This window comes from Rattus rattus, chromosome 2 (assembly GCF_011064425.1).
Source record: "Rattus rattus isolate New Zealand chromosome 2, Rrattus_CSIRO_v1, whole genome shotgun sequence".
In the NCBI taxonomy this organism is placed as follows: Eukaryota; Metazoa; Chordata; class Mammalia; order Rodentia; family Muridae; genus Rattus; species Rattus rattus.
In genome coordinates this window covers 150,932,822-151,004,436 of record NC_046155.1, presented here as the reverse complement: position 1 = coordinate 151,004,436, position 71,615 = coordinate 150,932,822, and the positions used below count along the sequence as shown (strand labels likewise).

General features: G+C 47.3%; 1 protein-coding gene across 1 annotated transcript; it reads right to left on the bottom strand.

Annotated features, from left to right (window-relative positions):
- Positions 1-21,963: 21,963 nt before the first annotated feature.
- Positions 21,964-38,423, bottom strand: E2f8 (E2F transcription factor 8). Its single transcript, XM_032893547.1, has 13 exons — positions 37,708-38,423; positions 37,321-37,444; positions 35,457-35,735; positions 34,952-35,108; positions 32,192-32,524; positions 30,696-30,857; positions 28,975-29,112; positions 27,795-27,995; positions 27,462-27,549; positions 26,305-26,848; positions 23,712-23,844; positions 23,188-23,588; positions 21,964-22,753 (listed from the first exon to the last, which is right to left on the bottom strand). Exons 2-13 carry the CDS (start codon positions 37,333-37,335, stop codon positions 22,571-22,573), a joined length of 2,634 nt encoding a protein of 877 aa, XP_032749438.1. The 5' UTR covers positions 37,336-37,444; positions 37,708-38,423; the 3' UTR covers positions 21,964-22,570.
- Positions 38,424-71,615: the final 33,192 nt, after the last annotated feature.

Here is a 71,615-nt window from a genome sequence, read left to right as displayed (position 1 = left end):
CCTGTTGTGTGCTGCCACTTACTCCTCTCACCCTGCCCCCACGCTGCCTCTAACCCCATCCAGTCTCTGTCCCCAGGCTGCCTCTGCTCCCACCCAGCCTCTGCCCTCAGGCTGCTTCTTACTCCATCTAGCCTCTGGCCCTATCCAGCCTCTGCCCCCATCCAGACTCTGCCCCCATTCAGCCTCTGCCCCCATCCAGCCTCTGCCCTCATCCAGCCTCTACCCCGGGGCTGCCTCTTACCCCATCCAGCCTCTGCTCCCAGGCTGCCTATCCCCTCATCCAGCCTCTACCCCCAAGGCTGCCTCTTACCCCATTCAGCCTCTGCCCCCATCCAGCCTCTCACCCTCTCCCTTGTGCTCTCTTGCCTCTGACAGGTATTTTTTATGTCTTGGCAGACACTACACCCTGGCTCACCTCCTCCTCCTAACCACGAGGGCTACTAACACTGAGCACCGATGAGAGAGTTACGCAGAAATAAACCAAAGCCAAGTCAGGAAAATCTCCACATTTTCTGGGACATAAAGCAGTTTTACACACATTGTAATGAACTGGTTGAATGGTGGTGCATTTTGTAATTGAGAGGGCTGTGGTAATTTCATGCAGATGGCCATAGCCTGGCTTCATATGAGATACCCCTGGTCTTACCTTGTTTGCCTCAACACTCAGTCCCCAAAGTAAACTGAGGACGTAGAGTACCCCTAGTAGGCTTCGTGGCTTATGCCTCCATCCACCCTAGCCCTGAGATAGGAGGCAGTCCATACTGCTTATTAACTGGCATCCCACCACACTACAAGTAGGTGAGCTCCTCCAATGGTTACTCTGCTCCTCCGTGGAGGGCTCACCACCCTGACTAAGGGCCAGAACAGATATCAGAGGTGGTGGCTTTGGTCTGCACAGCATTTCAGCCATTGCTTAAAATCATGGCTCCTCATTGAGTGGCTATTGAAAAGAAAACCTTGACTAAGACCTGGGGAAAATACTGGGAATCGCCACAGGCAAGGCATTCATTTTCCCATTAAATAAGAAAGTTTAATGAATTTTCAGCATCACGATGTCTTCTTTGGGACCAGTTTTGATGAATTTTAAAGGCTAAAAGCATGCCTGAGGCTGAACATCGTTGGTGCGTATCTATTTTAAAACAACGAATCTGGGATCTCGTTCATCCACCCATACCTTGAGTGGCAACATTTTATGAATTGAGGTGGGAAAGGTTCTCTTCTGTGCTGTCAGATCTCTGACACTTGCCTTGTAACCATATAGTACTGTGGAGTTTAAGAAATGCCACTATGTTCATATCACACCCTTGAAGGAGAAGTGGCCAAGACCCCTCCTTAGAGCCACTCACTGCCTTCTTGTGTCACTGACCCGAGACTGCAGTGTACGTTTGTTGAGCTCTATTTCCCTCTGCTTTCCTCCCACCTGACTCAGAAGACGGGACCACTTCATGACAGTGACTTTAGACCCAGATTAACCCCCATGCCCATTGCTCCCAACTTTTCATTTAGTTTTGTTATTTGGATGCTAGGAAATCAAACACAGACCTTTACACATGCTCCCCAAGTCCTGCCACCCAATATCAATCATGCTCTTAGGAAGTTCAAAACAACTGCTAAGTCCACCTATGGATCAAGTATAGAACTTGATCCTCCTCCTATGTTGCCAGAGTGAGTGCTGAGACTTGGTTATAAAATATACCTCCACTCTATAGGACTCTATAGGCACTCTATAGGACTCCATATAATCCCATCCAGTCACCCAGTCAGTCAGCCATCCCAGCCCAAATGCCTGTTTGGATCCACTTACCTGCCTGTGTGGTCTCTGTCAGCTCAACTGAGTAAGGGGACTCTTATCCTCTTTAAATATATAGAGGCTGTCACCAGCCTTGGCTCGCTGAGGGAAGGGCAGTGGGGAGGCTGAGGAGAGAGGGTGAATAAGACACGAGTAACACAATTGCCAAAAATAGCCCGTGACCAAAGCCCTTAGTTGTGTCCCCCGCCCCCCATGCCAGCCGGGAGCCTCCCGGAGAACAATATCAGTTGGGTTCTATTTTAATTGCCATTTGCCCGAGGCACCAAGGGATGAGTTTGTGAAGTGTACAGTTTCTGACTGAAGACTTAGACTTGTACAAAGGGTTTTATATTTAAAATCATTTCTACAACACTCCCCGCTCCCCCCTGTGTCCTGCCTGTTCTGGAAATCAGCGCGGGCTACCTGCAAATGAGTCATGAGCCATGCCTGGGAGCCCTTTGGAATTCCAAGTCCCAGGTCACTGCATTGGGAGAAGTACTCAGAGCTAAAAATAAGAGTGATGGGGTCTGACACACTTAGCTAATCTCTTCAAGGAGGCGTGCAGGGGAGGTGGGGTTGACATCAGCTAATCATCAAAGGCCTGTTTATCTGATGAAGACGTGTTTTCTCTCAGTTTTGAGTCACTTTATTGATTAATGGACTAGTTCGTGGTTTAGACCAGGGTTTATGGTAATTTCAAAAAGATGGGCATAGTGTTGCTTTAAATGAAATATGCGCCATCCGTGTTTTCATGGAAAACAGCATAGCTTGTTCATTTGAGAAATAAAGCAGTAATGACTACAAGGTTGGAGGATCTTAAGAATTCTTGTAGGATGGCAGTGTTTAAAGTCGAGTGTGTGTGTGTGTGTGTGTGTGTGTGTGTGTGTGTGTGTGTATGTGTGTGTGTGTGTTTAGTCCTTAAGATGGAAGCTAGAAGTTCATAAGTTACCATTCTCAGCTACATAACATGTTCAAAGCCAGCCTGGACTACCTATGACTCTGCCTCAAAAAATATGAACAAATCAAAAAAATTGAAATAAGACAAACCCTTCAAAATTTTGTATGCTTTGACACCAATATTTTTTTAACAAAATTAATGTCAAATGGGGCATCAACGGGCAAAATCAATAAAACAAGAGCTCAACCCTGCTTCTTGTGTACTCCTTAATGGGCATTAGAATATGTTCCAGGTCAGTTCATAAGGAGAGTCTGTACCGACTTTACCAAATTCTTACATAACTCAGAGGGTCTCAGCGATGACAAATCTACGTATCCCAGAGGATCGTTCCACAGGGCTTATTTCTCTGAAACCACAAGCATGTAGGCTAGTAGTCTCTCATGTCTTCCTGTGATCTTCCTTCTGTGTATGTGCGGTCCCATGTTTTCTTACGAGGATACCACTTAGATTGGATGAGAGCCTACTCATGTGGCCCAGGTTCCTCTCTGAAGCCCCTATTTCCAAGTACAGCATCCCATTCCGTGATGCCAAGGTCGGAAGGATGTAACTGTGCACTTTAGAGGGACCCAATTCAGTCTGCACTTGGGCGACTATCATACAGTTATTCAGTTTCCTTATTAATTTAATTTGTTTCCCGTGGAAACCTTTATGACCCCTTAAATTTCATGATTATTTTTTTGTCTTTTAAAGTTTATACTACTTAAAATGTTGTGGGTCATTTCAGTCTGAAAATTCATGTTGTTTTTTTAGCTTTGGAAAATTTTAATGTTTTATATTAATTCTTCCTTCTGATGACCATTAGAAATTAGAACATTGTCTTTTTGCATTTATTCAAAAATTTCTTAGCTCAACAGTGACTTGAACAGTGGTTCTCAACCTGTGGGTAGTGACCTCCTTTGAATCAAATGACCCTTTCACAGGGATCACGTGAGACCATCAAAAAAAAAACAAAGATATTTACATTTTGATTAATAATAGTAGCAAAATTACAGATATGAAGAAGCAGCAAAAATAATTTTATAGTTGGTGATTACCACAACATGAGGAACTCTGTTAAGGGTTACAGCCTTAGGAAGGTGGGGTGCCAGAGGCCTAGAATGAATTCATATCACACCAAGTATATTCAGCCACTTATTCACTTACTTATTTAAAAATAATTCCATTTATACGTTTTTCAAAGTTTTGTCACACCGTATAGCCCAGCTGGGTCTTAAACTCAATTTTTTTTTTGTGGGATTGCACTTGGCTCTATATAATTGTTAACGCATCTAATTATTTTTCCCCAACCCATTCTTGTTTTACGGTTGTCATATCATCCAGAATCTCTGCAGACATTAATGACACTGAGGACCAGTCTACTGTCTCTATTCTGTTTTCGTGGTTATTGTTTCTTTTGTGCATTGGGTTTAGGGACCCTTGTAATCTTGGTTTTCTAATGTATTCCGGATTCTTGGTTGTCTGTATATAATTCTGAGAAGTCCTGCTTTTGCTTTTGGTTTTGTGGGGTTTTTTTTGGGGGGGTTGTCTTTGTTGCTGTTTTTCTCCAGGTAGATAGCATTCCCAGCTGAAGGAATTTCCCTTCAATCATGGGTCAGGGATGGAGCACGCTGAATAGCGCCGTACTAGTCATCTAGGTATGGGGTGGAAATTTCCAACACCTCTCAAGGTCACTAGTTCTCAGTGAATCTCTCCAGACTCCCTGACAACCTTAGACTTGGGTCACACTGACCCTTGACCTATTTCCTTGCTCATTATGATGGTGGTCCTCAAGTTTCTCTCCTATATTTCTACTGATTCCATTTGGAGTGTCCCCAGAGCAGCCCTCACCCTCAGCACTGGGCTCTGCCATGTGCTTGGGCCCTCTTTCTCCAGAAACCCACAACTTCTACTTCTGAATTCCTTACCTTCTGATGGACACTCTCTGTTTTCCACTATTTCCTATGTTTTGTTTTGTTTTTCGATTTTTTTTTCCTGGAATCCCATAGTTACATTCTTCAACAGGGTAACCGGTAGCCACATTTGGTCACTCAGATTGAAATGGTTTAAAATTAAATAAGATGTGAGATTTCTGAGTCCTTGCAAGTCATGGGTTGGGTGCCTACACACAGAGGGTAGCATAGAGGGGAAAGGCCCATCTCTATAGGAAGTTCTGTTGGTCTGCTCTGCTGTAGAACTTCTCTGTGTGAAGAATGCAGAAGTGCCCATATCCCGTTTGAGACACCATTGGGAAAAATATGCAGCCTGCCTGGGTTGTAGAGCAGGGCACCAGGACGACAGGAGCTAAAGTTGACCCAGTGGTGAATGAATGGAAATGCTAAGATCTGAGCCCATTGCTGCTGCTACATTGTTCGCCCAGAGGCACCGTTACAGAGTAAGCCATCAAGAGGAAGGCTATGATGGAGAGCAGGTCCCAGAGAGTGCCATACAGTGAACAGTCTAGGACGCCCTCCTTGAACAATACCCCTTTAAAAGAAATCGGAAAGGGAGGAGCACTTTTCTGTTATAAGGTCTTTATTTAATCCACACAGTAACTTGGCCAAGAAGGAATTATTTTTCCTCCCACTGTATTGGTGAGCAATGGAGATGCAACTCCTTAAGATAGTCAGTCCTCCAATACACATGTGAGTCCAGCAGCCTCGAGCTGAGAATTGACCTCTTCCCCTTCTAGGTGCCCCTGGAGTAGCTAACCCTTAGCAAGTCATTGGAACAAAGGCACTCAGATGGAGATCTAACTCCAAAACCCTTCACACTATGGTCCTTATGTTAGCTCGATCTCGGTCTGGTCAGCGAACATTTTTGAGCAGCATACCCGTATTGCATGTGCAAACACTCACATTTACATATATATTATGCCTATCTAAGTTTTTAACACATCCCTATAATGTGCATATTATGAGGCATATTAAAGCTGTGCACCGAGAAGGAAGGAAATAAAATAGAATCTCTCATTCTTTTTCTCATTCTCAATTATCTCACATGTTCCCCTGTCACTGCTCACGATTCCCGGCTTTAGAAATCACCGGTCTGAACGGTGACACACAAAAGAAGGAATATTTTAAAGAAGAATCTGGCAACTAGGAACCTCTGCTTCCATCCACTCATCCAACCTCCTCTGAAAAGAAACTTAATTGGGCCCTGATGTATTCAATGTCAGCAGCATTCTTAAAGGAACTAGGGCTTTCTGCTGTTTCTATGCACCAGTGATCTGACATTTGTCTTTGGTTCCTATTTCAAAGAGAGAATTAACTCTAACCTTCCTCTCAGAGGTTGATGCTGGACCTGTGTCCTGTCTGTGAAAGGCATAGAAATGGACAAATAGACACCTGAGTGTCTTACAGTGGCTGTTTCTATGAAAGCTGGGTAACAATATTGTCATTTTTACTGACAGAAAAGCGAGTAGCTCCATTGTTCACATTATCTGGGCATTTTTAATTGGTCAGTTCCATAACATAACGATTCTAACATGATGCTTTTCAACTGCAGAGCTCTCTGTTGCAATGGGTTCTCTTGGGTTCATCTGTCTCTCTGTCCTTCTATGTCTGTTTTTCTCTCTCTGAAACAGAGGGAGAACATAGGTGCAATTACCCTCCCTTTGCAAACGAAGAAGCTGGTTCAGTTATATTGCTAGTAAGTCAAAGCTAGGACCTAGGACCTCCATACCAAAGGCCACGGCTTGACGAAAACTTTCACTACAGCGCTCCTATACCCATGCTTTAGAGGACTCTAGGGCTGACATCTGCCCAGAGAAAGTACAAACTTAACCTCAGCTTACACTGAGAAATTAGCAAAGCTTTATTTAATTATTCCTTCGTGGTCAGGAGAGGCTGCTTCTGTACTGAAGCCCTTAAGAGTATCCTTGAGCAATACAGTCTCTGAAGTGGCTACCACAGGCCAGCAAACTGACCAGGGCAAATCACGTGAACACCATTCAGTCTGTAAAACTGTCTTAGGAGATCTCTCAGTAGGCTGGACAGACACTGGTCACCTATGCCGATGTCTTCTGAACCCGTTCCTTCTTTCTCTTCCTGTGACTCCTCATTCTGTCCTCCCTCAGACGTCCTGACAAACTTTTCTAGAAGTCCTCACCGAGCTTTCCCACCTTCCTCTCGTCTGGTGCCTCCACCAGAGTCGTCTGAAGCAGATCCGACCATGGCTATCTTGAACTGGAAGGCTTCTCTGCTCGTGTCCCCTGCTGTGAGGTCATGTCCAAAACGGTGACATGGCATTTGAGCTTCTTCATCTTACTCCACACCAGCTTTCCAGCCTCTCCTCAGCCCTTCCCTTAGCCTATCTTGCAGCCTCTCCAGTCTAATCGCTGTGCTCCCAAAATAGCCAGGGCTGTCATGCCTCTCTGCTTTGCTCATGTTCTGTGCTCTGCCTGGAATGTCCTCCACCTTCACGTCGGCCCTGGTGTCCCTGGCGGAATCTTCCTCATCCTTCAGAAGGCAACTCGCATGATTCTTTTCCCCCAAGGCCTTTACACTTCCCCTTTCTAGGTGGGATGTGCCTCTTTGGGTACGTTTTTCAGTATGGGTAACTTGCAGCTCATTAGATCTTGGGCTAGTTAGGGTCTTAGTGACCTGTGAGTCCTTGTGTTTTGATCCCTAGCGTGTTTTTTTTTTAGAAAGTTTTGTTTGAAGTTCTTGTTATAACCTCAGCATTCAAGAGGCCAAAGCAGAAGGAAGGGGAACTCAAGCTAGCCTGGGCTGTTACATAGAAAGACTTTGTACCTCCCCGTCAAAAAGGGCATAGTAAATGTATTTTTTCAAAACATTATTATTTTATGTATATGAGTACATTGTTGCTCTCTTCAGACACACAAGAGGGCATCAGATCCCATTACAGATGGTTGTGAGCCACCATGTGGTTGCTGGGAATTGAACTCAGAACCTCTGGAAGAGCAGTCAGTGCTCTTAACCACTGAGCCATCAATCCAGCCCGTATATGTATTTATATAACTGAATGATTTTGATAATTTTGTAATTTAATTTCTATTATTTCTATGTGTGAGATGTATATATGTGTGTACTTGTGTACATGTGGAGATCTGAGGACTTTTAGGGAGTCAATTCTCTCCTTCCGCCATTACACAGGATTTGGGGATGGAACTCAGTTCATAAAGCCTGTAGCAAACAGCGTACATGCTCACCCATCTCACGGGCCTGATTTTGAGTGATCTGAAGGAGCCAAATTCCCACCATCTCTAAGATAAACAACAATGATAACATAAAAGTTCAGTCAAAAACATTACTTAAGGGTAGAGTCATTTCATTTAAAATATTAAAATAATGCTTAAATGAGCTTTCACATCATCTGGAGGACTTTTACTGGCTTTACTTAAGTTTATTGTGTTGATGGTTAAGAACACTGCATTAGAATAGACAGTGTTTTTGTGTATTTTTTTCCCATCCTGGGTATAGAACCTATTGACTTGTATGCACTAAGTAAGCGCTCTACTACTGAGCCACACCCCTAGCTCCTCAGCTATGGGCTTCCAGTTATAGCTTTGCAACTATTAGCTGTATGCCTTTCTGGTTTTATTATCTGTGGGGTATGCACACTAGATGAGAAGACCTCTCAGTTTATAATTTGATCATCCGTATTTTCCAGTGGTGTAGATCAAGCTTTCATTTCCCTTTGAGTGTGAATGACATTTCTCAGCAGGAGTGGTCAATCTACATTGTCATTTGCTTTTGGTGGCCTTATTAATAAGACATGGTATTAGGAAAGGCACTGATTATTTTATTGAGTAGGAACTCAAGATATGAAGGGAAGTAAAATCAAGAGCCTCCCCAGCTCCCCATGGTAGTTTCCTGTATTGCTAGAGCAGCTTCTTCTGCTTTAGGGCTGACTGGTAACAAGCCAAGGAGAAGAAAACACATCAGAGATAGCTCTGCTATGTTGACTGTGTGGCTCTCACCAGCTCTTGGGAGGCAGAGGCAGGAAGATTGCCATAAAGTCAATGCCAACCTAATATTCAAGGTGACTTCCAGGCTGTCTCAGGGCTATGAGTAAGAACAAGCCAATAAACAAGCAAACAAATAAATAGTAGGCAATCCATGAGGTCATTAAAAATGGAGGACAGACTACACCTGCCACACTTTGGAAGCACTTGAAGATGAAACAGATGATTATTGGATGCTGAGTTTAAAATTCAGGTCCTTTTTAAAAAGCTGCCCAAAAGCTGACACAAGTCCAGTTAAAGCTGAAACATTTAAAGTGTTGTGTGACACTGTCTCTGACTCCAAATGTGACACTGTGACAGCCTCTCCCTAAAAAAGGATGCCTGATGTTTCTCTTTCTTAGAAGTAGCCCTTGTGGTTTAGTGAATATTGGGATTCACAGCAGAACTTGGTAGAAGTCACAGGGCTCCATCCACCCCTGCTTAGTATGGATACACACTCATTTCTTTTATCCTCGTTGGCAGAGAATGAGTGAAGAGGCAGGGGACATACACAAACCCCGTGACATCAATTCAACTCTGCTCTCTGCATGAGTATACTATCATGCAGGAAGACTTCCTGACTTTAAAATTCACTATGTCTTTCTATTAATCCCACACCACCCCAAACCCCACTAACCCACGAAAACCACTAACTTCTGTACTATCTTCATAGACGTTCCTTCTCTCGAGTATCTCGTGGTTGGCCATCATTGTGTGGCCTGTCCATCCTGGCCTCCTCTACTTGGCACTGCACTTTGAGCGCTCCCTGAGTCTCCTTAGCTTGCGACAGCTCGTTTCTTTGGAATGCTGAGTAATGTTACTCTCTGGATGTGCCGCAGATTAGTCATCAATTAAACTGCTGCCATTCAGCTCAGTCACTTCTGAGTTTTGGTACTTAGTGAGAAGAACTTGCTAGAAGCCCTCATCACATTTGTGGAGAGGCGGGCGTTGGCTTTGTGTTGATATACATTTTTGTGTGGGCATAACTCATCTGGATAAATATAAAAGAGCTCAATTACTGGATCATATGGTAAGAGTACGTTGTATTTAGCTTCGTAAGGAACTGCCAAACTGTCTTCAGAAAAGCCATGACATTCTTGCACTCTCGCCCTCAGTAAAAGATGTTGCTGCCATTTCCAGAATTTTAATTCTCATCCATTCTAACAGCCACGCAGTGGATCGCAGGCTGCTCTCTTTGTACTTTCCTGAGAACATGGGATGCTGGGTCTCACTTCATGTGCCCATTTGCACTTAGATCTATGATGGAACGTCTGTTCTGGCCGTTTGCCTATTCTCCTTTCACTGGGTTGTTCATTTTCTTATTATTGAGCTTTGAGACTCTGTTGTACATTTTGGACTTATCATGGGTGTGCTTTGGAAGTATTTTCTCTTAGGTTGTTGTTATCGTCTCATTCTTCGAGTGTCTTTTATAGAACACTACAAACTGCTCACTTTCAGTAGACCAATCAAAGCCAAATCCCATTTTTGCCACTCTAACAGAAACTGTGGTTCCGTGTTCTGCCTCTCCTGGTGGGGTGCCCTGGTGCCATTAGTGCACTGGCTCAGAGAGGGTGGGGCAAAGTCCTGAACGGGTGGGGTCTGAAGTCTGTCTCTTTGCTGTCGGGTATCAGATGTTGCCTGAGAATAGGACGAATAGGGTCTATAGGTCTCTGGTCCATCTGGGGAATGCCGAAAGTGTTACAGCTCGTAGGAAAGGAATAAAGAGGTTCGGATAACCAGCACAGGGCGAATTGCTGGGGACCTGGGTCCCACAGTGGCTGCAGTGGTGGCAGCGATGTCTGAAGCCAGTGCTCTGAGAGCAACAGGACCCTGGCCAGGCAGGTGGGTCCAACGTCCAGCAGGGAGTGCGTTGGGGGGAGAAAGGCCTTCCCCCCAAAGCATCTTGTTTCAGACAATCCTTGATGAAATAAACTGTGGGCTTTATTCCATGCGGACAGGGACTATATGAACCTTGGGGAGTGGGATGGGATTTGGGGGGTAAATACATTCTATTGACTGAGACGAAGGTGCTGGCAGTGCTCTATTTGCATGGGGGAGAATTTCAGGGGCAACGTTACATAATGGGTGGCTTGTGAACATCTAGTTGGCAGTCAAGGTTATGTATCCCCAAAGCAGGCATGGAAATAGGGAGGGAGTTAGCTCTACTCCTGCTGTCTCAAACTCTGAGGTTCCTGGGTTTTGAGCATGCTTCGCCTCATCGGTCTCGTGCCCATTTCTCTGGTGGCAAGGTCCACGTGCCCATAGAACCCTCACCCAGAGATGTTCTCATAGCCTATAAGTTGTGCTTTCTTTTGTTTTGTCTGTTTTCCTTTGGAGACAGGGTCTCATGTTTCCCAGGCTATCTTGGAACTCCCTGTGTAGCTGAAGATGACCTTGAACGTCTAATGTACCTCCCTCCACCTCAAAAGTCCTGGGACCACCGACAAGTGCCATCATTTCCAGGCTTATGCGGTGGCAGGGACCCAACCTAAGATCCCTTGCACGCTAGGTAAATAAATACTCTTCCAGCTGAGCCACATAACTAGCCTTTGTTTTGTTGAGGTTTTGTTTCATTTTTTCCTCTGAGCTCAGGTTCCTGTCCAACACAACTCAGGCTGACCTTGATTTTATTGTAATCCTCCTGCTTTGGCTTCCCGGATGCTAGCACTAAGGCATGAGCCACCAGTCCTAGTGAAATTAGGCTTTGTTTTGTTTGTATTTCCTTGACTTTGGGATTAGAAAGCATAAAAGAAACCACTTGGGATCAAATTCAATGTGTTTCAAAAGTTCATTGAGGATCAGATATCGTGGGGATGTCAGGCTTCAGACCTCTTTCTGAACTATGTGGCTGTGTCTTATGTCACAGGCCGAAGGGTATCAACTGATGGTCCATAAACCAAGAAGGGAAATGCATTTCTTTTTTTTCTTTATTAACTTGAGTATTTCTTATTTACATTTTGATTGTTATTCCCTTTCCCGGTTTCCAGGCCAACATCCCCTTAACCCCTCCCCCTCCCCTTCTATATGGTTGTTCCCCTCCCCATCCTCCCCCATTGCCCCCCTCCCCACAATAATCACCTTCACTGGGGGTTCAGTCTTAGCAGGACCAAGGGCTTCCCCTTCCACTGGTGATCTTACTAGGCCATTCATTGCTACCTATGAGGTTGGAGCCCAGGGTCAGTCCATGTATAGTCTTTGGGTAGTGGCTTACTCCCTGGAAGCTCTGGTTGGTTGGCATTGTTGTTCATATGGGGTCTCCAGCTCCTTCAAGCTCTTCCAGTCCTTTCTCTGATTCCTTCAACGGGGGTCCCGTTCTCAGTTCAGTGGTTTGCTGCTGGCATTCGCCTATTTATTTGCTGTATTCTGGCTGTGTCTCTCAGGAGAGACCTACATCCGGTTCCTGTCGGCCTGCACTTCTTTGCTTCATCCATCTTGTCTAATTGGGTGGCTGTACATGTATGGGCCACATGTGGGGCAGGCTCTGAATGGGTGTTCCTTCTGTCTCTGTTTTAATCTTTGCCTCTCTATTCCCTGCCAAGGGTATTCTTGTTCCCCTTTTAAAGAAGGAGTGAAGCATTCACATTTTGATCATCTGTCTTGAGTTTCATGTGTTCTATGCATCTAGGGTAATTCAAGCATTTGGGCTAATAGCCACTTATCAATGAGTGCATATCATGTGTGTTTTTCTGTGATTGGGTTACCTCACTCAGGATGATATTTTCCAGTTCCATCCATTTGCCTATGAATTTCATAAAGTCATTGTTTTGATAGTTGAGTAATATTCCATTGTGTAGATATACCACATTTTCTGTATCCATTCCTCTGTTGAAGGGCATCTGGGTTATTTCCAGCTTCTGGCTATTATAAATAAGGCTGCTATGAACATAGTGGAGCACGTGTCTTTTTTATATGTTGGGGCATCTTTTGGGTATATGCCCAAGAGAGGTATAGCTGGGTCCTCAGGTAGTTCAATGTTCAATTTTCTGAAGAACCTCCAGACTGATTTCCAGAATGGTTGTACCAGTCTGCAATCCCACCAACAATGGAGGAGTGTTCCTCTTTCTCTACATCCTCTCCAGCATCTGCTGTCACCTGAGTTTTTGATCTTAGCCATTCTCACTGGTGTGAGGTGAAATTTCAGGGTTGTTTTGATTTGCAGGGAAATGCATTTCTTAATGTCTGTATATGGTGCAGTGTCTATCAGGTATGGTGTGACAGTCAGAAGCTATGCAAGCGAGGGGCACTGCTCTGAGATCAGCTGGACATGAGAAAGACATCCTGGTTCCTGGAAGATGAGAAGGGTTTGCCTCCATAGTATTTGAAAGAAAGTGTTCATGGCGATCATGGGTCGCTGTAGGAAGAAGCAGAGCATGTGCTGTGACAACTGCAGATCTTTTTATAGCTGTGGATTCTTTTATAGCTGCTGAGATACGGTGAAAGGAGTGGCGTGGTAGTTATTATTCATCTGTTTGGTAGTGTTTCAGGTCTATGGATTCCTTTGGATTGTGGGTTGTCTCCCAGTCTTAGTCTTTCCAAGCTTTCTAAGAGTTCCCGGAGGCTATGGAGCCAGTAGAGGCTGACCACAAAAGTTGACACTTAATGTTGGCTGTCTGCAAAGAGAGGTTTCATTATGCATTCTTTGCTGGACATGTGAAATCAGAGACTGTGGGATCCATTTCAATAACAAAGCCTATCTTTTTAAAGTAGAAGCTAACTGGAAATTAAGTTACCTAGTCACCTGGTCTAGGATGGTGATTGGGAAGGAATATGGAAAATGAAGGCCATACCCCTGGAAGTGATAATCTTAGACAACCGGAAGAACCAGACACGTATACTCAGAGAAGACCTGGAGATGAAGCCTACAGGAAATCTTCAAATATATGACGAACTCTTATACAAAGGAAGGAATCAGTTTCTTTCAAGAAAGTGGAGCTGGAGGGAATTAGCTGAAAGAAAACGGGTGAGTGATTAAGAACCCCTCCAGAGGTCTTGAGTTCAATTCCCAGCAACCACAGGGTGGCTCTCAAACTTCTATGACAGGACTTGACACCCTCTTCTGGTACGCATGTGTACACGCAGACTGAGTGCTCATACATAAACAAATAAACCTAGGGGGAAAGGAAGGGAGACTGGCAAGCAGTGGTGGCCCAAACCTGTAATCCCAGCACTGGGGAGGCAGAAGTAGGTGGATCTCTGAGTTCAAGGCCAGCCTGGTCTTCAGAACCAGTTCCCAGTCAGCTGGAAATGGGTGACAGGTTGCCAGGGTTACACAGAGAAACTGTTTCAGGGGAAAACAAAACAAACCTGACACCAGTGAGTGCAGAGTAGCAGATGAGTTGATTTTATTTTAACATGAAAGAAGGATTGTGAGCTGTTTTACAGGGCAATGGTTTGTTTCCCACTCTGTAACAGTGATAGAAAACAAAACATTTCTTACAGCCCACTGTGGGAGAGCAGTGCACTGACTCCCACCTGCCTGAGGCTGGAAGGACAGACAGCTTGGGACCCTGTGACCCATTTTCAGCAGGGCGACTGGGAAAAAGACCTACTTTGTGGGATCCGTGATCTTCAAACTCAGGGAATGAGCTTTATCACAGGAAACCTTCAGGTAAGGTCTGGCAACAACCCAGAGTACGGCACAGCAATTTTTAAAAATATATCTAACTGCACGTGCCTTTCGATGTATTGTTTCATGAGTTCTAATGAATGCACAGACCCAAGTCACCATCACCGCCCTGGTGATGATTAACTTTGGTCGACTTGATTAGATCTGGAATCAACTAAAACACAAGCTGCTGGAAACGTCTGTGACGAGTTTCCCCAGATAAGATTATTTGAAGTGAGAAGACTCACCCTAGACCTGGGTGGTCCCTTCTGCCAGATAAAAGGGAGACAGAACCAGGAAACTTGGAATTTTGCCTGCTTGTCTTCCTCCAATCTTGCTGGCGAGTTCCTCCATCCTGTCGGTGGCCACCGTTGCATTTCTGCACTGATATTATTGTAGTGTTGTATTGTAATAAAGACCGGTCTCTCTCCAAGAAGTCTCTAAGCCATCAACACCAAGCCATCTGAGAGTGCAAAGGCAACTGGGTCTGTAGTCTAAGAAACTGCTGGATTCTCTCCGGTATGAGAGACAGCCATTGTTGGATGACCAGACCATATTATTAGGCCAATCTAATAAACCCTCCTGAGTTTGTATATTTATTCTATTAGTTCTGTTCCTCTAAGGAACCCTAAAAGAATCCCAGAGTTTCCTGTGCTTTCCTTTACGGTCTACTTTTTCTCCTGATTACCTGTAACCACTGATCTCTTCTCCACCGCAAGCTTCTGCCCTTTCCAGATTAGTCATATAAATCAGATTCGACAATAGGCCAGCCTTTCGGGTCAGATTTTCCTTTTTCCTCTTTTAAGTAGTATCTTTTATGGGCATTTTAAAATTCATTTTGAAGTCAGGTTGTAGGTTATATAAGTCCAATTTCATAGGTTATACGTTTGGGGTTGTGCATAAACATTTTACCTTTATGTTGGCTAACTAATTTCCAGAATAATCTGCAACTTTGAATGTTATGTATGGGAGCTATAAGCCCCATTAAACATCTTCTAGTGGGCATTGTTTTGCTTGTTGTGTGTTTGGGCAGCAATCAGCCTGGTGTCTCACCTTCTGAAGGTGGAGGTCCCAGTGTCCCAGGTGAGAGATAAAGAACCATCCAGCTCATTGCCACATGGTTCATACTTTCCGGTAGCTGTATTTGCAATCTGTTCACGGAGGGAGCCTCTGATGAGGTTACTCTGTCTTGGCTAATGTCAGAAATCTTCGGAGACAATTTGGACACCAGAAGATATTCCTACATTATTAATCTTCATGTCTATCAACGTATCCGAATTACTTAGAAATCTTTTTTAAAACATAGGTTCACGAACTCTATTCTACAGTAGTCTCAGGAAATAGAAGCCCCTCCCCCCCAAATCATCTTACTGATGCCTCCTGGGTGGTTTTGGTACAGCCAACCTAGCACTGGTTTAGGGACCCAAAGTTAAGGTTGAAATAGGAAGCTCTTGAATGGTTCAAAGTAGCATCTCCAGGACCAGATCTCGATGATCCAGAATGACTCACTCACGCAGCTTCTCGTTCCCAAAGTGCCAGGCTGCTGACTCCCTTCAGTCCCCAGCTAAAGCTCCAGATTACAGCATCACAGCACAGAAGGTATTATAAAGAAGACAGACAGTTCTAGGACTGAGAAGAAAGGTTCAGGCAGAAACCCAACAGGAGAATGAAAGGGATCTCTGTGTATCAGAATTCTTTCGTGGAAGTAGCCACTTCCTGCAATAGTAGCAGCCGTCAGCTCTAAATCTGCTTTATGTGGTATTAGCCAAGAGGAACGCCCAGTGTGCTGAAGCCTAAGGATTAGTGGTTTCCCTGGAGCCCCCTGTCCTCCTTAGGACCAGCCCTTTCCCATCTGCTTGACACAATTGGCGGAATGCCCTTTTGCTTATGCACCCGGAATCACTAGTGAGTTTGACTAGATTTGCTTTCTGCAAAGGACCTCAAAAACAACTCCTTGAGATATTTTTTTAAAAGACAATGTAATTTCTTTTCGTTTCCCGGAACTTTTGCTACCACCAAACTACTATGCATATGGTGATCATGCATAATATCCATTGTATTCTCATAGACATATATCGTGTTTTTACCATCCAACACCTCAATTACTCCACTGATGCCTTCCCCTTAACTAGTCACCCTTCTATGTTCATGTCTTCTGTGGGGGCAGTGAGCTTCACTAAGGTTGCTTCCAGGGGAGAACAACCGTTCTGAGAGGTTAAGTTCCTTATCCAGGGCACCCAAGCAGCACAAGAAACTGGACTTCAGCTCCTAGGCCAAACATCTTGGGTGAGGAGGCTCCAGGCATTTCGCCCAGCTGAGTCAGAGGCTGCTGGGAGGTGGCTAACCGACGTGTGATGCATTTGTAAAGTGCGCTTTGATCTAAGAATGCTTCAGCTCTGGGATTTGCAGCTTTGAAAGTACTGGCCGGTAAAGTGGCCCACAGCTTGCCAAGTTGTGACTAGTAGGTACATCCTATTCTCTGGGCTGTTGGAAGCAGACAGCCTCCGCAATCTTTGACTCCAACCCATTTTCTCCGTTAAGTCCCACATGATAGATTTGGGACTTAGTAAGGAAAGAAGAATTCCTGTGAGTTAGAAATAACTTCTTAAAGGAAGTAGATGGTAACACGTTTAGGGGAGGGGAGAGGGAATCGGAGGTTTGAAAGGTCAGATTGCTTTGATCAGTGAAACCATATGTACGAGCTGGTCTGAAAAGCTGAGGCTGTCTAGGCACTGGAGAGAGCTGCAAGAGGGCCGGTGACAGGGAAGCATCAAGTAGAACCTGGCACCCTGAAGAAGTAGAAGACAGAAAGTCGGAGCCCCAGGGTAACTTCCTATCTGTCGCCGCATTACATATCCATGACCTTCAGAGAATAAGGGTGGTTTTGTTTCTGCTTCCGACATCTTGTGCAAATTCTCATTTGGACCAAACCCACAGTTGTAGCGTAACAAAATTTGATGTAAGGTTCTGGAGTACCCAACTTGATACAGAGTAAATGGCCTCTGGGTGGAGCCTGAGGTGGCGGCAATGGCTGCCTCCCATGGGCGTTAATGTGAGCTAAGTGCTGTTCTCGTCTGTCATGAGCAACTTGGGGTCAGACTATTTTTCCACAGTGTGCAAGTGATATGGGGGCCTCGGCACAGTCACCACCAGGCACATCTGCACTTATACCCCGGCCCTGCATGCCTGCTGTGTGGGGGAGACTTACACCTTTACTTTTCCGAAATTAGCCTTCTCAACATGGGCTTGATAACAATTATCTCGCCATGCTGCCTTCAGGCTGGCTAACAGCAGGAGCCCAACCACATTTATTATTACAACTTCCAACCTCACTTCTCCCCAGCGCTTCTAGAATGTTTTTTTTTTTTTTTTGAGAATATCTCTGTGTAGACATCACTGTCTTGTCCAAGGGTTGAACTGACAGTGAATATGGAAACAAACTTAATATTGGGCACACTCCCAGTACTAGAGGTTTATAGCGCTACAGCGATAACACACTTGGGCCTGTGGAATAATGAAAAAGACCACTGATTGTCAGGGAAAGTCTAAGGTACGGTCTGTCCCCCATCAAAGAGGAAAGGGGCCTCCTTAAGTGATCAGAAAAGAATCTAGTAGCTTGGAGTGGTTTATAAAAGCAAGTTTCATAACGTGAGTTCCCTTGGAGGTCTTCAGATTTTTCTGAGTCAGGGAACATATCCATCATGACCGAAGACGGACAAAGCAAGTAGAGGCTGATGTCAAAACTAGAGACCAAGAACTATAAAACATGGACCCACAGGCCAGTAGATGGCTCAGCATGTAAAGGCACTTGCCACCTAGCCTGATGACTGGAGTTCAATTCTTAGCTCCCATGTGGTGGAAAGGAGAGAGCCGTTTCTGAAAGTTGTCTTTTGACCACGAGTATGCTATAGCAAGGACACACAGACACAAGAGGTGAGTGAATCAATTAATCAGTAAACAAATAACAAGAAATCAAAATATAGAACTGGAAAAGCATAAAATTCTGACCTATAGATCTCAGAAGGAGGTTCATCTGCCTGATTAATACCTTCTGAAGGCACTACTGTAGTTTCAGTTGCCTACGTTTTGTTCATTGCATTTGTGTTCCTAAATGGTAGCTGGGGGCCTAGGAACCGTGAAGGGAAATTTAAACTGTGTTAGTCTTCTTTAGGAATCCAGGAACGACATTGCCATTTTAGAAAGCTCCTACTCTACTGTCTATGAAATAAGAATGTCTCATTAGCTGAAGGTGGCCTCTGGTTCATTATCAGAGGTACTTGAACTTCATAAGTTCGGGTTACAAGCATGTACCACCATGTTCTTTGTATGCAGGACTGGGGATCAAACCCACGGCTTTGTGCACACCAGCCAAGCACACTACTAAGGTACTTCCCCCCCCCCCCCAGCCCTGAAAACATTTTCACTCAGGATAAAACTTGAGAAGGGTTTTCACACAGAGAACATTGTAAACCACAGGATAAAAGGGCTTTGTACAACAGACCAAAATGTCAATGTGTGAAGTCGAATGCAGACTTTAGAAAGTTGCACACACAGAGGGCCCTGCTTACATCCTGGTAGACCATCCTAGCCTGAGACAAAATAATGTGTTAAATCTTCTAATGGCTTCATAGCTCAGCAGAGCCATGCTCTGGGGAAGAACATCTGGATTCCTTCACAATCCCAAGAGACTGGGAGGGGCAGCAAGCGCTGCCCAGTACAAGAGATTACTGTATTGCGTATTATTACCCCAGGACATGATCAGAATTCAAAAACTCTACAGCCCTGTTTCTGATAAATGCCTATCACTTTTGTGCTATAGTGAAGTCCCATAGTCATAATGCAAAGCATAAACCAGGCGCAGCCTACACTATCCAAGCATACCTCAGATGTCTTGGCTGGAGCAGGATGTGTTTCCTACCTGCTTCTCTTCAAGTTGAGCATTGTGACAAGTTCTGGTGAGACAGGTATTCAAGGCCTTGGCTGTGTTTTTTTTTTTCCTTTGTTTTTTCTTTTTTTTTTTTTCTTTTTTTGGTCCCAGAAATGATGAATTGCTCTGAGCAAGAGATACTTACTGGGCAATGACAAAGGTTCAGGAGGTTGGCAGATGGCTGCAGCTCAGATTTACGCATAAGTGAGAGCCTTTGCAGAGGCTGAGGAATTGCAGCCAACTTGATTAAGGGGTCAAAACGACAGGGTGACTGGTAGAAGTGCAGCATCCCAATCCAGGAGTTCAGATGAGGCTAGATATTTGACCCACTCTTGGTTAGGCATGGAGCAGCCACCAGCTATGGGCCACTGGGCTCCATCCCCATGGAAATAAAATTCCATAAGGGGAAAGAAAGGAGCTGAGGATATAGTTCAGTTGGTAGAGTGCTGATTTAGCACGTGCTAGCCCTGGGTTCGATCCCTAGCAGCACTGCATAGAGGAGGAGTGCTGACACGGGCCTGTAAGCTCAGCACACAGGAGCTAGAAGCAGGAGGATCAGTAGTTCAAGGTCATCTTCATCTATATAGTGAGTCTGAGGCCAACCTAGGCTATATTAAACCCTGTCTCAAAAGGGTAGGATGGGGAGAGAGATAGGAGGGTAGTTTGGGAAAAAAAAACTGTTGTTCAGAGAAGTTTTATTAGCGTGGTGCCTAGTATCTTGACAGTTGTTCCCAGCCGAGGAAATGGAGCGTGTTCCTAGAAAAGCCCAGAGTCACATTTCCTTCTGTGAATGCTCATAAAACAATGAACCATACTCTGACAGGAAGAGGGTATTTATGGGCGCTGGCGGGCTATGTGGCTACACGTATCTGTCATTGTCCAACAGAGTTACCACAAACTTAGTATCTTAAAACAGCACCCATGGACTATCTGCCTCAGTGTGCCAGCCGCCTGGTATGGCTCAGGGATCTCTGCTTCGTGTTCAAGGCTGCAGCCACGGTGGCAGTTGGAGCTGTGATCCCTTTCAGGCTCCCCCATGTAACGATTCTTGTCAGCTTTCTATTGTGGTGACAAAATAAAATACCTCAGAAAGAAAGAATCTAAAGGAAGATACTAACAGCCTCAGCGGTCCCTGAACATGGCCATTTAACCATTGTTTTGGGGTTTGTCTTGTGCAGAACTGCTCTCTGCCTGACAGCCATGAGGCAAGGATTGCTGAAGGGGCCAGGGCCAGATGTATCTTTCAAGGACTGCATTTTCCCCCAAAGAACTACTTTCTTTAAACAGGCCCCACCTCCTAAGGTTTCTACCACTTCCTCAAACTTCATCAGATTATGAATTTGTCAACAGTTGGAGCATCATTCATGCTCGAGCTCACGTGCTCGAGTTCCCTACCTCCTAACACTGGTGCACTGGAGACCAAACCCCTCAACACGTGAGTCTTGGGGGAACCCTTCATTCCTTGCTCTTCACAGTCAGGTTGAGGACAGAATTCAGTTTTGTGGCTACTGGCAGGACTAGAGTTGTTTCCTTCTGGTTGTGTTAGCTGTCGGCTACCTTTAGGTCCTAGAGGCTGCCCACTACTTCCTTGGAATGTTGGACTCTTGGAGTTAAAAGTCCTCAAAGCCAGCAAGTGGGAAAGATTCAAGTTAAGATGTGAACTAGTCTGATAGGAGCAGATAACCATACGCCAGACTATACACACCCCATTCGTTTAGTGGTTTCTTGATCGGGAGCAAGGCACAGGGCCTACCCACACTCAAGGAGAAGGGTGCAGAGACCAGGAGGCGATGCGAAGTCTCAGAATTCTGTGATACAGCTGAGAGATTCTGCCCCGAGCTGTCTTGATAGCTAACATAACTCTTAGGAAAGAGGGGCATCTGGTTTTTCCAGGGAGTTTCTTCACATGGAGGATAACAAAATCAGAGCAGAACACTGGCTTCCAACCTGTCTACAATGGGCTACCTCTCTAGACCAACAGGAAAATCTGTCATCTTACTTGGGCTTGGCCATACAGAATGCATCTTTTTAGATAGGTGACCCTGTGAATGTCCAGAACAGTGCAGAGCCTCCCATAGCTGTTCAGTTTTGCTGAGGTGGATGGGAAGGTTGAGTCCTGGCAAAGACTGTGGACTTGTTGCCTTAAATTCTACCTCGGTGGCCTTGTGATCTGGGCTCGGTAACCCGCAATTCAAATGTCTGTAGTTCCCAACATTAGCACATAGGAAACAGATATGATGTTCCTGAAAGACCCCGGCCAGAGGCTGCTCTTGTCTTCTCAGCATGCGGCCTGTCCCTTAAGGGGTCAAGAAGATGCACCTTGAGCACGCCATAGCTTACTCTTTCTCTAGAGCCCACTGGGGTGTAGTATGTGTTGGTTCTCTGCCAGAGGAGAGAATCCTTACTGCAATTCCTTCTCTGGAGCTGGACCATAGAGAAGGTGTGGGACAATGGCTGCCCCTCTCCTCTGCAGAGCGGGTCTGGGATGGGTGCTGGGCAGAGACGGGGACTACCTTAGCTCCTCCTGTCTTTCACCAGTTCTCTTAGCCTCTCTACACCGTCATTCACTATCCTAGCAATGCTCTGGATTGTGGCAGGGGAAGGGGTTGGAGTACAGAAGAAACCTTCCTGTGACCGAGTGTCCAAGGAAGTCATTCCCAAGAACTGGCCTCTGAGGTTAGATAAGTTATCAGTTTCTCTCGACAGTGAGTGCCCTATGTGACCAAACGAAAGTGTTAACTACATTTTAGAAGAGTTTTAATTTCAACAACTTATGATTAAAAATACATTTTATAAATAATTTTTTCCATAGACTTGATTGAGGACTGTAAACTCTACAAAAAGACAGACTGAAACAGCAAAGGATTAAAGAAATTACAAAAAAAAAATATATAGCTATCGCCTCCCTGTGTAAAAATACATTATACATCACACAGCATTTCCTTTGTGCAAAGAGTTTGAGCAGGTGCTGTGTTCGGTAACTCAAACATTTGCTGAGAGGGAAGTAAACTTTAGTAAAGTTACTTTGCATAATAATAGAGGCACAGGTGAAAAAAAATGAACCCGCCCACCCCCAGAAGTTAATGTACCTTAGTTCAACATCTTATTTTATAGTACTGAAGGCTGAATTTGGCCTTGTACAAATGTGTGAGTATGTATGTATGCGTGTGTGTGTGTGTGTGTGTGTGTGTGCATGTGTGTAAGCATGACAAATATCTGCTGTGATATTGAGTAAAACCCCAAGTATTTACAGTATTTTTAAAGGTGGTGTTCTCTCTCAATCTGTATGTGTATATCGTCTCATTAGACAGCTCTTTAGAGAATTAAATTAAACCACCATCTGTCAATCAATGGACATCCTCAGTTGAGACTTCCAGTTTGCGCTGTGGGACAAAGAGGGTTCCAAAGGAGGTTTTGTTAGCACCATCGAAATCCATGAAAGATGAGCTGGTGGGCTTGGTCGGTCCACCTGGAGTACGGAAGAAACTTTCAGCCACCAACTGGGAGCCTTTGGGTGTCACAGGAACAGGCTGATTGGAGAGAACAAGGATAAAAGGTATCAGACCCATGGCGACCCATGCTCCCCAGAAGACTCAAGACTGGGCTGGATGATATCTGGAATGCCTGGAGACTAATATATCCTGTATGGGCAAGGTGAGCTTCAATGCATGCCTTTGCATTCTCGATTACTGTTGTTAAGAGACAAAAGCTAATGACAACCTAGTAATATGGATGCCTTGGGCATTCTTCTTGGCTCTGCAAGGAAGGTTTGCCCTCCGTCATTCACCCTATCATAATTCCCTCTCCGATGAAGGAAGGCAAACATGTGCCCTCCTATGATACAGATAATCAAATTAAATGGCAATCCATTTAATGGCAACTTGGGGGGCAGAAGCAGTAGGATCAAAAGGTCAAGGTCATCTTCAAGTTTTAGGCCTAACACCCAAATACCAAATAGTCTTACCTGCTGTGCCCCTGTCCCAGCAACTGGTTGTCCATTTAGTTGGCTTTGGCCCAGGACTGGAGAGTCATGGATGGTGGCCCTCCCTTGCCGAGAGCTCAAGTTATCTGGTATGACGTTAGCTGCCTCTACACGTGGGGACAGAGGGACTGTGCCAGCTCCAGGCCCGGGGCTGGCAGACATCTGCACGCCGGGGGAGATGAGTCCCAAGTGCTGCAGTGTAAAGTTTACAATGGCTGAGCTTGGGTTCTGGGTGGGAGCAGGGTGGCTGGAGCTGAGAGCTGGGCTGTTCCCAACAGGTACGGCTGCCATAGATGTCGGGGAGACCATAAGTTTCAGAGGTGTCACATGGAATGGGGGAAAATTCACAGCAGTGAGTTCAGACGACGCCACTGGGATCACACCTAGAAAAGAAAGGGGGCGGGGTGATGTCTTAAAAGCAAGCATTTGTTCAGGAAGCTGACGTCATGTAAGTGAACTGCACGCAGGCCAGCTCACGTCTTAATGGTGATTTGCCATCTACTCACCTGCAATTGGGGAGCCGTAGATCCTGTGGTTTGGGGAAAGTGTACCTGAGTTTTCTGTGTTAGACAACATAGGGTCTGGCCCCAGGGATGAGCACTGGGTAAGAGGGATTAGGTATCCTGATGGGAACAGGGTCTACAAAATAAGGAGAAAGCATTTATCTCACACACGTATAATCAGGTAGTCCATTCAGTAAAAGGAGTGGCTGAATACAACCCAAGACCATGTCCGACCTCTCTTTTTCTATTTGCACAGGCTTCATTGGAATGCAGCCTTACCCTTTGTGTAGGGGCTGTTTGTACCCCAGCAGGGACAGAGTTGGGTGGGTGCAACGGAAAACCTATGTCCTAAGGAACCAAACACATGTGCTAGCTGGCCTTCCAGGTTTTCGGACTCCTGGTTTAGAACTAAAGAACTGCACGAGCAGGCTATTTCCTTGTATGTTTTGTTCCGGGCCGGCAGGCTCCTCGAGTGGAAAGAAAACCGAGCCAGAGGCCAAAGCTGACAGGCAGAAAAGAAGCACCAATTGGTACATAATAGAGACCCGGATGCCACGAGGCACGAGCCTCCGCGGTGGCTGTGGATGTGGCTCCCACCCTGTTAGATTGCTGCACATTTCTAAACACAAAGGGCCCCCAAAGTCTGCCCCTCCCCCCCACACCCTGTACTGGGATGGGAGGGGGTGGGGGGGCTTTAAAAGCTCAGCTGAGACACGGGGGCCTCCTTTCATCCTCCTTCAGATGCTTCTTCTCTCTGTTGTCAAAACAACAGCCCACACTTTGATCCTAGCTCTTAATCGGTCTTTTCCTTGGGAACCAGCGAACTCAGAATCCACAGTGCTGAAAGATTTAAACTGTCTCTCAGGTGCCTGGTACTGCCTTGCAAGATGAAAGATGCAGGGATGGAGAACTCTTAATGGCTGGGTTTGGGTATGCTACACCAGGCTGCCTGCTAATGCCACGGAGAGTTATCCTCTCTGACGGACAAGTTACTGTGGTTACTGGCTTGACTTATTACTCAGTTTCTACAAATTACATTTCTAATCCTTTTAGCCTATAATAATACCGTTTTTTAAAACTGACAGAACGAGTGGATTTTGGTTTTCCCCGTGAATGTCACCTCTTACAGCCTTCTGCAGCCCTATCTCCTCGTCACTCGTCCTGTTTTGTTTGCTCCGTCTTTATGACCTACCATCAGACATGGCTGCATTTGTCTGCCTACCGCCTCCGCCGCCTCCATCCCCACAGGTCTGGGGCCTCAGAACATGTTTATTGAATGGACTTAGCACCTGAATCATTTTCTTTTTCTGTCCAGTCCACACTGAGGAGTCAAAATGAATTCAACGGAGATGGGGACTAGGGGACATGAGAAATCCAAAACCTCTAATCTGGGTTACCCAGGGAACAACGGGAAACTACTGCAAAAATCACACCTACTGGCCTAGAGAGATTATGGCCTTTCGGGAATACTGAGTCAAGCCAGGGCCAATGTACACCTCCTAGCATGTACATTAAGTGCGAAATAACACCACATGAGGCACGGATGGTTTGACTGTTTCCTATGAGGCTATCCTGGAGGAAGATTCCAGACTCAGGCTGCCTCTACAAGCAGTGGCAGATAACGCCATCCTGCCAATATGGTATCCCGAAGGGATCACAAAGCCCTTTATTTATCTCTTCACGTAATAAATTCAACTAACCCCACAAAAACTGGGGGAGTACACAGAAGCAGCTATCGAAGGTGGGTGATGGGTTAGACTTGATGTGGGGCAATTTCTTCTAACCTAGTAGATGGCAGGGAGGGGTGGGGAGGTGTTGGAGGAATAAACTCATTGACAGATAAAGAAAAACAAGATGTGGAGAGGTCAAATTCACAGCGGGGGCAGAAGGGATTGAGTTCTGCTGCTTCTGTGCTTAGTTGCATCTGTTAATGACACTTCGTTCCGTGGGCCGCCATTGTCCTGTGACTCCTGGGACTTCTGAGTGAGACTCTCAAGCCCATGACACACAACGTGTGGGCAGTTGTACAAAAAATATTAATCCTTTCCTGATCTACTCTTACCTAAGAAAATCTCCTGGAGGGCCAACATCTTTAGAAGCCAAGGCATCCACCATACCTTTGGTTTGACAAGATCAGCTTGACTTTTCAATTTACACAAAAAAATATGGTAAACTTGAGGAAGAAGATGGGGTGGGCATATTCCCTTCTAGCCAACAGATGCCAGGTACATGACACCAAGCAAAAGGTTGAGGGATGACTCAGAAGGCGCTTTACGGGAGGGAGGCCTGTGTATTCCCGCAGTTGTGGTGACAACTGCTTATAAACTATTTATGACTCTCATGACAAGTGTTCGTGTTCCAGTATGGGAACGGAGAAAAGGACTTAGGGACAGCCACCTGTGACGCTTTAAAAAGAGAGCAAGTCAGCTTTTCCTTCTCAAGGTTTAAAAATGTTCCTGCTGTCATCCTTGTGAGGATTAGCTGTCTGGGACCTCATTTGGAGAGAGGATGTTAAGGGACAATTCTTTGTCTTCTCAGAGACAGCTCTTTGCTGAAACTTAAAAGCGCCATCCCACCTGAGGCTAGCTATACTCACCGTGGGGGTGGGGACATTCTCAAGCCCCTTCACATCCTCTTTAGGTTTCTTTATGGGACCGGGACCACCGTCCTCCAAGGAGCCCGTCCTCTTCGTGCCTCGATCTCCGGTCGTCTCCTTGCTTCGATTCTTAGCACCTTGCCTTTCTGGTGCTGGCTGCAAGCTTCCGGGTCTGCAGGAGGCGCTGGACTTTGTGGCATCCGTGGCCGTCTTCTCAGTGGGGGTGTCTGTAGGGTCTTTGGATCCGGGAGCATTAGAGGACTGGGTGGGGCAGACGGTTGGGCTCAGGCCATGGGGTGGTGTCAACATTTGGGCTTGGGCAGGTTGCAAGTAGATGGCATAGGATGGGCCCGAAGGGGCCTGAGGTAGGATCACAGGCACTGCAGATGACAATGGGCTAGGGATCAGGGGGACCATCCCCAGGGGCTGGATAAGGGACGGAGCAAGCAGTTCCAGCTCAGTGTTTACTGCAGGGTCCAGGGGAGCCAGTGGTTTGTAGTGCCCAGATCTTGTTAGGTTGACTTTTACTCTCTTCCTGGGTTCACTGAAAGAGAAGATTTACGGGACGTCATAGAGCCACACTGCTCCTAAGCACGTGTGTGTGTGTGTGTGTGTGTGTGTGTGTGTGTGTGTGTGTGTGTGTGTGTGTGTGTGTGTGTGTCTTCCTTAGTGATTTTCACCTTTTCAGTGAGCCCGGAGTTCATCAATTTAGCTGGACTGGCCAGCCAATGAGCTCCAAGGATCCTGCAGTGGCCATAACTCCACAGTGGGATTAGAGATGGGTGTTGCTATCATTTTAGCTGAGGGGGCTGGATAATGAGCCCGATGGAGCCTCCAGCAGTCACACCTTCACTGTGGGATTAAAGGTGGGGGCTGCCATGCCAGGCCGTTCACATGGGCTCATGTTTGAGCACCCGGCACCTGACCCACCAAACCATTTCCCAATCCCCGAGTCCTACTACTTTTTGGCCCAGGTTAAAGCCGCACTTTCCAGGACAATAGCAGCAGCTTTTTGGTCTGTTTTGGCTGAGGACGGACACTGTAAACACCATCTCTCCAGTTTCCCAGGGTAATGCCACCCTTGCATAAAGCAAACCCGTTCTGAGACCACACTGAGAGGACGATGCATCTCGTTTCTATCCGAGCTGCCGGCCTACCTTGACTGCTCCTCCAACTGCATCTTGCAGATAGCAGCGAGCTGGGCCATTTTGTTTGGGACGGGTGGAGAATTTTGAGAACTCTCAGCTGGTAAAGCAGAGAAGAAGGGAGAGGATAGTCAAAGGTTAAGACTGAGTAGTCAGGTGGAAGAAAACTTGGGCATCCAAGGAACAGAACGCACGCGTCTGCCACCTAGACGCACAGCAATGGAACGATAAACCTCACAGAGCGCTTTCTAGCCTTAATTCATAGGCATGAGGGATCGAGTAGGCTAACAGGGAGCAGATGGGAAGTGACCCTGAGCGGAGCCTTGACTTTCCAGGAAAACGTACCTTTGCTGCTCTTGACAGGGCTGCTGGGAGCGGAACTGATCTTCCTCCGATCATTTTCTATGCTCTTTACCAGTTTGATAAGAGATGGGTGTCGAGTAAAGCTGGGTTTCCCCCGTGTAGAAAAGAGGTTTTTGGCACAGTTCTCTTTTGCAGACTGCTCGGCCTCTAAGGAGGCGGTGAGAGGCATGACTGGGCTGGAGCCTGAAACGGAAGAAGAGGCCAGTGAGTGTGTGGGAGCACAGTTGACCCTGCTTCCCTGCTACAGAGGGAATCAAACTGCAGCAAAGGGTAACAGCATGGGGTGCCTACTGTGTGCACCTGCTCTCAACGCTCTGCACAGGGAGCCTGTCAGCTAGAGAGAGTTCTTCGTGCTCCGTCTCTGGCACTGCACCGCACGGCGGGTCCTCCACATCTGAGGAGGGCATGTTCCAGAACGCCTCTTACATGCCGAGAGCTGCAGAGGCACATGCCTCTCACATACAATGACGCAGAAGCTAGACACAGCCTCCAGTCTATGCCGAATCTTCTCTTGGTTACTTGAAATACCTAATATAACGCCCATGTTTACAAATAGTTGTCACTACATAGTCTTTAGGGAACAGTGACCAGAAAACATTTGCACATGTTTGGTACAGACCAAAAAATTTTTTTTCATTCCATGGTTGAACCCCTCAATATTAAACAGGTGGATACCGAGAGTGGACTGTATCTCGAAACCAGAGGAATGCCGGTGTGCTCTCACTATTGATTTTCCTGTCTTGTGATGTATAAAGTCTTGTTTATTTTTCTCATCAGGGGAATGTTGGAGCTGGTGAAGCTGGTGACCCTCATGCCTGCGCCATGTGGGAAGCCCCTCTTAATGCATTCCATGATGGATCTGCGAGCACAGCCACAGAAGACAATGGCCAAGGATACACTTTTATGAAAATACCCTGGGCCTGGGTTATGCAGCCATCACTATGGCTCCTGAGCCTTCATCTCAAATTCCTGCACCAAAGGTCCTCTCCCCGGACGTGTGTTCAAAGTCACAGTAGCCACCTTTCTATAGCAGTGTTCGTCTTGGACTGCTTTTCCAATTATCTACGTATGGTCTTCCCACGTGTGGGGCTACGCAGCGAGGAGGGGAGAGAATCCCTTTAGATTAAAAAGACAAGCAATGACAAGAAGAGAGCATACACACCACTGTTATTTGGGCTGATTTCCGGGCCTGTCCATTTGAAAGCTGGCTTCCGTCCTCGTTCTTCTGTAACATGGACTTTCTTGATAAGATCCAAGCTACTCAGAACATTAGCAATATCGTACAGCCTCCTAATTTTTGCTGGGGGATCGGGGGGAGACAAAAAGCGTGGATAGCATTAAATAGAATAATGAAAGGTCACAGGATTTTGTCTCCTAAGAAAGTCAGGTGTATTCAAGAACTACCCTGCCGGCATCGGCCAGAAACTCCTGACTCCCTTCAAGTGAGTCTAACAATGACTATAATATAAGATATACAATAACTATGACTTCTAACAACACTGACTGAATTGAAACAAAAAAGGAGTCTTAAATATTTCAGGAGTGACTGCTGGTCTTGAGTTTTGAAAGGGCGGTGGTCCAGGTTTCGGTTGGAAGTGACTTGACAAGACGATCCTGTTTATGAAATGTCATGTTCCTAGGTGTCTTCTCGTGAGTCAGAATGGGAAGAGTCAGAAACGGATGGCTTTTCTAAACACAGTGGTTTATAATGGGATTTACGCAGTATCAAAAGCTTGCCAAATCATATACAACAAACATATACACTAACCCTGCAAAACATGCAAAGACTGTGCACCTCACTGACCTTCAAAACCTTTGGCCTTTGCCTTTAACAAGTCTGCCTTTATGCCAGTGTTCAGAGTACAGGGTTACAAATCGAGTCTCCTGTCTCACATGCCTGCCAGAGGGTTCCGTATTTATTCCCCAAGGATTTGGCAAATGACACATCTGTAGTTCTTGGAATAGCTTCCAAGGCTGTGACTGACCAGTGGCGGTTTCGAGCTGAAAAGCACCTGGTGACTCAGAGAGGCAGGGGACCCATTGGCAGTATCAGGATGCATCTCCTCAAATTACATTTTTTTTCCAAGTGCGGCCAGTTATCAGTGCCTTACTCTCTGCTTAGTTCTGTCTTGTGGATGAACTATCAGCCCAGGGGCGTCCTGACAGCCCAGGGGCATCCTGACTTATTTCTACATGCTAAGGAGAGCCTTCTAGGATACGGCATCTCCAGGCAAGGGCCCAGACCATCTACAAGCTTTCAGACCGCTCTGCCTCATCGATCCCCCTAGTAGCTACGTCCGAATTGTCATCCTGTGGACACAAGTGTATGGGAGGTCACTCCCGTCTGCTTGGCTCTTTTCCACACCTTTTCTGTGGAGGTGCCTTCAATGCCTGACATAATGGCGGGAACAGAGCTGGTTAGGAACCAGCTAGATTCACAGCAGCCATCTGGCTAAAACTCTTTCAAAGTGGCAAGCCATCTGTGCTGCAAGGCCACTGGGGACAGTTGAGTGGGAATCACGTATACCCTCACGTATCAGCATTAGTGGAGAGATGAGATCCAGGAGCAGGGTCTACTTTACAACTGATTGCTCAATTAAGTCCCGGGAGCTTCTAACCATGTAAAATGCGGACAGTTGCAGCATCACAGGGCACCAAAGTGTCGAACCGTAGGAAGGTTATACGTCTGGCTGAACTCCACCGGTTAGCAGTAGTGCCACTGGAGGGTAGGGGTGAGGTAGGTGGGGGTGAGTTAGGTGGGCAGAGATTGGACCTAGACAATGCACCCAGAAATCTGCTCAGTCAGGGCCCGATCGAATGGTCAGTGAAGCTCTGTTGTTCAGCAACAGTTCCAAAGCCACCCAGGGCAGTTGTGACACTCACTTTTAAACTTGCTTTTATCCAGATCTTCCACGTGGTCCTCCCCGATTAAGATCTTGGCAGCGATCTCCAGGCTTACTATCTGAGGCGTCGACACCAAGAACAGCATCACAAACTTCTGGCTCATCACACGTAAGGACTTGTCTTTGCGGCTGTTTGCAGAAGCTTTGGGGGAAGGACGGATGGGGGTTAGAGAATTAACATTTGAAGAGGGAAAGTATCGAGCCTTAAAAAACAGCACCCGAATGCCAGCAGCAAACCACTGAACTGAGAACGGGACCCCCGTTGAAGGAATCAGAGAAAGGACTGAAAGAGATTGAAGGGGCTCGAGACCCCATTTGAACAACAATGCCAACCAACCAGAGCTTCCAGGGACTAAGCCACTACCCAAAGACTATACATGGACTGACCCTGGGCTCCAACCTCATAGGTAGCAATGAATAGCCTAGTAAGAGCACCAGTGGAAGGGGAAGCCCTTGGTCCTGCCAAGATTGAATCCCCAGTGAACGTGATTGTTGTGGGGAGGGCGGTAATGGGAAGAGGTTGGGGAGGGGAACACCCATATAGAAGGGAGGGGCAGGGGTTGGGGGATGTTGGCCTGGAAACTGGGAAGGGGAATAACAATCGAAATGTAAATAAGAAATACTCAAGTTAATAAATATTAAAAAAAAAACCAAAAAACCCAGCTCCATCCAGGTGTAGGATGATGTCCTCACGCAGGTGAAGACAGGTACAAGATAGAACGAGGCCTGTCATTGGACGAGAAGGCAGGATGGGCCGGAGAAAAGTTTTAGAGGGAGGAGGAGACTGCAGCAAGGGGGGGTAAGAGAAGCAGGCGAGAGAACATGGAGGCTGACGTTAAGATTCCTCTCTGCACATTTACAGGTTGTTATGAATGTTCTTAAGGGATGGGTGTGTACAGGGCTTTGTATGTTTAGGTGGGCAATTATATCTTATCAATTGGATCAGAGGTTATTGTGTTGTGTGTTCTTTCATGTGGAGATTTAATTGAATTCAAGAGAGTAGGTGGTGGCTGGAGACGTGTGTATGTGTGGCATGGAGGTAACCTGCCTTGGGAACTAGATGGGTAGAGAGACTGTCACCAGGCTCAGAGAGAAGCCATCGGCAGTGTGATATGAGATGGAACAAAGCAGGTCAGATGCTTTGCTGACTGAGATGAAGATATCTACCAGATATCTTGGGGCACTGCGGTGCCCGATCTAGTGTGGGGTAAAAGATAGCCTTTTATATAATTTTATAGCAGCGTCCAGGCGACAGCTGCAGTGGCGGCTGGGCCTGGCGGCATACGAACTAGAGAGGTGGAGTGAGAGGTCCATCAGGAACTCAAGGCCAGACTGGAACAGAGACAGCCTTATCAAAACCAAACCAACCCCAGAACAAGCTATGGTAGCTGGAGAGTAGCTGCCAGAGTCTCCATGGTAACCTGCAGAGTCCTTTTTTTTTTTGTTGTTGTACCACACAATGTCGCTGCCTCTCACCTGCCCGAAATTCCACTCCAGGGAGCTCTACGAAGCACATGTCTGAATGCCCATTCTGGCCAGCGGTTGACTTGATCACGTGGTCCCCCTTGATCACGTGGTCCTCCAGGCCACAGCTCTTAATGAAGTCAAACTCTTGCTCGTGCTCTTTCCTTTTGATCATCATGATCTGCTCCGCATACTTGTTCTCTTCCCCGACACTCTTCAGCGTCCCCAGGGTTTTGGTGAGATTGTGCCGGCCGTGCCAAGTGTACCTGTTTTTGGCGAGGCGGCTCACCATGTGCAGGCTCTCTAGTACATTCACGATGTCATAAATCCGCCGACGTTCGACATCTGCCAAGAAGGCACACACTTTCACCGCGTGTTCGTGGTGCAATGGCGCTTCCTACCAGTGAGCAGGCGCACCTGAATGATCCAGTAACGAGTGCACACCACGAGCGCTGCCGGGCCGAGAAAGACACGGCTCTCTCTCGGCAATGAGCTCATTTGAACTACAGTCCCCATCTACGAGGGGATCTAAAGTGCAGCACCCAGGACAACTGCATTCTAATGCAGGGACCATCGTTACCTGTATTTTACTGAAAACACAGAAGTGCGGACTTGCCTCAGAGATAGCAAGGAAGTGGCAAGACCAAGCCTCTAATAGTCTAACTGCCACAAATTTTAACCCATTCCTCCAATCCCCTCCTCGTACCCACACTGGTATGAATACGGCAGGCACAAAAGTGCTGAGATCTGTAGTGGGGGAGATGGTGGTAGAGCTGACTGCCACCATCAGTTCCTGGTACCACAGTGGGCGGCTCACAACCACCTGGAAATCCAGCGACAAGGGATTCAGCCCTCTTCTCTCCGGGTCTCCAAGACCAAACGCTGCGCAAGCGCGCACACACACACACACACACACACACACACACACACACACACACACACACACACACACACACACACACACACATACACACACACACACACACACACACACACATGCACACGCAACACACCACACACACACACACACGCAACACACACCAACACACACCACACACACACACACACACACACACACACACACACACACACACACACATTACACACACATACATACACACCACACACACAATACACACACATAGACACATACATACACACCACACACACAATACACACACATACACATACAACACACTTCTTTTAAAAGTGCTGAGATTGCAAAAAAAAAAAGTATAAAATACATTATCATTTCTTAAAAACCTACATAAAAAGGCAGAAAAATACATTTCTTTGGGGTCTAATCCAGCTCATGTTTTACCTACCACTAGCGATGGCAAGATTAGCAATTCTATGGTTCTTGTAAACCCAGCAGGGGTTCAGTGTTCTACATGGTAAGATTCTCCTTATTTCAGAAATTTATCTATACTGTTGAATTCCATTTCATTCCCGGACAGTAGCTATCCTTTCTGGAAACATGCTTAATAGAGCTCCCCCTAATGGCCTCTTGCTGTTCCTGGTGACTGCCAGCTGAGAACAAGCACATGGGGTTCTTTCCTGGGCTCTTCCTTCTCCCCCAGGAGCCCTTCCCCACCAGTCCTCACAGGCCTCTGCTTCTCTTCTTTCAAGACCTGAACTGGATGCCTGCATTATAGCAGGGCCTGATCTGAGCTTCAGCTGATGGTCAGAAAGAACTGCTCCCACACGCCTGGCCCTTTTACGATGTTCCAGATAACCCACCCCGCTCCTTTCCTGTAACATATATTGCCTGACACACGTGTGTCCTTTGCTCGGTAACCATTGTTCCACTGGCGATAGGTTCTAGTGAAAAGGGAATTCTGCACTTTCCGTTTACAGATCTGAACAAGTTTCTGCTGAGTATTCAAAGCGTACACAGGCCGCCTAGCTAGACAGTGAGTATGACAAGAGCAGGTGGAGTCAAGCAGCAACTTCTTAAACCATGAATTAATGTTCCTGCTTTTCCTTTATGGAGCGATAACTGCACGTTAAATCACTATCCTGCATACACTTCAAGTTTGACACTAAGACACTTCCAGGCTGGGGAGGTGTCTCTGCTGGGAAAGCCTGAGTTTGATCCCCAGCACCCAACTGAAAAGCCAACCTCTATTAATTGGTGAGCCCTGTTCCAGTAAGACCCCTGTTTTCAGAAACCAAGGCGGATGGTTCCTGTGGAAAGATACCCAAAGTTGACCTCTGGCCCTATGCACACAGAAACACACATAGACACCCATAACTTACGCATGCACACCGAAACATTCAAAAGACACTTTCTATCTGCTGGACTCTTTTTTTAGCTCTAGAATCAGGTCTTTCCAGAGTGGTAAAGAGAGGACACCCATAACTTAGGCCAAAGACAGAATAACCGCCCGACTATTCCATCCTCAGTCTCAAATGGCAGAGAGGCAGTGTCCCAGAGACCATCCCTTAAAGCAACTACGGATACACTGGTTCCTCAGGGACAGGGTCAAGGTAAGCGTCAGAACCACAGCTGTTTGTGAAACGTCATAAAACACCATTTCCTTCCTGTACAGCTTCAGAGACAACCTGAACCCAGAAACACTCTCCACCACCCCTTGTTTGCTTCTAAGACTGAGTTTTTCTTAAATTAACAGGACTGGTGAGGCTTCTCATTCCCTCACGGCCTTATTTGAAGCTGTGACAATGTGACGATCGGAGCTCAGATCCAGAAGAGTTAAGTCCACAGACTCACTCTCTCTAATTATTAACCACCCTGGCAACCGGCATACGTACTGAGCTCCTCGGCCACCTCGTCCAGGCAGATGTCGTTATTCACAGCGGGGTTGGGGTACTTAGGGTACCTCGCTAAGAATTTGTGGCATAGCAACCCCAAGCTCTTCTCCTTCCGACTCGGCTGGGACTTCTCAAATTCGTCTCCAGATAAGTGTTCCTGCAGAGGAAAAGGTAAACAGTGTCTCGTTCCGAAACAAAGCTTGACAGGTTTACCGGGGGGCATCTGTGCTAGATGACTAACTCCTCTCACCCACACGTACACACGGTTTGAACAGCTGCAACAAAGTTGGAGGAGGGGGGGTTGGGATAAGAACGGTCCTAAGGGAAGCCCGGGATAAAGATCACTCGTAAGAGTCTGCAATTCCCAGTGCTGTGCTCCAAAGGTACAAGCTCCTCCCATGCTGGGCAGGTCAGCAGCAGCCTTCCAGTGGCTCTGGGTTCCAGATTGACCTTCCCTTCCTCCACAAGCCCCCGCTGCCACTCAGCCCCCCCCGGGTCAACCTACATGCAAACAGTCTCTAGCTTCAGGTAATGCACTGCGGTTGTCCGACAGGCCCCTTTTCTGATCTCGGCTTCGGATCTCCGGGCTCACCGCGCTGATAAGCATTTTCAGGTTGGCTGTGGGTGTCCATGGCTCTCCTTGGGAGACTTCCTTGGGCTTGGTTGGTGTGGTTAAAGGACCCAGGTCAGGCTGGATCTCAGCCAGTACCACGTTGGCCTTCGAGGACTCTTGCAGGGGGCTTTTCACCAGTCCCCTTTTATGTGGCTCAGAAAAGAGGTTTTCCTGGTTTAGAAGGAACGAATGTAATAACTGAGTTTCGCTGTAAATCAGAACCTATCAGAGAGAGCTTTCTGCTTTTATTATTGAACAAGTAGGTTAAGACTATCTCTTGACAGTATTTTCCTTTTCCGTTTGAGACAAGGTCTCACTATACAATCCAACCAGTCTGGAACTTACTATATAGCAACAAGCTAACCTTAAACTTACAATCCCCCTGCCTCGGTTTCTAGAGTGTTGTGATCACATGCCCATCCCACTCTGCCTTGCTACTACCGTCCATGGAAGAGTTAAACTTCTAACTTTTAACGTGGCAGAAACTGTGGATCTAAATGTCTCCATCTTGTGACCTAAGAATTTAAGTAAGTAAGTAAATAAATAAATAAATAACGTTAGCTATGGGTTTTGCTCTTAAATTCTAATTTGAGAAAGGAGGGTCGTAAAGATGGCTTACAGCTCACTCCCTTTCCTTACCAGAATCGATCTCTTTAAATAACTGATCGTTTTTAAATGCCTAGAAACAGCCTCTGCTGCTGATGCCTCGAGTGAAGGTTTGCAGGAACCAAACCATGCTCCGCCCAGTGGAGTGGCTGTGTGCAGTGGATGCTCACTGACATACCAACCAGGAACAGGCTCAAGCAGCCAACGTGAGGGCGCCCTCATGGTTAGGGCCTCCTGCCTACCAGCAGGACTTCTGACCAGAAAAATCTACTTTCAACATCAACTCTTGAGGTGCAGGTGCAGAAACGGGATGGAGGGAAGTAAAGTTAGCCATGTAAGGCCTCACAGCCAGTTCCTGCTACGGTAAGTCAGCACTTACCTACGATGGTGAGTTAATAGCACCTCATAAGGCCAGTAGAGACTGGGCCCCTTTCACTTTGAGACACCAGGCAGCGCACCATTCTTAAAGAAACGAACTTGGGAAGCAGCAACTCAGCGAACAGAGAAACCTACTGTTTCCTCAGCAACTTTAGGAGCCCGGATTAACAATCCCCTACTACAGTCATGAAACTGAGGGCTCATCAAGTGCCCTCCAGTGTGTGTTTCTGCCGAATCTGCTGCTTAGCAGAAGAGGACGCCAGGCAGAGTGAGGTCGCATGGGGCTGGCACCTGAATTTTCAGTTTAGTATGGTGCCCTCAGGAGGTGCTGACCCAAGGATGGGGTTTCAGTGAAAACTGCCAAGGTCAGTATTTAGCTAACATCTAAAAGCTTCCGGGAGATTTGTCATAAACAGCATTCCGAAGCCCAGTAGGTTAAAAGGCTGACATTTTGAATGTTATCTTACAAAGAAATCCAATATCAAATTATGACCTTTCTGAATTCCAATGGCTCATATAAATAACATATAAATGTTATTTTTTTAAAGTACTTAAAAAAACCCAACTTCCCCCATCTATGTGAAATTTACACTAAACTTTTGAAACAGAAAGATTACTTTAAAATTTCCTTCTGGATTTCTGTAAAAGTTAACCAAAAAGATGCAGCATTCATGACTATCAGAGGAAAAACTTAACGAAAACTTATTAAGGAAAAACTCAGGATGATACTTCATTTGACATTGCAACAATGTAGACTGAACTTTAAAAATACCTTTTGGTTCTCCATTTTGTCGATTCCTCATACATTTAGTGTGTCTTTAAAAACGAAAAATCTGAAGTTCCTCCCCAAATTCCAATGGTTTAAGTAGTCCAATCGATTAAAGACTTTTACTACCCTTAAAGGGAAAAAAAGTAAAGCGAGAATTAAGAGCCGATGGAAAAGAGCCGGTACACAAGAGCCCCAGAAACAAAGAAACAAAAAAATGACAAACCAGGTTTATTTTTGCCCCCCTCGAGGACAGCGCCTCTAGGCAGACCGCGCCAACAGACTGCAGTAAATTCCTCCATCAAACCCTTCTGTCACGAGACTTCAAGCAAACACAGAATCTGCAGTGACAGTCCTCCCTCACCTTCAGAGATGGCTGTAGCAAGCACCCACCTGTGCACTGATCCGGGCTGCGGACGGAGCGCACGAGCCCGGGTTCCGAAGGAGCGCACACCGAGCCTGCATCGGGGGAGATGCTGAAGTTTCTCGCCTGACACACACGTGCACAGGCTCAGAGGGAAGGACTTGGGAAGTGGCCTGAGAACAACCCTCCAATTCAGTCTCTGCGCTCTAAGCGCAGGACGGGGCATTTACAGAGAGCTTTGGGATTCGGACCTCCTTTTTTAGGCTTCTTTCAACACGCGAAGTACTAGGGCGAGGTAGGGGTTCACTAGGTGCCGAAATCACCGCGACGCCAAGGCGTACGGTAAGCTGCGCTCCGGGTCCCAGGTACAGTCCCCCGTAGTAGCCCGCTTCCCGCCCGGCGCAAGCACTGGCTCCTCCTCCCTGCCAACTGCACCGCCCCCGGGAGCCGCCAGACAGCATCTCACGGTTTCCAGGGCGACGGCTCCTAGCCAATCAGTAAGCCCGGCGAAGGCCTGCGATTGGCCAGTGGTCCCCGAGGCGGGGCCGGACCTTCCGCCTTCGATTTAAAAATTTGGCGCGGAAAGCGGGACCGTAGCTGGCACCGCCCCCGAGTGCGCGGGGCTGGAGCGCGGGCGAGCCCCTCCCCCGTCCTCTGCGCGGGAGCTCGGCTCCTCCCCACGGGCCCCGGCGGGGCGGGAGGCGGGAAACGGCCGCCTTTACCCTGGCCTTCCCGGGATCCCGCAGCCCCGCCGCGACAGTCTGCTCCCTGCTCACCTGTCAATCCTCCTCCAGGGCTGAAGGTCCGGGGTGGCCCCGAATTCTGGCTGCGCGTCTCAGGGAGCCAGCGCGTCTCAAGGAGACTCGCTTAGCCCCGCCGCGCAGAGGTGGGTGCCAGAGGGCGGCACCAGGGCCGGGACTGGGGGGGCCGGAGGGCGGGCCGCGGGAGCGTGGCCGTCCCGGAGCAGTCTAGCCCCCGATTTGAAATTAACCCGCTCCCGGCGCGAGCCGCTCCCGCGGGCGCGGAGCCTCCCCTCCCCCCACGCCCGCTCTCCCGGCCCGGGGCCCCGTGCGCCAATCCGCGCCTCTGCACTGCCGCCGCGGCGAATCAGACTGTAGGCACCGCCCTCCGACCCCGCCTACAACCAGACTTGGGGAAAAGTCCTCAAAAACTTTTCCTTTTTTTTTTTTTTTCTCTTTTCTTTTTGCAAACACCCTTTATCCGAGATCGAAGTTGGGGGGATGAAATTTGGCTTCTCCAGGGCTGGCTGGCTGGGACTCGAGGGCTCCCCGCCATCCCCAGCTTGGTGCCACGTCAACCGGTGCGCAGCCCCGGGTCTGCTCACCTGCCCTCTGGACCCTAGCGACACTTTTCCCTCTGCCACCCTTTGCATGACTGCTCAGCAGCTTCTACCCACGGCTTCCAGAAAAAAAAGAAAAGAAACACACACACACACACACACACACACACACACACACACACAAAACAAAAAACGTGTGAGGAGGAAAGAGCGGATCCCACGGCGGATCTCTGAACACGCAGGTGTGGGAGGAGGCAGAGAAGCTCAGAAAACCCGCCAAGCCTGTCCCCAGTGTCCTGCGTCTTCCAATCCCTTCTCTTTGCTCTTTCCCGCTTTTCTTCCTTTTCCTTGTTTTTCCTTTTATGAGCCTCCTGACATTGGCCTGGTATATTGAATGGGTCCAGGGAACTTTAGAGTTAGGAGACCAACTCGTCCAAACCCCTCATTTTGCAGAAGTGGAAAACGAGGGTCGGCACCCCAGCGCTGCCCTTCCGTGCTCCAGTTCTTTGGCTCCCGCCTTTGCCTTGTAGCATTTCCCCTTTTCTGATCACTCCCGGGGTCGCCTGGACCGCATGTTGCCCAACCCGCTTACATCTAAGATTGTGGTTTGGGCTCTTCCTGCTTTTAACTTTGTGTCTTCGGCCTCCAGAAGGGCTCCGAGCTACGCTGTCCAAGTCCCATCACTGAGCTTAGCCATCAGTAAACTGTCCATTGCTGACTCCAAGCGACCAAGCGAGATACTGTATTTTCCTGGGGGGTGGTTAGGGCGTGGATGCCACAACACTGCCGCGGGATCCAGGTGCAAAGGGAACGGTTTTCTTCCTGGGGGTGGCTCCCAAGATGCTGCCACATCGTCACGTCTCTGTTCAGTTCTAGTAGCTGTCAGAAGCTCGGGTGCTCAGGGTCACCCAAGTGCTCCCCAAGACCGGGATTGGATCTGAATGTTCAGGTGCTGTGCACAAAGGGCTGGCTGACTGTAGCATTGGATGTAAAAGCCACATCATGAGGCAAGACAGGGTGCTCACAGGACAGATAAATCTCACTGAGCCCATGCACACCATTTCAGAGCAGGGACGGAGTTTAAATACATCACGGAGAAGTAGTGTGTAGGCTTCTGTCTAACCCACTGTCTGTCAGGTTACTTGTCAAAGCTTTCACCTATCAGTGCTTAGAGCTGCAAAGGATTAAGCGATGTCCAGCTTACATCTAGAACCAGAATTCAGGACCTCCACCCTATCCCCAACCCCCTCCCCTTGTTACTGCATATATCCTAGTGCCTTGCCTCAGAAAAATTCTCAGGACAGCAAAGTCAGTGACTTGTAGTCCAGGTCACAGTCATTGCAAGCCCTCCCTCAACGTGGGAAGAAAGGTGAGATACACTATTTTTGTTTAATGGTGGCTGCGCTGTCCATTGCAACCAAACTCATAGAACAGGCTAAAATATTGTGCTTAGAAGAGATGTTTGAAGCCTTGACGCTGTCAGTCATGAGACATTGAAAAGGAAGCAAGAATCAGGGGATTTAGCTCAGGGCAGAGGGATTACTTAACAGGCTCAAGGCCTCAGGGGCCATCTCCAGCATCATACACACAAGTACAGTGTGTCAATTTTAAGTTAAGTGTGATTATAAAGGAAGAATGACCACAGAAAACCTTCATGCTTACTGTGCAAACGAAGGGTCAGAGGACAAGCTTGAACTCGTTTTTCTTACTTTCCCTTCAAATTTGATTTTTCATTATGGATTATATAACCCAAGAAGATGTTCATGCCTTTGTGTCTGGTCACCTGAGTTGCACAATAGCTCGTATCTCACTGAGTTAGGCCAGTTTTTCCACCCTGCTGTCAGTCTTCTGGGTTGCACAACTCAGAAGGTTGTGTAACATATTCGACAATAAATAATGTATCATGAAGAAAACCTATCAAAGGTAGGGGAATGACAGATGTCATCTGAGGTACCTAGATTCAAAGGTAACCTTTGGGATTCCTGAATCATGCCCCTTCCCATCCTCATGGGTGTGAGAAGGGCAGGCAAACCCCATGACCAGGATAGGATGAGAGGCTAAGGAAATGTTTTTCTATTGGTGGGTTCTGAGACCTCTCTTTTCCACAGTCCCTTCTTCCCAGGTCCTTCAGTGACTGGCCATACATATTTCCATATTTCAGGCTTTTTAATGTAAAGATTGGGGTTTAGCCTTTGCTCTATATGTTGGCATATCCTCCCAAAAACCAGCTGTTAGAGCATTAAATTATACAAATCAGACCTCAGCCCCCCCCATCCCCTGAACAAAGAGGGTTTCTCTGTGAATAAATGGTGTCAGACCCAAACTGGGAGTGTTTCAAGGGACCTGGGAGATGGGAGAGCTGGCACTGGTCCTGGGCTTGTTGGCTGTGGAAGCAGGGCTTGGTCAGAGCTTGTCCTAGCTAGAGCCGAAAACCTGCCTGTCGTACTCACTGTGGGCAGCTCCTCCCTGGGCCTGGGTGCATATCTACAGCTAGGGACTCAGTTGCAGCAGCTGCCACTGCTGCTGTTTATTGAGCGATTACTGTCCCTGCAGTTTTAAAATGCCTCAAAGAAGCAACGTAAAAGTCTAAAGGCCCTTTTATAGAACTGGAGTATGAATCCTGCCATTGCATGAGTGTGCATAGAACCTAAAAATGTTATAGAACTGAGGTCACGCCCTCTTGGGCTTATCAGTCCGGTAGAAGGACAGTTTCCCCAGTTCCAGGACACTGAAGAAGTATGTGTACAGGTTCTGGGGAGTATTGGCCACACACACAAAAAAAATTCCTAATCAGAGCAGAATCCCTGTAACCTCCCCGATGAGCCATTGCTGCTTTTGCTTAAAGCGTTGTGGGAGGATGATCTGTGTGGATCGCCTGCAGCCAGATGCCTCACATCCTGTTGAGTGAGAATCCCTATTTCTGTAGTTGCCCTTCTACTACGGACTCCTCCCTCTGACCCCACTGTGTGCTCCCAGAGAACAGGAGAGAGGACTTTGTCCTCGCTAGGTCTCCCCAGCATCTAGCTCGGCCCAAGAAAAGGGTTCGGCGAACATCGGTTGGTTAAGGTTCTACCTTAGAATGTTATCCTACCCAGTAGCAAGGATGCTTTTCTTCCACTCCATCTCACTACCTGAAGTGTCGAGAGTGCAACTGTGAACACACGCCAAGCGCTCAACGGAGTGAGAAAAGTGACTCTCATAATGACCTGATTAAAAACGGTAGAGAAAGCATCCACGTGTGTGTGCATGCACAAACACCCTTAGCTAGGTGCTTTTCATTCACTCCCTAAAATACGTCTCTAAATGTCTGCCTCTTGCTCTGAAACTGGGACCTGTGTTCCCGTGGAACTGACCCAACACTAGATCCAGTTCCACTTCACTCACAGCCTTCCCTTCTTTTCCAGGGATGTGAACCTGCTTCGTACAAGTCAGTGGCTTGTTTGAGTTCTTCAAAATCGTGACTACAAACTCACTGGAGGTGGCTGTGGCCCTACTCCCCCCACAGCCCCCAAGTGGTTGCTGGCATTGGCACAGATGAGGCTTTTGAACCTGAGCATGCTCTTTCTGACCTTGGACCTGGGTGCTGCAGAAAGAGAGCTGGCTCTGACAGCTCTGAGGATCACGGCCCTTCCCAAATGAGGATATAGGCACTCACTAAGAGCTTGAACGACCCATGACCGAGCCCTGAGCGGGTCTCTGACTCACTCACTCCCCAGCCCTTCTGGATATCCCTTTTGGTATAAATTCAAAGCTCTAACTTGACTCTTATCCCCCAAATGCTCAGGTGTGTTATATTTTACTCTTCACCGTATCGCCTGGTCATACCGTGTCATACAGAACAGGTTCTACCCTTCCTCCTCTAGACAACATACTCAGGGTCATTCTCCGCATCCTACCTGATGATCAGCGAAAGCTCAAAGGATCTGTCAGTGTGAAAACTGGTTGGGAGTAAATCAGCGGTCTTGCAGCCACAGTTAGAGGTGACCTGTGTCTGGGTTTGCCCACGTGCTTTTGGAACAGGCTACACTTTGTTACAAATTCAATCTTTGGAATAAACTGCCCCCATTTTAGTGTTAGTTGAACTCTATACAGGATTGCTGGAGTGAGATAGATCAGGGGCAGAGTGCTTGCCTGGTGTGCGTGAGACTGTATGTGGACTCTGTCCCCAGCAACAAAATGAAAATTGTATTCACAGGAGAAGACGTTTGCCTGGGTCCAATTCCCAACGACTCCGGCTCTGGAGAATTGAATGCTTCTGTCTTTCAAGGTCACTAGCATGGACATAGCGCCCACCACACACATACACACAATTAAAAACCAAAGTGTAGGATCTGGAGCTTTTAAAGCCCCATGATATTATTGCAACTTAGTAGAGTTGAACATTTTCTCAACAACCCCCATACACATATTCTAAAAGGGAAATTAAAATATACCCCTGAGTGAGTCTTGTTACAAGGAATAGATGAGTTAGTGCATGAAAACCAGTACAGTGTTTAGCACATGCTAAATATGCAAAGAAAGCTGCTATATATTGCCATATGTAATCTAATCCGAAACAATTTATATGCTAGCCTCTCTCTCTCTCTCTCTCTCTCTCTCTCTCTCTCTCTCTCTCTCTCTCTCTCTCTCTCTCTCTCTCTCTCTCTCTCTCTCCCCTCCCCCCCCTGTGTGTGTGTGTGTGTGTGTGTGTGTGTGTGTGTGTTTGCGTGTTCTAATCGCCACAGTGAGATCCCTTGTAGCCAGATAGATCATGTCCACACAGAGCTGCTCTAGCTTAGAAACGGTTTCTTCTGATTGGCTGCCTCTGCGCCCTCTGCCCCTCCCCCTCTCCCCTAACCCCTCCTTCCATCTTGTCTGCTGTAGGTACCCACTGTGGGAGGATGTCCAGTGTCTCCAAACCTGGCGCCCAGAGGCTTTCTTTACATGTCTGAAGGACTTAATATCTAGGAATGCCTCAGAAAGATAGCCTGAAGAACGCTTTAAGATAGCGTGCTCTCACCAGAGTTAGTGAGTGGGTTGAACTTGCCTGGCTCGTTTGAGTGTCAGTCAGTATCCTCCTCTCCTGAGTGTTGCTCTGTCCTTGCTCCCAGAACACAGACACTTAAACGCTGCAAGTACAACTCTGGCCTGGAGTCGGAGTCCGTGGCTTCTCACTAAGTGGCTTAGAATTCAAAGGCCCCTGCTCTCGCCTTCGCTTCAGGTCTAGGACCTCAGGAAAGCTCCCGACCTCTCTGAGACTCAGTGTCTTCTCTGTGAAGGTAGTAGCTTCATCGGCAGTGGGGGAATCAAGCAGGCGGTGAGGAGAAAAATCACTGTTTGGAAGCCTTACTTGTTCTTTCGTGATAAGAAAATAATCTTAGCGATCTGATCGAGTCCCTTCCTAGCTCATTAGCTTCACAGAAGGAGCTAGCATTTGTGTGATCTCAGACCCGTCTGAGCTTCAGTTGTCTGCCTCTGACACGAGGAAGACTGATGGGTTAAATCCCTGGACCTTGTTCAATTCGGTACTGGTGTCAGGCTCCCTTGGAAACCAGAACGCACTAGACTTTGAAGTCTATCAACCGGGGTCCATTCATGCTTTACGGATGGGCATCTTTCAGTCCAGTAGAGGATTTTCTCAGACTGTTCTTGATGGTTTGTTTTTTAAGATTATAATTTTAATTCCTCTAATCCCCCTCACACACCCCTCTCTACTCTCCTGCAAATTCATAACCTCTTTCATCGATTGTTATTACTTACATGCATATTTGCATTTATACCTATATATTCCCAAATATAACCTGTTGAGTCCACCTAATGTTACTTACGTATATGTTTCAGGGCTAACCGTTTGGCAGACAACTAGTCAGCATGCATTTCCCTGAGGAGGGTCACCTCTCCCTCTCCCAGCTTTACTCAGTTGCCTGTACTTCTAGGTGTGGAATTGAGAGCTTATGGGCTTTTCCTTACGCAGTTTGGCATGCCCACTGGTCCCGTGCCTTTTTTGTTCTTAACCAGCAGCTGTTTGACTCGAGTTAATGGCCTGCAATGAGAGATCAGCTGGGGGCAAAAGTCTCCAGTGACCAAGAAAAATTGGAAAGTATCAGGTCAGGATTCTTGTCTTTAATTTCCAAATTCTGTGGTAGGTCCCTTGTATGGGATTTCCAGTGACTGAACCACCGTGCTCGGAGAGCTGGGGTAGAGCATCTTTCCCCTTGGGTGGGCTCTGCTGCTCTCAGGGAGTGGCAGCAGCCACCTTTCAGGCTGTTCTGATGCCGCTCGGGTGTGCAGCTGTGTCAACAGGCCTTTGAAGTCCACATACGCACCGGATGACTGGTCAGCAGCCCCTGGGACCGTCATCACAAGCTCGGTCACAAGAATTCATAGAAGGCACGTGGGAGGAAGCTTTGCTGGAGGACTTGGGTAAGAGGAGTGACAGACAGATGAGCACAGAGCAAAAACCTACCCAGATCTGCAGATCCATTCCACAGGGGTTGCAGCCACCTCCCCTCCTTCCCACTCCCCACCACCCCCCAACCTCACAAGCTCTGCCTGCCGGTCTACACAGTGATCTGGCTTATTTCATGATGGCCCGAAGAAGCGGTTTCTCTACGGCTTAGGCAGGGTGACAGTGCTGATGGGTGTCAGGATCCCAGAAAATCTGAGTCATCGAAGCATGAACAGACAGGAGCAGGGCAACTTTAACTGCTACACTTTTGGCATTCTGCATTTCAAGACCTTCTCTTCAAACTTTCCCGAGCAGTCTTTTATGTGGCAGGCCCTGCCACAGACACGTCACTCCAGTCCCTGCCACAGGCACGTCCCGTCAGCTCCAGCTGGCTCACCCATTTGCTCTCATCTGCCCACAGAGAGGGTAGTAGTTCGATCCACATTTTGCAGAGACGATGGAAGCTCTGGGAGGTTAGAACCTAGGAGGGAGCAGGCTAGCCTCCTCCGCTAGGAAGAAGAGGGCTAAGTGCAAGATCAGTCTTTTCCCCAGGCAGTGTCTTGCGGCCGCCCCACCCCTAACCCCCAGAGAGTGGTTACAGAGTTTGTTATAGGCTCCGTGGTTTAAATCTGTGTAGCTCAGACTGGCCTTGAACTCATAGCAATTCTCCTCCCTCAAACTCCTGAATACTGGACTTGAAGGTATGTAGCACTGGGCTGGGGCTATCTCCCCATACAGCCATCTGGTTACTGAGTCACATCCGTTGGCCTCGGTGTCCCTGCATCCTGTCTTCACTCTTAACCTCACTAGCACAGTTTGGACCAGGGCAGCAGGCTCTTCATCCTGTCCGCCCAGCCTGGCCAGGTCAATCTTCCTACAGCCCTGTATGTGCCAGGCTCTGTGCACAGCATACAGTCTTGACATAGACTCCCTCCCGTGTCCTCACGCTCTCCAAGCTCTTTCCCAGGCTTACCCAACCTTATCAGTGATCATTTAAAGTTGCCTTTGTCTTGTTGGTGGGTTTTTATTTTTAATATTTATTTTTTTGGTTGTGGGTGGTGGTTTTGTTTTTTTATTTTGGAATCTTTACTTATGCACTATCCTTTCTTAAAATGTTACATACCCTCCTGCCCCCAGCCTTCTCTGTTCAGAAGCTCCTGGCCAAGTTTTAGAGCAGCAATTTTCTTTTTTCTTTCTTTTCTTTTTTATCCTTATTGGTTGTTTTATTTATTTACCTTTCAAATGTTATTCCCCTTCCCAGTCCCCCCCAAACCTCTATTTCCTTTCCCCTCCCCCTGTTTCTATGAGGGTGCTTCCCCACCTGCCCACCTACTCCTAACTCAGTGCCCTAGCATTCCCCTACCCTGGGTCATCGGGCCTCCGCCATAGGACCAAAGGGTTCCCCTCCCACTGATGCCCACTAAGGCCATCCTCTGCTACAAATGCAGCTGGAGACATGGGTCCCCCCAGGTGTGCTCTTTGGTTGGTGATTTAGTCCCTGGGAGCTTTGGGGAGTCTGGTTGGTTGATATTGTTGTTCTTCCTATGGGGTTGCAAACCCCTTCAGCTTCTTCAGTCCTTTCTCTTAACTCCTCCATTGGGGACTCCATGCTCAGTCCAATGGTCGAGCATCTGTATTTGTCCGGCTCTGGCAGAGCCTCTCAGGGGACAGCTATACCAGGCTCCTGTCAGCAAGTACTTCTTGGCATCAGCAATGGTGTCTGGGTTTGGCGTCTGTATATGGCATGGATCCCTAGGTGGGGCAGCCTCTGGATGGCCTTTACTTCAGTCTCTGCTCCACAGCTGATAGAGACCATATCCAGTGGATAGGCACGGCCCCCAATTGAGGGATGGGGCCACCCAGACACCTCAAAAATATTAATCCAGAATTCCTTCTGTCAAAAGGAAATGCAGGGACAAAGAATAGAGCAAAGGTTTTTAACATGTGGGTCGTGATCCCTGTGGATGGTGGAACAACCATTTCACAAGGGTCACGCATATTATAGATTTACACTGCGATTTATAACAGCAGCAAAATTATAATTATGAAGTAGCAACAAAATAACTTTATGGTTCTGGGGTCACCACACATGAAGAACTATATTAAAGGAATAATACACAGCAATTAGGAAGGTTGAGAAATATTGCCAGAAGCTTCCTGTAGTTGCTTTAGGGGAATGATCTTCCTTCGACATTTTGTAACATTTAAGCATTGCTCCTCATGTGCTGCTCCAGTGTAATTATTTGTACACCAGAACTTATCTCCAAGTGAACATGAAGTGTGTGTGTCCCAGTGTGTGTGTGTGTATGTTCCACTGTCTGTGTGTGTGTGTGTATATGTTCCAGTGTGTGTGTGTGTATGTTCCAGTGTGTGTGTGTATGTGTGTGTCCCAGTGTGTGTGTGTGTGTGTGTGTGTGTGTGTGTATGTTCCAGTGTGTGTGTGTGTGTGTGTGTCCCAGTGTGTGTGTGTGTGTGTTGTTCCATGTGTGTGTGTGTGTGTGTGTGTGTGTGTGTGTGTGTTCCAGTGTGTGTGTGTGTGTGTATGTTCCAGTGTGTGTGTGTGTGTGTATGTTCCAGTGTGTGTGTGTGTATGTGTGTGTCCCAGTGTGTGTGTGTCCCAGTGTGTGTGTCCCAATGTGTGTGTGTCCCAGTGTGTGTGTGTGTCCCAGTGTGTATGTGTGTCCCAGTGTGTGTGTCCCAGTGTGTGTGTCCCAATGTGTGTGTGTCCCAGTGTGTATGTGTGTCCCAATGTGTGTGTGTCCCAGTGTGTGTGTGTCCCAGTGTGTGTGTGTCCCAGTGTGTGTCCCAGTGTGTGTATGTCCCAGTGTGTGTGTGTGTCCCAGTGTGTGTGTATGTGTTTGTGTGTGTCCCAGTGTGTGTGTATGTGTTTGTGTGTCCCAGTGTGTGTGTATGTGTGAGTCTGTCCCAGTGTGTGTGTGTCCCAGTGTGTGTGTATGTGTGTATGTGTCCCAGTATGTGTGTATGTGTTTGTATGTGTCCCAGTGTGTGTGTGTGTTCCAGTGTGTGTCCCTGTGTGTGTGTATGTGCTTGTCTGTGTCCTAGTGTGTGTACATGTGTGTGTCCGTGTATGTGTGTGCATGTGTGTGTGTGCCCCAGTGGATGTATTCCCCAGTTTTTGTGTATATGTGTGAGTGTGTCTCTCTGTGTGTGTGTGTGTGTCCCAGTGTGTGTATGTGTTTGTATGTGTCCCAGTGTGTGTGTGTGTGTGTGTCCCAGTGGATGTATTCCCCAGTTTTTGTGTATTTTTGGTCTGTGTGTCTCTCTGTGTGTGTTTGTGTGTGTGAACTAGTTTGATCATTGTCATGGTGCAAAGAACATAATGGCCCCTTTTGAATGATTGAACTAGTGGCTAGAGGAAGCGCAGTAGTGAGGAACAGTCACAATATGTGAGTGACTACTGTTGCTGACAATGCTCTTAGTCCTAGTAGCAGGCACCACTCCTGTAAGCCTTGCAACAGCCTTGACAGGTGGCTGGTTCTGTGTCTCCACGGCATGAATAGAGACAACCCTGTCAAAGCGATGGGCTTGGGATTCAGGTCCAGGCCTTCCGCCTCCAGAACTCCAGGTCCCACTGCAGTTATCCCTGTAACTTTTCTTATTGTTGCAACCAAGTACCTGACTAGAGAAAACTTGGGGGAGGAAGGCATTATTCTGGCTCCAGGTTTGAGTGGGAATAGTCCAAGGAAAGCATAGCAGTGACAATATGCACGGCTAGTCACACTGTGTGCCCAGTTAGGGACAAGCAGAGCATGAACACTTGCGCTCTCTCTCTCTCTCTCTCTCTCTCTCTCTCTCTCTCTCTCTCTCTCTCTCTCTCTCTCTCTCTCTCTTCTGTAACATGAGGAATGCCTTTCAGTCCAAGAACATTCTGCCCACATTTAGAGTGAGTTTTTCCTTCACAGACCAAACCCCCAGAGGTTTGTCTCCTAGGTGATTCCAAATCTAGTGAAGTTGACTGTGAAGATTAAACATCTCACTACCTTTCTGGAGTGCTTTGCCTTTGCATAGAAAAGCCCAGCAGAGGGATAGGTGTGCTCTCAAAATGGCTACTTTGTAGACTCAATAACACCTGTCAACTTGAGACCCTGCAACAAATGCACAAGATCAAGGATACGTTCAGAGTAAGAGTAACAACCACGGGATGCCTGCAGAATTGAGCTTGGGTAAGAAGGGCGGAAAGGAAGTGCTGGTCAGCCTGAGGTGCGCCTTATCTACATGCAAACTGGTGAACCAGCATAGCCTGCTCTCCAGTGTTGATGTTCCCGGGGTGGCAGGTGTGGTGTGGAAAGTGAAGCATGGTTTTCACATCCCACAAAGTGTCCCGTCTTCATTATGCAGTAGTTGGATTGCAGGCTCGGCATTGCTATCATTCTTCACCTTTGGCATGAGATGGCACCTTGGTGAATAATCCTAATCTTCCCAGTGCATGCGTGCACCCTGTGCCTACTGTTCTTGTCTTATAATTAACTTTTACACTCCCCTCAACTTTACAACTCAATCTGGGAACCGGAGCAACCGCAGCCCTGTCTTTATCTAATTTAGCAAGATTTTTACCCCGCACTGCAATTAGACTCACATGTTGTATGATCGACGTCCTTTGCTAATCACATAATTCCTTTTGATTTAATCATCACGTGGCGGCCTTCGTTATTTTCCTTTAACTGTCTGTGTGATTTTCCTGTCAGTCGGGAGCCGCACGTAGGATCTCAGCTTGAGGCATCTGCAGCCACAGGCCTAAAGGTCAAAGGCAAGGGAGGAACTGTCTTCCTGTGTAGCGAAGAAACTCAAACAAGGGTGTCAAAGGGCTTCGCCTCTCCAAACGGCTCATCATTAGCAGTCTCGGAAGATGTGGAGGGATGAACAACACATCCGAGGAGAGCAGCACTCGCGCTACCCAGTATGGAGACTCATGAATAATTCAAACGGGGCCTGACAATTAACTCAGAGCTTGAGTCTGGACAAAATTAATCTGGGTCTAAAAGAAATCAGGGGACAGGCCAGGAAGGGTCCCAGGATACTCTTGAAATCGTGTCCTTCAGTTGCTGTCGTTGGCTCCAGGCTGTTCATTGCCAGGAGATGTGTCACTGTAAGGCAGGCCTCGTTCTTTCCTCTTCCTTCCCCCCACCCCCTTGTGAATTTTTCTTGTTGTTCCGGGAAGGTAGATTAGAAGAAAACAGGAGCCCTACTCAGGAGTTGAGGATCTGTAAGGAGAGAATATCGTGCTGACGTGCGTCTAAGATGGAGCTTCCCCAGTTTGCTTCCCTATTGGGCTTTTTTAACAATGGGCTCAGAAGGCCTTATTCAAATTTGCAAATTTGTTACGCTCCGGTACCTGGACTGGGGTCCATGACTCTTGAGCCCAGGATTGGGTCACCACGGTGACTTAATGGACAGTCCAATGGCCCAGGTTTTCCCCCGACTCCTGTTCTCCAGTGTTTGGAGTAGCCAGGACAGAGCCTAGAGTGGGGAGACAAGAAGACTCAAGCCTTGATCTTGACTGAGAGATACACAGGTCAGGGGAGAGGGATCCAGCCAGACAGAGAAGGCACCACTCCCTGGGGAAGAGATTCTGCACACAGGATTTAAGAAATCCCTTGGAGCCTGCTCTTAGGACCCGGCCTATCGTAGGGACATTACCTGGTGAGTGAACATGTGCCTTAGCCAGGGCGTCACAAGGTCAAATTATGTAATATCTTAATTAAAGTAATGTTTTTTACATGACATTAACAACTTAGCTGCTGGCACCTGAAGTTCCTGCCCCAGGGAAGATATGTGGATATGTGACACCTTGTATGGACTTCTTTTTGTTGCGTTGGTTTTTTTTTTTGTTTGTTTGTTTTTTTAATGTGTTTTTTGTCTGTTTGCTCAGAATGCAAGGTTAGCAAGGGACCACTGTGGCCAGAAAACATAGTCCAGAGGTGTGTAGGGACTGGGGTGACAGCTCAGTAAATAAGGTGCTTACCTCTCAGGCAGGAGGACCCTAGTTTGTTTGAGCCCTAGAATTCCTTGCTACCATATCTGGTAGCAAGCGCGTATAATCTCAGTGCTGGCTGGGTGGAAAGGGATAGATCCACAGGGCTTGCTGACCAGTTAGCCTAGTTTACTTGTCAAGTTCCAGACCAATGAGGGACCTTGGCAAAAAAACAAAGCAAAATGAAAACCAAACAAACTAGCAAAAAAATCAACAAGGCAGACCACATCTAAGCAATGGTATTCCAGGAACTTCTGGCCCCTATGTACATGTGCATATGCGGTTGTATGCACATATGCACACAAACAGGTGCACATACATAGACATGTATACAAAGCATACAAACTGGATGCTAGCCTCTCTCTGCCACACCCTCCGAGCTGGGAAACCTGTGTGCTTGCCAGTGGGTATACACCACGCTCTCACATTAGCAGTTGGGGTGCCTCTGTCAAATACTCACCGCCCTCTGTCAGATAGGCACAGCATCAGTATCTCCTGGCTTCTAATCCAGGCCAGAACAGGGCAAATTCTGGATCTAGGAATACATCCCCAGTGGGTTGGATGCTGGTGACTTGTTCGGTCCTCACCATGTCTGAGACAACATATGGATCAGACAAGGAAGTTTTAATAGCTTGGGTGTGGGAATCTCACCTATGATCCTAACTCTTGGGACACTGAGGTAGAAAGAAGGACAAAAGTTCAAGGCCAGCCTGGTCTACAGTGTTAGGTAGTGAAACTGCCTCAAAAAATCCAGAAGGAATTGTGTGTGTGTGTGTGTGTGTGTGTGTGTGTGTGTGTGTGTGTGTGTGTGTGTGTCCGTTCACAAAATCTAGTGGAAATGAAACCTAAAGTCTACATTTAAGTTAAAAACAAGTCAAAAAATGACTAAGACATAAGCCTGTTCAAAAGGCCAGTGGGGAAGGACACAGTGGGTCATGGCTGAATTCTTCACACAGCTGTCAAATGGGGTCAGATTCCATTAGAAAGCAGGTGTGTGCACATAGAGGGATCTCTCTGTAGCCTTTGCATGGGGTCAAGTCACACCCCAGCATGATGTTTGCTTGGGGAACTGGTAGCTATGTCTTACCCCGAACCCCTAGCTTTATTCTACAAAGGATTTTCACGGTCGTTTTCTTGTCACATCGTCCTACTGAAATGGTTTGCGTCTGGTCAAGGACAACTCGACTTGTCCAAGATCACCCAGGCAGCGACTGACAGAGTCCAGCCCTCTGACCCCACATCAGCCCTCCTCTGCCACATCATGCCGCCTTTATTCAGACCACAGCCCCTGCTGGCAAGATCTAAAAACAAAGCTGGAACCACACCTGTCAGGCAATGTCCATGGTGGACATGTTCAGATGGGGACCTCGCCCTCAGCCGGGCTGACAGCCATGGTTCAAAACCACTTTTCCTAACTTAAGGGTGGGCGTATGATGGGCCAGCTCACATCTCAGAGCGCAGTGACCCTTTCAGAACTTGACAAGAAGCATTGCACGTGGCTTTCCCTCTGAATGGGATCAGGAGAAGGGCATCCCTGTGCTTTAGATACTGGGAAGGGTCTGTGAAGAAGGCCGAAGTGGGAGAAGATCAGGGCACACACTATTTCCAGCTGCCTGCTGAAAGCATGGCTGGAGAGTTTGTACATTTGTCTGTGTTTCTTATGTTTGACCTAGAAACTTTGGGCAACCTCCGGCTTGCCCTGGCCGTTTGACTCTGGTACATTCTCACATTGTTTTGTCACAATACCATGTCACCACATAAGGATGCTATCAGTGGCAAGCACTTATTCCTCCAGGAAAACCTGTAAAAGAGGGAGGCCGGGAATTGTCCCCATAGTTTTCATAAGGAACAATAAGGAACAAAGGTTTCCATCCACCCGTCCCTCTGTACCTCCGTCCACCTGTCCATCCACCTATCTGTCCATTCGTTTTGCTTTCCCAGAGCTAACATTTATTAATGCACTCCTGCGTTCTAGGAACTGTGAAATGCAAGGGGGAAAGGAGGGTTTGGAAAGCTCCTGGGAGAGTTATTTAGAAAGGCAGACCTGGGAGTGGGAAGGTGGCATGTCATGGCAGGCTGTGGCCAGTAGGTGGCGCTCAGGTTTCCAGGCGGGCCAGCCGTTTACACAATCCAAAATCATTTTCATATCCATTACTGGGCCTGAAATCAAATTCTAAGACACGTTGAAAGGCTGCATTCAATTTTATTTTAATTCCACTTATTTGCTGTTAATTGATCCATGCTTTTCAAAAACAAGGGACAAATTGAATCTGGTTGGGTTATGGCTTATTGTTAAGTGAAAGGCATGGCCAAGGAAATTAACCTTCTAAATAGGTTAGCACCTCCAGTGAATGGTATTACCAATTGCTGTGAAGAACGAATTCTGTCTGAGAAATATCTGGAAGGACATACACAAAAATGTTAGATATCGGCTCACGGTGGAACTCCAGATGGTTTTAATTTATTCCTTATACTCATCTGATTTAGGGTGGGGAAAGTGCACTTCACGCTGCCTGTGTGTTTGCCTGCATGTGTGTCAGTGTGCCCACATATGCATGTCTGGTGACCACAGAGGACAGAAAAGGGCATCAGATCCCCTGGAACCAGAGTTACACTGTTGCGAACTGCTGTGTGGGAGCTCAGAATCACATTTGGAGCCTCCGAAAGAGCAGCCAGTGCTCTTGAGCGCTGAGCCGGTGCTCCAGCCTTGCAAGTTAGTATCTTTATAAACAGAAGTGCTAAAATGACTAAATATGTGGGAAGTCATTCTTGCTGGAGGCCAGAGACACTCCAGTATCAGTGTTCCAGACATGGGTCTGGTCACCGTGGTGGGTTGGCTTGGGCCTAGCAGCATCAGAGCCTTAGACATGGGAATAGAGGAAGCCACCAAGACAGGTGTACCAACTCACAAGTTCATTGCTCAGTAGTGGGCAGGGCTTGTCCACGTTCTCTGGCTATGTTTTGGGGGCCTCACTCCCCAGCTGACCTTTGTCGAAGATTTGTTATCTAGTTTTGGGAGGGGCAGGCTTTTTGTTTGTTTTGTTCTCAGTGACCCTGTCTTCTCATCTTAAAACTTGGAGTTGCTAGATTTGGGGGAAACAGGGAAGAGAAGAAAAAGCAAGAGTCAGTTAGTTCCCTTTGGATTTTGGACAAGCAATAGATTGATTTCTCTGCAAAACTCAGAAGTCCAATTATTCCTTCCTCCCATGTCCTGCTCCTCTGCGTTTCCCCGGCAACCTCATGAGCAGGTGTCACCTGCTCACATGACAGCAGAGCTACGTGAGAGTGTTTGTAGGTGGGAAAGTGTGCAGGTGACAAGAAAGGGCTGGAAGACAAGGAGGACCAAGCATGTTCAAAGCTGAGCTAGAACCCACTGGTGGGCAGGAGCTTTCCCCATCACCCAGCTTTGCAGCCGAGTGGAGGAGGAGATGCTCACTGCATCTGCTGAGGGACTGAATGGATTTGGTGTCCAGCATGGACCCTTTCCTGCGCTGATCTCAGGCAAGCTGCCCCCTTCACTCTTCAGCTTCCTCACTGCATTCTTCCTTTCAGTTGTGCAGAGTCTCAGCATGGTCCCAAATGCAGGAAGAGGAAACACAATGAGTGGGGGAAGAAGGTTAGCGCGTAAAAACAGACAGAAGTATCCTTACTCCAGATGCAGCTCAGCATCACAGAGCTTGCCTAGCACACGAGAAGCTCACATGTGTACACACACACACATATACACATACGTGCACACACACATGTACAGAGAGAGAGACAGAGAGAGACAGAGAGACAGAGACAGACACACACAGAAACAGAGACACAGAAAGAGAGGGAGGGAGGGAGGGGGAAGAGAGAGATGGAGGGAGAGGAAGGGAGGGGGAAGAGAGAGAGGGAGGGAGAGGAAGGGAGGAGGGGAGAGAGAGAGGGGAGGGAGAGGAAGGGAAGGGAGGGAGGGAGAGGGAAAAAGAGAGGCGACTATTTCTAATAGTTATGGGTAACATGGTGATGATAGGCTGGCAGTATCATTTGATAGGATGCTTGGGGAGGATCATTCTAGGGAGGAGACCCCATAGTTTACCAGGAGCCACTTCATGATGTGTCAGGAAGCCACATTCTAGACAGAGGAAAAATACATTGTCTTACCTGAAAATGAGGAGAAGAGGCTTACCTTCTATAGAAGGCAAGCTTACACTGAGAGCAAAAGGATTTCAAGTTCCCCCAAACGTTTCTCGTGGCCCATTAATTCCAGACGACCCAAGACCATTCAATGCTTTAGGTTTAGGGTGGAGCCGCTCAGCAGAAGCCTGTGCCCACAGTGGCTCCCCCCTGCTTGGGGCAGTCCGTACAGACAGTTCAGACACCTTAATGTTGCCGTGACTTCATGGGCATGTCTCTTGTTCTGAAATGTTCTCTCTAACTTTATCTTTCTTTTACCAACCCCAATTGCCAGAGGAGGAGGAACACAAAGAGGAGAGGAGGGGTGTGGGAGAGGAAGAGAGAAGACCCCAGGAGTTCATTACAATAAAGCACTGGTGTGGTGGCTCTTAAGTGAGAAAAGGCAGAGGGAGCTGAAGTTCGGCCTCCATCTAGATGTCCGACTAAAGTGCACAGTGGACCCTGGACCCTGGTCTCCTCAGATGTGATGAGCATGACAGTCCAACCTGGTACTTACTGAAGTGGCAGTACAACCTAGCATGGCTTTGAGACCTTCCTGAAGCAGAAGTGCCCAACACAGGAACCCTTTTTAAAAATGTTGCCTCCCTTTTGTTGGGCAAGATAATAAATGAAGGAAGTGCTAATATAAAGGTAGTGATGATTGCTATTGAGGCAACATGGAGAGTGGGGAGGTGGGGGTGGAGCAAAGGGGAAAGAAAGTAACCATCTAGTAGGTGCTCTTGGTAGAGCAGGCAGCAGGAGCAAAGGCTCTAAGCGAGGATTGTCCTTTTTTGGGGTTCCAGGAAACATCAAGGAGGCCGCATGTCAGAAGTAAGTCAGAGCTAAGTCAGAGCAGGAAAAGTGACAGATGAGGTAGTGTGGAGGGAGCTTTGGCTCCTCAGCCAACCTCAGCCTCAGCCAGGGGCTCAGCACACGCTGCAGAAGAGTTTGAACTTGGTGGTACTTCCTCCCAAGTGGCTAGCAGGATAACGGGGCTTGAGGACCAGGGATGGTTTCTACCCACGTCTAAGTAGGGGGCCTTTAACTCTCCTCCCCACAGTGCTTAACTCGAGATGCACAGTGGCTCTGAGAGTCAGGCCTCACTGTCGGTGTCAGACATATTTTTGAAAACAGAATCCAGTCAGTGTCACAAAACCAGCCACCATGCCTTTCAGCATGAGTGACTGCCGAGGGCTCTATAGGTATGCACTGGACCCTCGTGTGCTATGGCTTCTGAATCTGTGGGTTTCCTCACTCGCTAGAGTGCATTTGTCACCCATAAATCAATGGTAATTGTGCTTTCCGGTTAGTTTTAGACATGTACACAGCAGCAGGAAAAACTCGAGCCACTCTTCAGGAGAGTTCCCAGGGGGAAGTGAAGCCAGGCGACCGCTTCCTTTGTGCTTCAGTTGTCGCAAACAAGTGCCTTTTGTGTGATCGACTTAGTGCAATGCTTTTTGGATTCTTTTTTTTTTTCATACTAGTGCATTCAGGGGTCTGCTGTTTCAAATGTTCCTGAACGGGCTGCATGCTCTCCAGCGTTCCTAAGCGCAACAAGCTGTGACGTGCCTTACTGAGGAGTTCTGTGCCTGACGAGTTCTGTTCAGCTCTATGATACAAGGCCGTTGCGGAGAATCGATTTTAATGAATAAGTCTATGGAATAAGGTGTCTCCAAGAGAAACACATCACACAGGCTATGTATCGATTGGCAGATGAAAATATGACCGGAGACTTTAGAACACGCCAAGATCCTAACCCTGTACTTCAGCCGTGGCTCTGAATCACGGTTGGTGGCTTTATAGAAAACGGGGTAACTGGAATTATAAAAATTGACTGCATAGGGCCAAATGCTTCGCCACAGAAGCACGCTGGGAATGACTGCATAGGGATGTTAGTTTTACCCCACACTTGTCAGCATCAGATTGCAAGATTCGAAAGAGTCCTAATAGCTCTTTTAGTAGATAAAAGGGCTCTTTAACCCTGTCAAGTGTTTCGGACTCCAGGGGAAGGTGGATGTGTGTGGCGGTTTGAATGAGCACATCCCCCTTAAACTCAGGTATTTAGACACATGCTCATCGTTGGTGGTACTGTCTGGGGATGTTTAAGGGATGCAGACTTGCTGGACATCATGGGGGTAGATTTATTAAAAAAAAAAAAACCTTGCCCCACTTCCCGTTTGCCCTCTCTCCTTCATGCTTGTTTGAAGCTGGGAACTCTTGGGTTTCTTGCTCCTGCCACCATGTGTGCAACTTGCTGTCGTGCCTCTGCCCCACAACCATGTATTTGTATCCCTCTGGAACAGTAAGCTAAAATCATGTCTTCCTGCTTTAAGTTGCCCGGGTCATGGAGTTTTGTCACAGAAATTGAAGAGTAACAATGTTTCTTTTTGTTTCCAAGGCAAATTTTTTTGGTTCAATCTTTTGGAGAGGAAAATAGGATAAAAGCAATACTGGAACACAAAATAGGTCATAGGATTTACTTCAAATCAACAGAAACCATGATGTGTGTAAGCAGAGGTCACGCTTCCTCTACACCCTTGAAGGTGACTTCTTCCCTGGGGAATCATAACCAGATCCATCTACTGCCGTTGTCTCAGAACAGTTAGAGCTCAGTTCTCAAGCTGAGGGCTTCCATGAGAAGACAGCAGTTGCTCACTGGATGTGTGGACTTGGGCAGCTTTCATAACCCTTGCCTTAGCTTCCTCCTTTGTAGAGATCAGGATGACAACCTCATTTCCTGGTCTCGCTGACTTGCCACACAGCAAGTACATGAAGAGAACTGAGGACAAAGCTTGGCCAAGTGTAGTAGCGTTGTATGTTTTCCCAGCATCCAGATAACATCCCTTCGGGAGGCTTTTCCTGAATGCCAGTAAGACCTTTAACCAGGAAATGCTCAACACTCTTGCCATATGGGTAGCATGGCTTACCAGACAAAACTCAGAATGAGGAGTCAGGAGTTCTCATTCTGTTTCCTGTTTGCTGTTAACTTGGTCTCTTGGGACCTCTTCTTCACCTGGTAAAAATAGAAGCAACTGCGACATCCTCCTCGGCATTCTCACATCTCTTATTAACTTTCTCAGTGTCTCGCAGCATCCATATTGGCCATTGTTACTAAGCACCAGCAAGACTTGCACCCGAGAAATAAATACTAAGGCTCTTCCTCTACATGCAGCAATGACTTAAAGGACAAAATCCAGGTTGAAGTCAATTGGAATGACTCGGCAGTACAGAGCAGAAACCGGCAACTTGGAAGCCAGGGCCAGTTTCCCCAGGTCCTGTGGCTTCTGAGAGGATGGTCTTTTGGTCAGATCAGCATCCTTTCTATGGTGTAGAAGAGGTTTGGTTTGGATTCTCCACCTCCTGTCTGCCTGAAGTCTATGATCACTGTAGGGGAAATGATTTGATGGGGAGTCCAGTTTCCTCGGTAGGTTCAACTGTGATCCATCTGGATGTGCAGGCGGATAGTTCCTACAACGCTACAATTAATGTTCCTACATTGCAACATTGTATTTTTAGCAGCTTTCTTTTTTCTTCTTTTCTTTGTTTGTTTTTTAAAAATAATACCTGTTGAACTGGGATCCCACACAACTGCCCCACCTTTGAACACATTTTCTCTGCTTCCATCCCCATTATTTTCACCTCCTGTTTTTTGAGACAAGGTCTCCCTGAGTTTCTCCCGCTATTCTTGGAGGTACCCAAAAGCTCCCAGCGGGGCCATGAATTTGTCATCTTCCCTCCTCAGCCTCTTCAGTAGATGAGAGTGCAGGGGCACACCACCTGCGCCACCCGAACTCTCAGGCTCACTTACGCTTTGCCTCTTCCGAGTTCTTAAGGGACTCAGTTCTCTCACAGAATGTCACCTCTGTCTTAGTTCTCATAAATAAATGTCTGAGTCACTACTACCGTGTTTCCTGAGGTGGCTTCTCTGGGTTGTGAATGTGAACAGAGTTCAGGTCGGCCTTCTCCCCTTTCTGCCTCTTTTCCTGAAGGCACAGTAAATGAGTCTTCCTTGGGTATGTCCTGCTTTCTGCACAGCTGTGTAAGTCTGGGACAAAAAGGTCTAAGCCCCCTCCTCTGCCCCCTCCCCGGTCAGACAAGCTGTGACCACTTCCTTCCACATGGCCCCTGGCTGGCTATCTGCTATGTAGAGACTCAGTGCCCCCCTGCCTTTCCGGTGCAGTCACAGGTATGATGCTAAGGGGTTAGGTTTCTGTTTTCTCTCAGTCCTGGACAGCTGGCTGTGGAGGCTCCTGGTCCTGTCCTTTCAGAGTTTAGAATGAACTTGATTTATCCATGTCACTAAAATGTACTAAATGTCCAGTAAAAATGGTGTCCCCAGATCTGTAATGTCACTGGAGCCTGTTTCAGAGCCTCGGCCTGTGGTGAGGAAGAATTATGTGAGAGGTTAATGATGGCTTTGCACCCTGTTTTTCTGTTTAGTTCAGCAGTGAACCAGACGTGGGTAATAATAGATTGTGTGCGTCTCTCTCTCTCTGTGTGGGGACACCCACATCTAAGCACAGAAATAAGTACATCTACTAGTAAACAAAAAAGGCGGAGACTGCAGTAAGAGTCCCCGTGAAGATACCTCCCGAGCACACACTGCTGCCACAGCTCTGTATCCCGCTCCTGGTGTAGCAGGATTGTCACCCTTGGTATTGTTACACAGCTCTCTGCAAGCTTGGTTCTCACCTGACCATGGGCTTTGTGATATCGCATATTGTACTGGTTCACTCTTATTGTCAACCCGATACAAACTAGAATCACCTCTGTTGAGAAACTGCGTCCATCAGATTGACCTCTGGCACGTCTCTGAGGCGTGTTCTTAATTGCTGATTTATGTGGAAGAGCCCAGCCCACTGTGGTGGTGCCCATTGTGCTGGTTTCCACTGTGCTGGTGCTCACTGTGGTGGTGTCCACTATGCTGGTGTCCACTATGGTGGTGCCCACTGTGCTGGTGTCCACTGTGGTGGTGCCCACTGTGCTGGTGTCCACTGTGCTGGTGTCCACTGTGCTGGTGCTCACTATGGTGGTGCCCACTGTGGTGGTGTCCACTGTACTGGTGCCCACTGTGGTGGTGTCCACTGCACTGGTGCCCACTGTGCTGGTGCTGCCCCTGGACAGGTGGGCCTGGTGGGTATAGGGAAGCAGGCTGGACATGAGATGACCGTGAGATGAGCCAGTCAGCAGGTTCCTCTATGGTTTCCGCTTCACTTCCTGCTGAGTTCCTGCCTTGCTTTTCCTCAGTCAAGAACTGACTTAGGAGTGTAAGCCAAACAAACCTTTCTTCCCCAACTTGCTCTTTTTCTCTAGACCCCCACCTGCCCCAGCTCTGGGGCTTCAGGTGAGCACCTTTAAGAGGACACTGAGGATCCAAGCTCAGGTCCTTGTGCTTTCATTTCCTTGGGCTACTCCATGGTTGAGTAGCGAGTCTTAGGAGCAGCTTCCTTTAGTTCTCTGAGGGATGTCCATACCACTCTCCATTATGGCTGCGCTGATACACCTCCACCAAGAGCCCACGACAGCTCATGGCGCTCCATAGCCTTGCCAGTATTTGCCATTTTCTTGTGAGTTTTCCTCAGAGCCAGGGCAACAAGCTCTGATGGGCATGTGGTGAGAGGTGGGGGGCATCTCTAGCCTAGAAAGATTGGGCCACTCTGCGCTGCCACCTCATTGTTGTTCTTTAGCTGTTCTGTTTCTTAGTATGTAAACGCACACACACACAAGCACATACATACACATGCACACATACACATGTACACACAAGCACACATATGCACACCCAAACACACATAAACGCACACACAAGCACACATATGCACATGTACACACAAGCACACATATGCACATGTGCACACAACACACACATACACACGCATACATACACATGTACACACAAGCACACATATGCACACCCCAACACACATAAACGCACACACAAGCACACACAAGCACACATATGCACATGTGCACACAACACACGCACACACACACACACACACACACACACACACACACACACACACACACCTCTGAAGAGAAGCACAGTAGGTGTCAGAGTCAGCTCTCACACCGAGAAGAAATAATACATTCTGTTCTCAGGAGTGAGAGGCGGGGGGAGGAGACGCTGTCTCCCACCCCACCAGCCCTCTTTATCACACTGATTCCGAGTGAAAAAAAGTAATTTTAAACTATCAGTGTTCATTTATGACTCCTATTAATCACACGTTAATAGCCTCCCAATTATTAAATTATAGAGACATGTATTCCCTCACCCAAACAGAATAAGTATTTACTAAAATAAATTAACATACAGAAAAGCCTTCATTCTTATGGAGGCTGAAACTTAACATAATGAGCTTATCAGGCTTAAAAGAAACCCAGACAGGCTTTTGGGGGGGGTGAAATAAATACAGTGATCACAGTGAGGCTTAGCCAGGAAGGCCTGAGTCACTTGCTATTCTTTTAATAAACACAGCTCTGTCCCATATAATTTATCTAGACGCACTGCTTCACAATTGATAGCCCGGGTTGATGTGGGAGAAGGCTAGGATGTGTTCTTACAGCTTCCTCATTTTGATCCCCAAAGTTGCTCATTTTGGGTGCTCTTTGTTTCTGTTTTAATAGGCCCGCCAATCAGTGTGCCGCACTGCACAGATCGGATCTACGTTGACAATATGCTTGTCACTGGGAAATGCATTTCTAGGACATCAGCCCTAGCAGGGTAGGGGGAGCCAGTCAAGGGGAAACAATTATGCAAATTTAAATTTTAAATTCTCTGGAGCCCTCTGCCCCAGCGTGGGAGAGGATACAGGTCCGCTTTCTATCTCCTTTTCCAGGGACAGCAGTCTCTTCCTAAAATATTAGGAAGATTTTAAATGTTTTAAATCTTCTACGGGGATTCCTAAGTTATTTAAGCTTCTGCAACATGGTCCCTGGACACATGGTTGGGAAACAGGACTTGGGGGTAAGTTCCTTGAACTCTCTTGGGTGTTGTTGTTTTGTAGTTTTTTGGTTTTTGTTTGTTTGTTTGTGGCAGTCACCAAGCCACTCAGCCATGTAGATTGCTTTATAGTGGCTTAGGTATTGCATCAACAGACATTCACCACAGGACACTCGCTCACTCAGCAAGCATGTGGTAATGTCTATCCTTCGACGACACCTCTAAGATAAAGAGGCTGAAGAAACAATGGCTCAGCTGTTAGGAGCACGTACTGCTCCTGCAGAGAACCCTGGGCTTAGGTCCCAGCACTTGCATAGGGTAACACACCCAGCTCTGTTGCCTATGTGGATACTGTGTACACACACACACACACACACACACACACACACACACACACACACACACACACACACACACACAATAAAAACAAGCTTTTCAAAAAAAAATATTAGGAAGATTTTAAATGTTTCCTCTTTCCCACAAATGTTGAGTGTGCGAGGTTATAGATATATTAACTATCTTGATTTAATGATTCCATGATATAGGCATATATGAAAACATGACATTTAACATTTACTTGATTATTTCTCAGTTAAAAGTAAAGATAAAATAAAGAAGCCAAACATGTATTTTAGGGTATAGTATGAGGATCTTATAGCTTACTTTGTTTCCTTAAAGACTTGTATCAGACATATACTGTGTCAGGCACTTGAGTAGGAAAATGAAGGGGACATTTTGAGCTCACTGTAGCCCTTGTTTGCATGGAGGGTCCCCCATTGCCTGAAAGTGCCATCAGAAAGTTTGCACTGGGGGATGAGGAGAAAAAGAGTGTGCAGATGCTCCTAGCATGGCTGATGGGTGTGTTGTAACCACAACCTAATGTAATTCTCTGCTTTCCTCTATAGCCGAGACCAGGTGACTCACCAGACACAGAGTAAGAGGACACCACTTCCGATGGGACGACATGGAATAGACCGTTCCTTCTTACTGCCTTTCTTTGGTTCTCACTGGTTCTAATGAAGCAGCTGGCATGTCAAAGGACAGTTTGGGTTGGAAAAATGGATGCCCAAGCAGCCGGTAGCAGCCTCTGACTAGCAGGTTGTGGCAAACCAGAGGATCACTGCCACAACAACCACAGGGATAGATCATGAAGAAGGTTCCCCTAGTTGCCCCAGCCAGAATCTCCAGCACAACCTGTGAGATCCAAGACTGAGAGAGACCCAGGTAGCACCTCTTGGATTCTTGCTCCAGACATTGTGAGCCACGGAGCATTCTCAATAGCCAGTTTGGGGTACTGAAGAAGAACGCTACAGGGGGTATAACTAAAACACCCATTTCATATGTTCTAGGGGCTGAGAAGTTCAAGGTCATTTTGCCAGATCAGACGTTGCCTTCTGGCTTCCTCTTAGAAAGGATACCAGTCCTGTCACTGGGACTCTACATGGGGCCAAACAGCCCCTATCTCCACATGGCATCACATAGGAATCAGAACTTCCCCACGTGAGTTTAGGGAGGACATACTATAGAGTCCGTACAGTCTATTTCTGTGACAATAGATACTAATAGAGGGATGGGGGAGGAGAGAAAGATTATGAATTAATACACAAAGAAGGAAGTGTTGGTTGCTGACACAGTGCTGCTGATTGTTATTGGAGGGTGATAGATAACTGAAAGTTGGGGTGTTTGATGAGGGGGTGAGCACACCAGATGAAGTTTGCTGAGGTCAGCATTTCTATTCCAGATGGAAGATTCTCGGTGATAGACCATCCATATCTCTGTTACTCCGTCCCGTCTTTAGAAGAACATGCTCGCTTCTGGGCTGCCAGCTGACCCCTGTGGTTATATATCTTCGGTCCCGGTTCTTCCGTCTGGGCTGTTGAGCATCTGTATCCCAGTCAGATGTCCTACCCGACTCCTTGCCATGCTGGTGTCCCCGCTGCACCATGCCACAATCTTCACTCACATGGCAAGGCCCTCTGTTGACTGAAAGTGACTTTCAGATGTCACCTGAGCATCTCCACTTCTAGATTAAACTTGCCCACCTCCCTAGTATCCCACCCAGCTCTGGGGATTTCCTCTCTTCTCTCCATTGGCCTTTCTGGAGGGGTCCCCAGAGAATGGATCCTGTAGCTACTGCTAGACATGGTCCTGTAACAATACGGTTAAGTATCTCTTAAGTACAACATACCCTTCCACTTTCCTGCCTTTGACTTTCATCCTGCCTAAAAGCCTTCCATTCATGCCTGAGAGTAGGTCTGAGCCTTTTCCAGACACCATCTTCTCCTGTCCTTTATCTGATGGGTCAGGGTCACTTCGAGCCTAAAGCCCACATGGAACTCTTCTCTCTTCTCTACTTTCTAAACAAACCTGTCGTCTAGCCTACCAAGGTTTTCTTCTCAGGGTGTCTTTCCTTCTGTCACGTTCTAAAACCATGCTTTCATCAGACCACCCCTAGACCATAATAATCCCCATCAACACAAGACCATGTCTAAGAGGTAGCTAGACAGGAAACTATCCTCTGAGGAGCCTTCTACAAAGGTGATAATTGAAATCAGTGGAGAGAGACGAGGAAATCCCCAGAGTGGACTGGGATGCTGGGGAGTCGGGCATGTTTAGCCTGGAGATGAAGATGCTTAGCTGGCATCTGGTGGCTACTTCCAGCCAACAGAGGGGCTTGCTGTGGGAGTAAATGATGTGGCATGATGCACTAGGGACATTAGCAACACGGGAGCATGCAGAGACTATGGAGAGCGTCCAAGTAAGAAGAGGAAGGGGAGTTTTATACAAGGAATTAATGCCAGGTTTCAAGAGTTCACTGACAGGTAACTCCGACCTCCTCCTTCCTCACAGGACACACATTGAGCTAGAACGTGCACACCTGCATTCATGGGCTTGTGGTTATTCCGCACCTACAGTGTTACCTTGTCTGGTTAGGTTAGATCCACGGCAGTTGGAGACAAGTTCTTCCCAGATGGACTGAAGGGGAGGGCGTGGCAATTCCTTTGATAATTAGCAGCAGTAAATGGAAAGACAGTCCAGGAAATAACATTCTTTCTCACACTATCTACCTTAGAAACTAGAGAGCTACTGGGCTAGGACCTTATCTATAAATCTAACTCGCGACCAGGAGCACCATAGTAAGGTCAGAGCTAGGGAAGCCATCCCAGGGCTTGCCTCTGAGCCTTTTGGATGCTGTAAATTCTCTCACTGTAGCTTGTCTTGTTCCTGTTACCTGTAGCTGATCTGCTCCAATTATCTGCATCATCCTGACCTTTGGTTTTGGGGATGTCCTGGCTGTGTGTACACGGGGAGCTAAGGTCACGAAGGCAACACTGGAGAGGCCTGTGGCCAGACAGCTCTCTGAAAGTTCTAGGCCAGAGAGAAGTAGAGTGACCATGATGATGACTGAGACAACTGCTGGTGGAGATGGGGGTGGGTAGTGCACATGCTTATTAGGACATGTTAAGACAAACAGAGTTAAGAATGTCCCGAGCAAACTGGGCGCACTCTATGCCTGTCATCAGAACACCAGGAGTTCAAGGACAGTTTAAGGACATCACAAGCTACACAAGATACTGTCTCAAAACAAAACAAAACAAAAATACACCCCCCAAGCCTGTAGCTTGATGTCAATATTCAGGTGGGAGCTGGCACCAGTTAGGGAGGCCATTATTGGACAGTAAAAAAATAAGGCAGGGACAAAGTTTTTGTAAGGCAGGAAAGAAAGGAAGAGAATCAAGATAAAGAAAGATGACCCAGATCCGGGTGGTCTTGAATTGCCATGGTAGTTGGATAGATTTCTGTAGGCAAATTTATCTTATCTAGGTAGTCTGTTTATTTCCTTATCAATTGTTTGTAAGTGTATTGTGTTGGTGTATTGTGGATTGATAATTTTTTTTTTCGGAGCTGGGGACCGAACCCAGGGCCTTGCGCTTGCTAGGCAAGCGCTCTACCACTGAGCTAAATCCCCAACCCCCGTGGATTGATAATTTAACATATAAATTTGCTTGTTGCCTTACAATTCATTGAGTCATGATTTTACCAGAGAGTTCCCAGCTGGTCAGGGCTGGCCAGGGCGACTAGCAATGGGAGCAGAGAGACCACTAGGGCCAGAAGATAGCTAGGACGATGTGGCATGGTACCACACTGGAACCAGCCACCACTGAGATAAATTAATGTTAGTTCCATATGGCACTCCGGTGCTGGAACTAGTGTGTGAGAGAGGCAGCCAGGAGAGATACTAATCAGAGATAAATTAATGTTAGTTCTATATGGCTCTACAGTGCCAGAACTAACTCCAGGGAGTGACCGCCCGAGTCTGAGAGTACCAGGGGGCCAGCGTGGAGCACTGACAGGTGGGAACTGGTAGTGCCTATTTTTTTATTTTTACCGCAACACAAACCCACAAAGAAACACACAGAAAGAATGTGCTGATCTGGGCGGTTTACCATAAGTTTGTTGATGTCCTTCAGTCAATGGCCTCCTTTCTCCAAGTAGCATCTATTCTTCCTCTTGGGCAGGACCAACAATCCCAACTTCAGAGACTTGTGGGGTTTACACGAGATAATGCAGAATGTGTCTGGCATGGGTGATTGATCTGTGATAGCTGCCTACTGAAGCTAGAGTTGAGTTGAGGTCAGGTTTAAGGAACCACCGATGATGGCAAACCAGAGTGAAGCGTCAGAGAACACTATAGCTCAGGCTAAGGCAACCTGCAAGATACAAAGAACAGATAAGAGAATGGCTGTTGGGAAAAGCTGAGGTTAGAGGGGTGTGGGATCAGAGGTGTGGGTAGAGTCTGTAGGCTATGACCTGGAATTTTCCTGGATTCTCAGCAGCTGTCTTGATGAGCTGTCTTCTAGGACATTGGAGGGGGCAGAAATTAGGTCACTGGGTCAGGATGGTTTCCAGAGCAAAGAAGAGACTCAGATGACTCTAAGTAGCCCCCAGACAGTGGCTGTTGGCATGTAAGCAGAGAGAAGGCAGCCCCATGCAGACCTGGCCCTGGCATGAAGAGCTCACAGGGTAAAATTCCTGTAGGCCCATTGGCATCCAGGACTTCCTTTCTCTGGTCTGGGCTGGGTAAAGACAAACTCATCCATCTCACTGTTTCAAAAATGCTTATCTGACAACCTCAGTGACCGTGAATGACCCACAGCAACTTCCGTTTCCACAGCTATGGCCTTGCTGCATAACACACAGGGTGGTGATTTTTCCTAAGTTGGCCATGTGAGGTTAATGTTATACTTACTCTGCTATTTCCTACAGAGAGGAAAAGGGAGGCTAATGCAGGTGAGGTAACTTTGCTAGGACCTCATAGCTGGGAAATAACAGGGCCAGGATTTAAAATATGATCTTTGAGCTCTGGGAAACCACATTCCGTTCAAGAACAGAGATGTAACAGTTCCCATTGCCGAGTAACAAATGACCCCACAATTTAGGGGCATAGGGACAATTCACTGATCAGTGTCACAGACTCCATGGGTCACAGACAAGGCACAGGAGGAATGGCCCATGTTTAATCCCCAGTGTCCAGAGTCTCTGCAATGTCCTTGACACCTGACAGTTCATTCGTTCCTGTGTTTAGCATCTGGGGCTGGCTTGGGACTGGGGCCTCCGTCCATTCCTTTCTATACTGGCCTTTCCAAGGGGTCTGTCTGCAAGGACTGTGTTTCCTTCCCACCCGTGAGCGATGGGATGCCCAAGGGAAACAGGATGTCCAGTCTTCCTCTATCTCTCAGCTCCAGAAGATGGGAAGCATGAGTTCCAGGAGGAATCTACTCATCTGTCTTCTCCTCTCCTGGAGCCAAAACGAGAGAAACATGTTGGTTAGAACTATTACTATGGCTGGCTACTTCTAGGAACTCTGATACACCACATGAAGGAACCTTGTGTCTGGAGGGTGAGGTCCGGAGTCCAGCCTGGTCATAACCTGATCTATCACTCAGCACATGAAATCTATGTAGTATTTGTTGACTCAAATGGATAAATGTAGGATAACTGAGTCTAACTGGTCTGAGGGCTCTGTGATTATTCTTCTGACTTCTTACTGTTTTCTCTTCTCCTCTTACAGATAGAACATCCCACCCCACGATAAACATGGTTTGCCATCTCAGTTTTGCCAAACAGGGGTGGTATTCTACCATCAATGTCTGCTTTTTACCTGGCACAAGTCTGAGGAAACATATTAGAAAGGCTCTTGGGCACGTCTTAGAAGCCCCCATCAGAGCCAGAAACTCTTAGGATATTATTGCCCTCTCTCTGCTTTGTCTAGCTATGCCCAATTCTTGGTTTTTAAACTTTTCTGGAACTTTCCAAGGACTCTTCATGGAGGTACAGGAGATCCTGGAACTGGATGGTGGTGGTGGTGGTGGTGGTGGTGGTGGTGGTGGTGGTGGTGGTGGTGGTGGTGGCGGCGGCGGCCCATCTTACTGTATAGCCCTGGTTGGCTTCAAACTCACAGAGATCTGCCTGTCCTTGCCTTCCAAGTTCTAGAATGGAAAACCTGCATCACCCACTGTGCTGTCCTGAAACTGTATTCCTGAGGCTTGATTACAGGATTACTTTAGGCTCCAGTCACATAGGGAAATGTGGACAGAGCTTCAATAGTGACCTGTGGCTTATAAATGTGCTTTCTGTTTCCTTCTTTCTCTTCTTTCTCCTCATTCCCTTCATTCATAGTTCTACTCTTCTGTATAGTTCAGCACTTCCCAGCTGATCCTCAGTTGTGAGCAAATACAGTTTAGGCTTCACTTTCTGCTCAAGTTGCTGTCTTTTTTCCTTTTTTTTTTTTTTTTTTTTTTTTTTTTTTTTTTTTTTTCCGGAGCTGGGGACCAAACCCAGGGCCTTGCGCTCCTAGGCAAGCGCTCTACCACTGAGCTAAATCCCCAACCTCAAGTTGCTGTCTTAGGAACTCTGACCTGCCGCCCAGTTTGAGGAAAGAGCCTTCAGTAAGCTAGAGTAGAGCTGGGATAAAGACCTGCTCATCACCTCCCGGAGCCTTGATGCATATCACTCATGTGTAGAGTGCAGGGGCAGCACTCTTCTCTCTCTCCTCTCCTCTCCCTCCCTCTCCCTCTCCCTCTCCCTCTCCCTCTCCCTCCCTCTCCCTCTCCCTCTCCTTCTCCCTCTCCTTCTCCCTCCCCTTCCTCATTCCCCTCCTCCTCCCCATCCCCCTCTTCTCTCTCCCTTTCTCCCTCTTCTCCCTTCCCACTCCTCCTCCCCTTCTTCCCCCTCTCTCTGAGGGTTGCTGTGAAAATAGAACAAGATTCTAGATAAGAAAGGGTTTCTGCAACTCCTAGCAGCTGTGTGATGCTCTGTGATGTCCGGAAAGTAGAAGGTGATGATAAGCTACCAAGTAACCTTCACCTTGATACATTGCCTAACTGACCATGGGGTCTTGAGAATGAAGAGAAGGGAAGGAATGGAGAGAGGAGAGAGTGCCAGAGAAGGGAGAGGGGACATGTGGGGACAGGAAGGAAAGAAAGTTTATCACTTATACTCCTCAATCATGCTGACAGGTGGAAGCCAGCATCAGGACCAGATTCCAGCACAAATGGAGAAGGTAGTTGTTAGAAGGATGCTATGGGGAGTTCCTTAAACTTCCTCGTGTCTGAGGAAGCCTTCTTCACTGGCTGACAGAATTCTGAAGACTAGGGTTGAAAAGGTAGTATTCCAGAGGCCAGGCAGGGAGCATCCACATAAAACAGGCCTGGTGACAGTGAATGCCTGCCCCTTCCAGAAGTGCTCAGTGCTCTTTTGGTAACACTCATGTGTTGAAACCCATATGTTGGTTCTCAAACTATAAAGACTGTGCTCATTACAAGGAAGTTCAAAAGTATTGAGCGAAAGGGAAAACACACAAACACCAAAGAACAAAGCAAAACGAGAAATCCCCCTCTCTGGAGTTTCCTCTGCCTATATGTATACAGGTAGGAAATACTTGACAAAATAAACGTGAGCTGTGCTTTGGAAGCTGGTGGCTGGCTGTGCTTTCCTGTTTAGCCACAAAGAACACCTTTCATCAGTAAACATCCCAGCTTGGCAGGGATGCGAGGGGAGGAACGGTGGCTCGCTGTGTAGGGGCACTATGATGCGTCTTGCCTGGTCCTGTTTACTGTCTACGGGACTTGGATGGTTTCCGGGCTTCAGTTACAGTGAGCAGAGTGGTGAACATCCCTGCAGCTTGATCTGTTTTGATGTCTTCTGAGTATATTTTTAAAAACATAAGGAATTAAGAGAAAAGGCTCCCAGAAAAAAAAAAAACTTTAAGATGTTCTCCAAATCTCCAATGTGTAAAACTGCAGCCAGATGTGCAGGTAAATGATAAGAACGATCACCAGCACCGTGTTTGAAATGTGTCAATCACCGAGAAGGGGCCGCTGACACCAGCCCACCTCTCGGCCGATCGACATCACGAGAGGGTGTTGCTATTCCTGTTTTATAAGTGGGCAGCAGGGAGTGGTGAATCAGTGCACTTCTTACTGCTGGGACCAAATACCAGACGGGAAGCAATTTAGGGACAGATTTCTTTCCACTCATAGCTAAGGACATCCAAACCCATCATGATAGAGAACATGGTCTTACTGCATCTGCAGTAAGGAGTATAGAAGATGGCAGCTGGTACTCAGTTCACTTCCTGCTTTTTATTCAGTCCCGGAATTCTAGCCTATGGGATGGTGTTGCCTGTATTCGGGATGATGCCAGGCATCTGTTTCCATGGTAATTCTAAGCCAGGAAAGACCTGATCAGGAAGATTAACCACTAGAGATGGGTAACCAGACCGGCTCAAAGTCATGCAGCCAGGTCTCGGCAGCCTGGCGCTCCAGCCTGTCCCAGGCAGATCTCAAGACGAGCTCTTCTCTATCGGCTGCCTGGTCTCCACTAGCATCTTGAGAAACCGGTATCCTAGGACACACCTGTCTTCTGTTTCTGTCGAGCTAAATGTTCCTGTTCCCTTTTGGCTGCTGCTTCCACAGGCTAAGGAGGATCCGAATGGATGAGAATTGGTTTTGATTAATTAGGTTTTTGTTGCCAAGGAATTAATTTGGTTCTCCACCTCCCCCCCCCCCATCCTCCTGCTCAAAAGGCACACAACAAAATGGTTTTAGCAGCAGGGATAATTAGAGAAAA

What these genes read in the sequence shown, in the direction of transcription:
- E2f8 (XM_032893547.1), bottom strand. An exon ending in CCCTGTCAAGAGCAGCAAAG is followed by an intron (nt 27,550 to 27,794) that starts GTACGTTTTCCT and finishes CTGCTTTACCAG; the next exon opens with CTGAGAGTTCTCAAAATTCT. An exon ending in CAGTTGGAGGAGCAGTCAAG is followed by an intron (nt 26,849 to 27,461) that starts GTAGGCCGGCAG and finishes CTTCTCTTTCAG; the next exon opens with TGAACCCAGGAAGAGAGTAA.